This window comes from Amborella trichopoda, chromosome 9 (assembly GCF_054954075.1).
Source record: "Amborella trichopoda isolate Santa Cruz 75 chromosome 9, AtrichopodaSantaCruz75HAP2 v2.0, whole genome shotgun sequence".
NCBI classification, from domain to species: Eukaryota; Viridiplantae; Streptophyta; class Magnoliopsida; order Amborellales; family Amborellaceae; genus Amborella; species Amborella trichopoda.
Window position 1 is genome coordinate 11,168,862 of NC_142344.1, and position 72,089 is coordinate 11,240,950.

The 72,089-nt window shown below is 36.9% G+C and overlaps 2 protein-coding genes across 5 annotated transcripts; one reads left to right on the forward strand and one right to left on the reverse strand.

The window, feature by feature from the left end:
- The first annotated feature begins 620 nt into the window (after positions 1 to 620).
- LOC18424286 (Glutaredoxin family protein) lies at positions 621 to 8,891 on the forward strand. 3 transcript variants are annotated; one of them, XM_088845758.1, is made up of 5 exons: positions 621 to 805; positions 7,456 to 7,509; positions 7,942 to 8,015; positions 8,243 to 8,341; positions 8,454 to 8,891. In XM_088845758.1, the coding sequence occupies exons 1-5, from the start codon at positions 651 to 653 to the stop codon at positions 8,507 to 8,509; spliced, it is 438 nt and encodes a 145-aa protein (XP_088701884.1). In that variant the 5' UTR covers positions 621 to 650; the 3' UTR covers positions 8,510 to 8,891. The 3 variants fall into 3 exon arrangements, with proteins under 3 accessions (XP_088701884.1, XP_006828938.2, XP_088701885.1); XM_088845759.1 differs by lacking the exon at positions 621 to 805 and adding an exon at positions 7,233 to 7,258; XM_006828875.4 differs by lacking the exon at positions 7,456 to 7,509.
- Positions 8,892 to 12,636: 3,745 nt separating this feature from the next.
- LOC18424287 (FG-GAP repeat-containing protein) lies at positions 12,637 to 54,409 on the reverse strand. 2 transcript variants are annotated; one of them, XM_006828876.4, is made up of 13 exons: positions 54,330 to 54,409; positions 50,697 to 50,855; positions 46,498 to 46,749; positions 46,243 to 46,362; positions 43,554 to 43,634; positions 40,523 to 40,618; positions 38,012 to 38,107; positions 35,662 to 35,715; positions 35,358 to 35,561; positions 33,930 to 34,055; positions 31,931 to 31,996; positions 13,699 to 13,998; positions 12,637 to 13,440 (listed from the first exon to the last, which is right to left on the reverse strand). In XM_006828876.4, the coding sequence occupies exons 1-13, from the start codon at positions 54,390 to 54,392 to the stop codon at positions 12,964 to 12,966; spliced, it is 2,094 nt and encodes a 697-aa protein (XP_006828939.1). In that variant the 5' UTR covers positions 54,393 to 54,409; the 3' UTR covers positions 12,637 to 12,963. The 2 variants fall into 2 exon arrangements, with proteins under 2 accessions (XP_006828939.1, XP_088701886.1); XM_088845760.1 differs by lacking the exons at positions 40,523 to 40,618; positions 43,554 to 43,634; positions 46,243 to 46,362; ... (1 more) ...; positions 50,697 to 50,855; positions 54,330 to 54,409 and adding an exon at positions 38,632 to 38,704.
- Positions 54,410 to 72,089: the final 17,680 nt, after the last annotated feature.

Below are 72,089 nucleotides of genomic sequence, written 5' to 3' on the forward strand. Positions count from 1 at the left end.
TACCAAAATAGCATATACGGTAATCGCAGTATCTTACTAACTGCTGCATTACGCTACTTTAAGTACCATAATGACGATGCTAAGTATTAGGGTCCAGTGAACATTACTGTCGTTAAAGTACCAGAATGCTTAACCTGGTCATTACAGTCGGTAATACGATTACTATGAAGGCTATTTTGGTTAAAAAATATCAATTTTTTTTTAAAAAAATAAACAAAAAAAAAAGATGATGTCGATAAAATTTATAAAAGTTGAGAATAACTTTCTTCAACTTTTTCCCTTACAAATTTCAATTTCAATAAGAATGATGATCTTGTAAGACTCTCCTCCAACCATATTATATGTGTAGGATTTTAAAGGGCTACCATTAAAGTCCCCGCGGATCTCTAAAAATTTTATTTTATGGGTTTGGGATTTGATTTTTCTATGATTTTGTGTAAAATTTAATGGTCTTACCCATAAGTGGGAGACTCTGCAAAGACTCTCCAAACGCAAAGGGGCTTGCTTGAAGTTTACGTCAGGCACCAGGTATTTGCCGGAAACGGTTGTAACGCGGTCCAACTACCCTACAGCGCCCCTGAATAAGGTAATAAACACGCTTGGCCCGTTTCCTTTGCGTCGCCATCGGCCATTTGTTGATAGCAGTGACAATGGCGGAAAAGCTTCTTCTTGTTGTTGTTATGTTACTGCTGGTTTCTTGTCCTCCACCTCTTATCAAAGCCCAGGCCCTTAACTCTGCAACTGCCTTTGTGGAGAACGTCATATATGGAAACAAGATTGCCATCTTTTCCAAATCATACTGCCCGTACGCTCTCTCTTTCTTATTCTTCTTTTGCGTACCTCTGGTGTCTGTTTTGTGGATCAGATTCATTCTTGTTTATTTATGTTGAGCTGGGATTCCTCCCTCTGTGTGTGTTTGCAATTGCTGCATTTCTTTTGGAAAAGATATATGTAAGACTGAATTTCAAAAAAAAAAGAAAACATGTAGACTGGACACACAGCTGTGAAAGAGAACAAAGAAAAAAATTGAGAGAGGTTTATGCTTCACTTTACTCTATGCAAATTCTGTAGTGATCCAATATGGGGTTTCTTTGAATTGGTCTAATTTTGAATGTTTGATTATGTAAAGTGTCTTTGAATCTTTAGGATTCTTGAATTCGTAACTATCCTGTAAAATATCTAAAAAAATATCCTATAAAATATCTCTGAGTTGATTGCTGGTTGTCTTGATTGTGGTTCCCCTAATCAAGACATTGAACTTTTTTTGTAATCTGTTCTACATTTGAGTAACTGAATAGGGCCATTGATCTTGGCCATTGTTAAAATGACCTTTACAGTTTAAACATGGTGGACATGGTGTCACATAAGAGATTGTTACCATTGTGGGTCTATCCATTCATGATGCTCTTATTGGGGGGTTTCTAGCACTGAAGGTCGGGTTCCAAAATTGTATAGGTTTATAGCAATGTGGCTCAAACAATATGTGTTTCTTCAATATGGGTCAAGTAGGACACATTTCTATCAGCGCTATCAATATGGGTGGATCTTCCAAATGCATATGCTTTGTGGGAGCATTGAGGCATTAACATGCAAGAAGACTATTGTCTACTTGTAAGGAGGAATCTCCATTCAAAGTGGTCTACATGTGCTTTAAAATTGCTTAACATTCTAGGGCTATTATTTCTTTTCTCCATGAATCTTCTTATTAAGTTTTATTACTGTGTCTTCTCTTAGATTACCATGGCCATTTAAAGTAGAACTATGGGGTCAGGTTTTCAGAGCTTTTTCTTGAGAACTCTTTGGAAAGGTCGTAGCCGCTGGTACTTTTTGTCTGGACCTGATTCTGTTGCCATCTGTTTTCCTCTTTGCTCCCCTTGTTAAAAATTTGAAATGAAATAAAATAAAATCGACACCATGGTTGTCAAATCAACCAGTGAATCTGAAGTTTGGATAGGAGAGATCAAGAATGAACTGATCAGGAGAAACTTCTGTGAGCAATTATCTTGCAATCGTCTTATGATAATATCTTACAAATATTAATTGTAGCAATAGATAGGAGATATGACCTGCTTGGAGCCCATAGCATAGCACTGCTACACTTTCTAATTCTATATTTCATCAAGCTAGCTGTGTAGCTATAACCAACAACCAACTTAAGCTGGGATTGATTTCCCAAAATTTGATGGGGGAAGAATCTACTAATTGTATTTATTATTCATAGAGATTTTACCTTCAATCAGCTCAATGGAAAGGGTCTGTTTGCTTTCTGTGTAGAGCATGAGGTGGGATGGAACCATAAAAAGGAAAAAAATCAGTGCCCTAACACAGTCTGATTTAGGGTTTGGTGTCGAATGAATCTACTTCCAGTTGCTTATCAAATCTCTCTTGAGAAAGGGCATATTAAGTATTCTCGCTGATTGACTGTAGGTTCATATACAATTTGAAGATTTCACCGGGGCACTTATTATATTATGTCAAACTAGTTCATCACTCAACTATTGGACTCACTGCAAATACTTGGCTAACCAAACAAGTTGGCTAACTCATGCAATTCTACAAGTTGTTTTGTTAGTGGGCTTTAGGACAAGGATTGACATGATTAAAAAATATTCCAACTTAAAACAATGTCAGAAGCTAGGTCTTTCCCTGAGTATAGGATGACAAATAACTGGTTAGATTGATATGCCATCTCGTAGTAAAACTCCTGTACCATTAGTTAGTTCAACATTCATGCCAAGTGTTTAACACCTATCAATGAGAGAACAACGTGATAAAGGTTCATATCATAGTTGTGTTGAGAAGTATAAATTGACTTATCATGGTAAAGTTGAAAATTTTGGATACGCTAGATAGGTGTCTAAGTTTGTAAGATGATTCTGAGTTCATTCTCGTACTTGTTGAACTTAGTAACGGAGATTGCAGCGGAATTTCCTTTGGAAGGGGAGTGTTGTGGGGGTATAAGTTTCGACTTGTTCTTTGGAAGAGATATGTCGACCAATGTGATACAAGCGATGTTCAAAAAAGGGAGGCGGGCGCCACCTTTGTCCGGGTCTTTTTTTTTTCCATTGCTGGGCACCATAATTTTTTTTTTGTTGCCAAATTTCTTAATTTTCTTATAATTAATCTCCCATCCAACAAAAACATGCAACTAATCCTAATTTGTGAGGATCGCTTGCACATTTAGTACTACATATCATTGAGACTCCTTTTTATCATCAACGACCATTTCAAAATCATGTTTAAAGTATAAAAGAAGCCATGTTTATGAAATAATCAACGGAAATCACAACGCAGTTCCTCAAATTAACCAATAATTGTCCCCAATTAACCATCATTTTCCCTTAGAGCAACTAAAAATCAGTGATATAACTCGAAAACCCGTAGGCCCGCTTAAGTTTACTAAGGGGGCTTGCACTTTGTTTGGGGTTTGAGGGGCTCGATTGCAAACCCCCTCCCCCCCCCCCCAAAAAAAAAAACTTTTCCCCACTTTTTAAAAGAGGGGGGAGGTACTTTGCCTGTGGCTGTGGGCCTTTTTCAGCTCTTGGCCAAGTTGTTTCAAATCGCCGCCTAGGCGACCATCTTGAGGTGATTGCCTTGGCGGCGCTATGGCTGCATTGGTGGGTTCCTACGAGCAAGGACGTTCACCTAGGTGTTTTGGCCAATTTTCAAACATTGGATATGAGAAACTAGCATTCGAAAGATTCAAGTGGCAAATTCAGCCCTCTTTGCCAAGTAGCTTTGCGGTGTGGGAGAGGAGAGTGAAGTTTTCTGGAGGGAGATTATTTGACGGAAGTGTGGTTTCTCAGAGTTGTGCAATGATCTGAGGATTCCAAGGAGATGCGATAGAGCATGCAAACAGTTTTGACAGGATTTGATATGGGGACACCATGCTGAGGACTGGATATCCAGCATTATTAATGTTTGATACTAGCCTTGATGCTAGGGTAATTGGTTGCTTAGGTTGGGGGGACTAAGGTGACATGGTATTTGACTTTTCATGGGGATCTTCAAGATGGTTGTCTAGGAGAGTAAGCGAGAACCTTGTCCGAGTTGGAAGATGTCATGTGCTCATGTGAGGGGTGGATATTCAAGGATTCTTACTGCTAGATCTTTTTATAGGAATATATCAGGTGACTGTGGCCCCTGATCTTGTTGTAAGGATAGTTTGGAGGTCCAGGCTCCTCCCTGGGTTAGCTTTTGGATGGGTGGCGTGCCATTGGATTATATTGACTGTTGGCTGCCTCGGGCTTTGCAAATTCCTGATTTGTATTGAATGTTAAGCTGGATTCAAGTGGAAAGCAAGAGGAAGGCCCAAAAGGACATGGATAGTAGTAATAAAAAATATGATGACTTTTAGTCTTATTGAGGATATGACCCTTGATAAAAAAGATTGGAAGAACAAGATTCGTGTAGTTGAACCCAAATAATTGGGATAAGGCTTGGATGATGATGATGATGATTTAATGTTAAGGTGAGGAGAGAACTTCATGCCACCTTCTTATATCTACATATATGTTATGGCTATATGGGACTATGTTCTTAACCTCTTTGGCATATAATGGGTGACCTTAGCTTCTATGGAGGACCTGACGGTGAGGTGTGTCTCTAGAGTAATGTCACTTAGAAGTCAGGTGCTTCGTCAATTAAGTATTACAAGTAATATTTGGTGTATTTGGAAAGAGAGAAATGACCTTATTTTTAGAGATCAAAGGCACATGAGTTGGTCCTTTGGAAGAGGATTAGGAATATGGTGACCTAATGGATTTTGATTCATCCAGAATTTGAGGCTTTTGGGCCATTTACTTTGTTCATGATTGGAAGCTTGTGGCCTTATTAGGTCCATCTTTGTTTCAGCGCAGAACAGCTTGGGTTGCTCCAATTAAAAGAACTATTAAGCTAAATTTTGATGGATGTTCACCTCGTAGTTCTTTCCTGGCAGGTGTAGTTGTGATTTTTAGAGATGAAGAAGGTAAGAAGCTCAAAAGCTATACAGGCCTTTGTGTGTGTGTGATTCTACATTAGTGGAGACTCATGCATTTCCTATAGGTCTCCGGATCTGCCCCTTCCATCAAGGGTGTAGATTGATAGTAAAGGGGGATTGTTTGAATGCAGTGGCTTAAAAAACCGATCGGTGCACACCCAAAAACCTATCCGGATCGGTGAATCGGCGTTTCTGATCGGGAATCGGCCGAATCGGTCGGATTAGGCCTTAAAAAAATCCAAAAAAATTATGAAAAATTATTATAAATGTTGTTTTTTAGAAAATCCAATAAGAAATGAGGGTATTACATTAATAACTTTTAATTTTTTGCATAAATATGCGAATATTGAGATGTTCTTTCCCTGTATGAAGTTATTAAGGCCTAACTAAATACAATATTATACATTGAAATTAGAATTATTGGTTTGTATTTTATTATTTTATCATCATTTTACTATACAAATAAGAATAAATTTGAAATTTATCTTATAATATCATCTAATTTAAAAATCTAATTTACAACAATAACAAAAAATAATACATTGCATAATTTATAATGTAAATAAATTAATAAATAAAATATAATATTTGATAATCATTGTAATTAGTATAATTATTAACTACAATATTATAATAAACGTGATTCAAAAAACAAAGGTATGACTCTCACAAATAAATAAATCTAATGTATAATAATTACTGTTGATAGAAATATAGAATTTAGTAACATAAATTTGCAATCATATTTTAATAAAATTAGGAAAATAAATAAAAAAATTCATATTTGTAATGTGGGATAATTGATAATGCAACTTGAAATAAATTCTAAAGTGATATGAGCTAGTGCTATTTGTCTCTCTTAAAATATCCCATAAACTAGTATTTTTTTTAATGTTCAATAAACCAGTATTGGTATTATTTTTTGTTTTTTTTAATATCTTATGAGCTAGTACATCAATTTCATATAATTATGTTAATTTTTGTAATTATATGTAATTAAAGAGTAATTATATGTACTTTATGTTTGTATATTATAAAAATAAATAAATAAAATTAATCTTAAAAAGAATTATAGACCATTTCATTTTATAGATGTCCTTGTATATGAGAGGAAGATCTATTTATTGAGCATTTAATTTATAATGTACTGTTCACTGTAATAATTGTTGACTGTAGCAAATCGGTAGCTCTGGAATTTTTTTTCAAAATGTAGGCAACTAGTATTTTTTTTTACTGTTCAATAAACTAGTATTAGTAATATTTTTTGCTTTTTTAATATCCTATGAGCTAGTACTATTTTTTTTAATCCCTATTAACTAATATCTTAATATTAATCATATGATGAAATAATGCCTAATATCCTAATAATATTAGTCAATGCAACCATTGTATTACAAGTTGTAAATACCAATATTTACAGCCCATTTTCTTCCCACATTTCTAAAATCTCTATAATCTCGCATGTACAGCCCATTTATTAAAAGATTCTCATCAAACATTTTTTTTTAATCCGTGCTCTCTCTATAGTCTCATCAAACATTTACTAAACACCAATAGAAAATGGCGTCATAGATGTTATGACGGACCGTGGTATTTGTCCCACATCGAAGAGATGTGGGAAGAAAATAGGCTATAAAAGAAGTTGCCTCGGCGTCTACTCATGCTAATTAATGTGGTGCGGACCCACGTGCTTGCCTCATCTGTTACCTCACGACGCCATGTGCATGCCTCGTTTACCTCACGTGATTGTGTTACATGTGGATGACGTCAAGGTGCATGCCTCGTTTACCTCACGTGATTGTGTTGCATGTGGATCACGTCAAGGTTACCTCACGTGATTGTGTTGCATGTGGATGACATCAAGGTAAGTGTGCATGTGGATGACATCAAGGTAAGTGGGATTTTTTTAATAGAAAAATGACGGCAAAAATGGTAGGGACTAGTAGACCCGTTGATCCATGATGTCAGCAGTGACCAAGAATCGGTCGGATCCTGTTTTCTATACAGATCCGGAATGGTCTAGCTGATATCCGATCCGGATCACTGATTCCGGATTGGATTGACGATTTTTTAAACACTGTTTGAATGGCATTTTATGGACCTGTTAAGAGTCCTCTATTTTGTGAAGGGTGGCAATGATTTTTGGGGAGATGTTTAAAATTCATGACACCAAGGATGTGACCTTTGTACTAATTCGTAGGGGATTCAACCAAACGGCTCTTTGAATCACACTTTATTGTCGCAGTTTCAGTGTTGGAATCCTGAGATGTTGTCCTGGTATCTCTTAAACCTCTTTTTATGTTTTGTTTGATGATAAAAAAAAATTTAAAAAAATTATGTCGTATTTGATATTAGATATTTTGTGTTGACTTCTCTTAATCATGGAAGCAGGTTCATTTTTTATCTGAATAAAAGTTAAGGGGTAATACAAAATAGGATTTCAAAAACTCTATTAGAACATTATTGATACGTAGGAATTCTTCTCTTGGATACCTAAAGAAAGTACAAGACAACCATTCATGTCTTTGGTACGTTTGCACTATCAGTTGCACCCTGGTCCTTTTTTTCCTCAAGTATTTGCTAAAGATTTGAAATAGAATTGCAATTATGTTGTTTTATCTCATATTATTGTGATTCTCCTGATAACACGAGCATTGAGGTTGTTTTCTTAATCCTGGAATCCCATGAATTTGTTCAATTTGGAAACCATCGTTTAATCTACCGAATCAATTGGATCCTCATTGGCGTTATTTTAAACTCACAACAGTTGCTTTCTCTCCTGGGAATTGCACTCAACCCTTTTTCAAAATATTCCTTGTACCCCTATCTTTGTTGTGGAGCATTCTAGTCTGCTGCAACCATTTAATCTCGTTTCTCTTCTCTGTAATGTGGTGATCTCTTCTTTAAGTGCTGAGCATGTAGCATATGAGGCTGGTTTTGATTTCTTTGTATAATTTCAGTTATTGTGCACGTGCAAAGCGTGTATTCAGTGAGCTGAATGAGAAGCCTTTTGTTGTGGAGCTTGACCTTCGAGGTATTAACTTGGGGTTTATTTGTGTGTGTGTGTGAGAGAGAGAGAGAGAGGACTAATTTTCATTGTAGCTCGTGCAAATTAATGTAGTGTGAGTTTAATGTATGCCAGCATGCACTATAGAGCCACTTGTATGGAGTCTGATAAATTTTGTCATAAAATACAAAGTAAGATGCTACCATGCTAGTAATTCTGATGCTGTTGCAACTTCCTATGGATTTTGGGCTTAGATGATGGTCAACAGATTCAGAATGTTCTTCTTGAAATAGTGGGTCGACACACAGTTCCCCAAGTTTTCATCAATGGCAACCATATTGGAGGCTCTGATGGTAACCGCTCAATTTCTTTGGGACCTTTTGCATTTCTTCTTGAACATGAAATATGCTCGTCAAATAGGATTTCTCATTACTTTCTCTAATCCATGATATTTGAAATCTCCAGATACACTTAAGGCTGTTGCAAATGGGAAGCTGGAGAAGCTGCTTGGCAGAAGTTAATGCTAATCCGTGATGAGTACTGACGAGTCGGGGAGAAATACTTTGAATACTTGGTTTTATATAGGAATTATGTTAAAGTCCAGAGAAGCCGTAAGTTGGCTTGCAGTGACAATAAATTCTGTTTTTGGACGGGTTATTTGATTAAGTTAATTAGAGAGCTCCTTCAGTGATGTCGCTATCACTGGAGGCAAACAACCCATTTTGGCTTTTAAAGGCTGAATTGAGCCTGTGCAAAAATCCCTCAGGGAAAATCAGTCTCTCGACAATGACGAGAATGCTATGGTCAAATTCCCTAGGATCATGGCTTCCTGGAAACGGTTTGAGACAATTGTAATGACAACGTTAAGAAAGTGATGCTGATGGCCTAACAAGTTTACATGCATTTTATCCGGTCTGTGTATTATACAATTTGGTCCGAGTCCTGAGTGCTTTGGCTCAATTCTCCGAGTTGGGTGTCCCACTTGGGGATATTAAAAAAAATTAAAAATCTCAAAAAAATAATAAATTTATTTGTGATATGTTTTATTATATTTATATTTTCTATCATTTTGGCTAAGATGGTCAATTGTTTTGTCCATAAATAGTTATTTTTACATTTTTCCATTTTTTTTGAACTATTTCAAAATAATCCATCACAAGTTGATTTTTTAAAGTCTATTTTTTACTACTTTTTATTTATTTATCTCATTTTGATGTATTTTGCTTAATTTTACTGTAAACATATATTTCTTAATTTTTTTGGATTTTTTTTTAAATTTTTATAATTTGATTAACTTTTTTTTATTTTTTTATTTTTTTTATTTTTTTGAGCCATACCCACTTGGACTCGGGCTGAGTACTTGGCTCGGGCCTGGATTGAGTACTCGGCCCCAATTGACCTTTCCAACACTGATATTCCGTGAACATGTGTGCCTGCATATTTAAAAGTGACGAGTATGGCCAGGCGATAATGAACCGCAGTGTTGCCGAAATCTTGAACTTTGCTCCCAAGTTAATGCTTGGGAAAAGAGTTACAGAAACACAATACAATGCTTGGGCATCGCTTGGTTATGGTTTGAAAACTAAGTCATTTGGGATGAATTGGGTTCCCGTTTTAAACGAAAGCATTATCATAATCGGAGCCTTATCCCTAGTGTAAATGAAAGCATAACTTTTAGATTTCATGCTACATATCACTAAATAAGTTATCCTAGGGTGAACTATCCAAAACATAAAATGAAAGGTATACAAAATATAAAAAATGAGGTATACAATGAGACCATTTGTTTTTGACTATTAGATTTGAATTTGGGTGATTAAAGATGTCACTGTTTAAACACATGTTTTGAAACAAAATTTCTCCAATATTGTGATATATTTTTTTCTATTAGATTTTCACATTTAATAGTTAAAAGTGATTATGATTTTTTTGTACTAAAACTACATGTCTCATAGTATACAATCCCAAACTTAAAAAAAATGTCTTGATAAGTTAAATATTTGAGACCCCATTGGTATTTTCTCTTTGAAGTTATTGATGATAGAACCACGGATATTCTCAAAACGCAGCCCAAGTCCTGTAATGCTGCATTAGATGATGGGAGCTGCCGCAAATCATTACTATCTTTCTCTATTTGAAAAAGGGTGCGGTTAGCATAAATTCGAGGCTTTAAACAACAAAACTAAAGCTCACCTTCAAATAGTGTCGAGAAATATGGTTTCAATACTGAAAATCTTTGTGATAGCCTTAAAATATGTTTTGTCTTTAATTATTAAATTTAAAGCTTAAAAAATAGTGTATATTGAATATATATATGAAAACTTGAAAATTGATGGTCCGAAAATGCGTTACAAGATGCACTATTTCCAAAACTAGAAATCCATTTTTTTCTCATGTCCATGCATCTTGATGTCGAGATGATCAATTCGAGGATATTTGGCATCAAAATAACCTATTCTAGTAAAAAAAATTTACGTGGGCTCTAATTTGATTGTTTAAAGCTTTGGTTCTATATAAATTTTTTTCTTTGAAAAAAAATGATGCCAACCTCTTTTTCTTAATATTTTAGACTGCCTGCAAATCATTACGGTCAGAATAAAGCCTTTGTTAGGAAAACTTTTATATAAGGTGGCAACCTTGTACTATTGTAGTAGCATGCACCTGAAAATTCCTATATAAGAGTGTCTGATATTGAAGAACCTTCTAATTAATCATCTTGACCTCAAGAAATATGGACATAAAAAAAAAAAAAATCTAAGTCCAAATAATAATGCATATCGTAATAAGCTATCCAGATTGTCCATTTTCAAGATTTTCAAATGTTTATTAATATGCTCGATCTGTACTATTTTTTAAATTTTAAATTTTATAACTAGAGAGCCATCTGATGCCTCTACGAAAAATTTAAAGGTACACCTTCTATAGTAGGAGGCAACTTTATGCACCCTTAAATCTATTATAGGCTGAATAACCGTTACTGATCCCAAATAAAGCCTCTAGAGTCCAATGTTATTAGCGGATGGCTGGGGTGTGCTGTTTCGCTGTTCAAAGTAAACACATCCCACTCATCACTTTTTGAAATTCCAATGCAGGGTTGATGAGAAGGCACTGTCCGAAACTCCTATGCTCTTGTTGAATGTTTTCCTTCACCTTCAATTAGCCATCGATAAGACATCTCCAAGCCAACTTACCTAATATGTAAAACCATCAGGTGCGGTGTAAACAATCCCACCATGGAGCACCTTCAAAATTTATCATAATATATAATTTTAATGTAAAATGTTCTTGAGATTATCTCAAAATCTAATTTTATATCTAATTATAAAATTTTAAATTTCAAAAATAGTTAAAATCAAATCAATCTATAAACATATGAAAATCTTGAAAATGGACGGTATAGATAATATGTTGTAAGATGCACTATTTCTGAGACTCAAAATCTTTTTAATTTTCATAGTCATACATCTCGATGTTGAGATGATGAATCACAGGTCTATTTGGATGACAACTGATTTAATCTCGAGTATACCATGTTATTTGATATTAGTGTACTTTGCATAATATCCTTAAGTTAGTTGTTTAGTACATACCTTGCATTATGAACAATATTATTTAATTATTTGATTTGTCAGTGATTTCTAGCTAATTTTAGTTATTTCTGATTAAAACATGTGATTTTCAACAAATTACTTTGAATAAATAAAAACCACTTTTCAAAATGATGAACATATATAAAACAACCTATTAGTTCACATAGATAACTTTATGATGAACATTGCCAAAATAGGTAATTTATTATTAGTATTATTTTTGTTTTAAACAATGAATTATCAATAATAACAAGTACCTGCAAATGAACCCTAAAAGAATATACCTTTTAAGTACATAAAAAAACTAATCAAGTGAGCGCCCATTCAGAAAATTATTTGATTTGGCCAATATAAACTGAGCTTATCACTAGATCACATTTCAGACATTTGAAGCATGTTACCAACAGTACATTTGAGGAGTGTCGTAGCCTTCTTGTCTCTTTAAAACCTAGCCTTCAGATTTCAAATCAGGAAGCTAAGACTCGTATCAAAAAGTATTGTTAGTCTTTGGGCTTTATAGGAGCACATTGCCTATGCTTGATTCCACCTTTTACAACTAAGTGTGATTGTGACCTTCATTTTCCTCGTATTCTAATGCATAGAAGAGGGTAGAAGACAGTATATCAATTTAGTGAATTCATTGGTGCAGTTTGACAACTAAGACACTGATCACATCCAAGAACAAAACTAGGGGCACCGCCTAAGAAGTTCTTGTGATGGGTCCCGCATTACCAGGCCCGCATATAAAGTGAGTGGTAAGAAACTCAGTAATAAGTGTCCCTTATACCAAATTTGTTTAGATGTATGCTCTGTCAATGTTTCTGATCAGGAATAATGGAAAAAATCTGACTTAAGGGTGCAAAATCAAAAGTTGACTGCAATGACTATGGGGGACAACTGAGAGAACACTCCTAACATTCTAATGATACCATTTAACAATCGCATAAAATGAGAACCAAGCATGAGAGAATATGAAGAATGAGATCTTCGAACCATTGCACGCTTCTCGTTTAAAAAGTCCATGAAATAACAGGTAAAAAGGGCCACCCATGCTCACATTTGCTCTATAGCAACCTTAAATGGTTTATATAAAATTAGCAACACAGTTACAATTTGTATACGCTCAATCTTAATGCCATAGCCATGATGATACTACCTGATGTCATCTATGCAATGAAGGTCCCAAAACTGCTATGTCTCTCCAACTCCAAGCATTAACCTAGAGTTTACCATCATACTTTTCCTCAGCTATTCTTTACTTGACCATTCATCAACCTTTGGTCTAGTGCTAACTAGCATTTTGTTACTTTACCATTCATCAACCTTTGGTCCAGAGCCGACCAGACAAGATAAAACTTTACATCCCAAAAGAGGAATACTCACCTTCACCGGTAGTCAGAAGACACACGGGGCTTTGCCTTGGGAGAATTCAGGTGCTGAGTAACAAGGAAGACGCCTATCAACACTATTAAGCAACCCACCAATGTGCTAAAGAAGAGGGCCCCAGGTTGCCGGGTCTGAACAAACCCATACACTCCATTTGGGCTTACAAGGATGATATCAGTGAGGCCATCATTGGAGAAATCATAAAAAACTAGCGCATGAGAGGGTGGTGAAGGGAGATCGATTGATGCCCACTGGCTTCCACCAGGGGATATGACTACGGCTTCTTGTTCTCCAGCCACAAGGATTACTTCTTCGGTTCCATGGGTGCGGAGGGGAAAGGTCTTTAAAGTGGGCACCACCTTAGCCTCATCCATCATGCCAGATGGTGATGGGAGGTTGGACCACGAAGCACCAGTCAAGAGCTGCCATCTCCATGTGGCATCATGGCCATGCAAGCCAGGGGTGTAAGATGTCACCTGGTCATGCAATGAATATCATCACCATATCTCAATGGATTCGACACAAGAAAGTATATGGTTTTTTACCTACAAAAATTTGTCTGTGTGTAGGTAGAGAGAGAGAGAGAGAAGCGCTACAGATGCCTACAAATGAAGCAGATGTGCATAGAAGGCTGGTTGGAAATCCTATTAGCTAATTATTTACAAGTGATAGGGACAATTGACCATGTTTTCAAGTTAGGAGGTTGTTTGAATATCATATAATTCATTGCTTACCTCTCCTCGACTTGTTAGAAAGACAACATCACCATGACTTCCTTTACGGTGTCTATGGCCATCGTCCCTGCGAATAAGAATTGGTGCCGCAACCTCTAAGGGACCGGTGTCAGCAGATCGCCCAAAGCTTCGTGAGAACTCTCCATGGTGAAAGAAGTTGAATGGGCCCCTGTGACATATAGAAACATTGAAGAGTTGTTCTCGAACTGGGACACCAGAGGTTGCGACTGCCAAACAGGGTCTTAAGACTTCCATGGATCCACTTACAACATTCTGCTCAGCTCCATTTCCTCCAACAACCTGTACAAGAAGAGAAATCTTTTAAGAACAAAAAGATAAAAAAATTGGAAGCCTTTGTCCAAATCTGAAAAACTGAGAACTGAATCGATGCTCTTCAATTTCTGTAGGTACAAAGGTACTATCTAAAGTATAATGTAGCATAAGTCTATATGCACCATAGTCATCAGGTGGAAGAGAAAACACAACCTTTGTTACTAGTCATCTCTCCCACTATGTTCCAATACTCATAGAATCAGAAGTTTCTTAAGATTCTAGATGTTTCCCTAGCTAAGCATTCTAAAAGTATTTCATGGCTGCATTACCTTACCCATATGAACAGGCATGAATAGATTCAATAAGGAAAATAAGAATCAAAAAGGGGAAAATAAAGCAGGACAATACATGAATAGGTAAGCCAATGGTTCAAGCCATTACCATAATTTTGCAGTTCCTGTAACATGCAAGCTATGAGGCAAACCCACTCAAGCTCTAAGTCTTTGAAGTTATTTTCATCTTTAAAATCATTCCAATTGTATACGGGCTTATGGAACTTTAGTCCGAGAAATCATTGAGATTTTATCATTAGGACACTGATGCAATTAATATATCAAATCAAACTGACAACCAAATTCTTTACTAAAAATTAATTTCATAACCAGATAATTATTTGCTGGAAGATTGTATCTTCTTCTGTTCCCATGCCTATGGTTGGTAATCTTCCTTCATAAAAACCGATATCTATTTAGTAGATCAAGTCCACACTTTACTCTAGGTTCCCTCTTCTCACCTACGCAGACCAGTGAAAGGCATCGGCTAGTGTCCTTTCGGTTTGGCACCTAGGACATTTATGGAGGAATGTTTAGAGGACTGTGGAGTGTGGATCGTTCAGGTCTACATCCTCGGCAAGTCCCCAATGCATCACTATTTGCCAGTGTTTGAAAAGTCGCCGATCCGGATCGGAATCGCCCGATCTGGATCGGAAATCATCCAAAGCGATTTGGATCTCGAAACATATCAGGATCCATAAAAACCGGATTTTTCAGCATTAATTTATAATAAAAGCTGTAACTTCCCTATGCACAACGTCACACACCATTGGTACCTTCTTCCCCGAAATATATTGGGATCCATAAAAACCGAATTTTTCAGCATTAATTTATAATAAAAGCTGCAACTTCCCTGTGCACAACGTCATACACCATTGGTACCTTCTTCCCTGTATCCATCGCTGTGCAAACGTCACATCTCTGTGCACACGTCACACACCATTGGTACCCTCCTCTTCCATTTGCCCACGTCACACACCATGAGTCTCATAATCTAAAGTTCTTGGCTTTATATGGCCATTTTATCCTCTAATTGTTAGATGTGGGACAATTTCCACTTGAATGGCAGGGAGAATTATTGAGTCACGTTTCTTATTTAGAGCCCCAAAATATCAATTTTACCTCTTAATTTGAATTAAATTGGACGTTTGCCAATAACTACATAATATGCTACAAAATAGTTTTCTCTCTCTAGCTTGCTTTTCTACTATATGCCACTTTTTCAAATTTTTTTTATTTTTTTACAACAATAAATAGAGTGGGGCAACTTAGGGGAATGAACATGCTATTTTTTTATTTTTTGAATTTTAATATTTTTATTTTCCAATTTTCAGGGTAAATTTTTTTTAGGGTCATAATATTAAAATTCATAAGGGGATTTATTTTTCTAATCATATTATAAAAATGAATTAATAAGCATGTCAATTAATTTAATAATATTAAGGAGCGTGCCAATTAATTTCTAAATCTTAGCATATCATGTTTCCAAATTAGCGTGTCGTATTCAATGAGCCTCATCAGCATAATTTTTTTAATTAAATGAATTAATTAGAGTTCCAAATTAAAAAACTGCAATATAAAAGTTTTTACTATTTATATGTAAAATGGTTTTTTAGGTAGATTTTATTTCCATATGTATTTTTATTTTTATTTTTTTTGTAACTATTGCACATGTTGTTGATAGGATTTTTTTTTTTTGAATTTTTTAATATCATCACATTAGAATTTATTGGGGGTTTTATTTTTATTTTTAATCATGTGATATGGAAGCATTTTCTAATAATGTTTAATCATGTTTACTATAATAGTATAATTAATAATTATATATTAATAACCAAATCTTGTATTTTATTTATTACTTTATTTACATTATAAATTATATAATGTATTATTTTTCTTATAGTTGTAAATAAATTTTTAAAATTAGATGATATTATAAGACATTTTAAATTTATTCTTATTTGTATAGTAAAATAATTATAAAATATAAAGCAACAATTTCAATTTCATTGTATAATATTATAGTTAGTTGGGTTGTGATAATTTTGGATGAGTAAAGTGAATTAATAAATATTTAATACTTTGATATGATTCTAATTTCAGTTTATATGGGAAACTATTATTTTTTATAATATTAATACTATATTATAATTAATAATGTTACAGACATCCAGACAAAAAAATGTATCAGTATTCACCTATTTTTACAAAGTAATGAAAGTACATAATGCATCACTCCTAATTACGTTTAGAAACTAAAATAACATTAGTTTTAGAGATTTATACTTCATCCATGATAGTTCAATGCTTATCCTTTTATGTGATGTAAATTTAACGGTTAACAATAGTTAATGCAGGGAAAGAACATCTCAATATTCGTATATTGATGCAAAAAAAAGAAAGTTCTTAATGGAGTACCCCCATTTCTTATTGGATTCCTAAAAAACAACATTTATAATGGATTTTAATATTTTTTTTGGATTTTTTTTAAGGTTAAATCCGACCGATTCAGCCGATTCCCGATCCGGATCACCGATTCACCAATCCAGATGGGTTTTGGAGTGCACGATCCGGGGCACCGATCCGTTTTTTAAACCACTGGTATCTCCAATTCTGCACACACACTTATATGGGTTCTTGCCTTCCTTGGTCCAGATTTGGTTACTGATAACCTAAATTCGGATTCTCACTCATACCTAAGGGCTATTTGAGTATTTGTATGCACGTATCATGAGTTATCATGCACAGGGTATATTTGTCTTGATTGTAAACTGTTAAGTACTCTTTCTGTGCTTATTTATTGATTCCAAATGAATATCCATGGGCTAACGCATGTAGTTAAACATGTGGACTTTTGAGGGAGCAAGTGCATATTTAATGGGTTCTTAAGGTCAAAGAGAATTCACAGAGTGACCACAGTTCTTCATCCACGCTCACATGAATTTTTTCTTTCTAAGAAAATTCACTGTTGTATTAAGCTCAAAATTGTCGTAAGCAAAGGAGCCTGGCAGCCCACAAACTGGGTGCTCTTATAAAGCATGATAACGGTCTTTTTTTTCCCCAAAAATATTAACACATCCAAATAATATTATGCAACCTTCATAGAAAATGGAAAGGAAAAGAAACATCCAGGGGCCAAAGCTCAATAAGGTGCCCAAAAAAAGGTCCTGGATGTGGATCCCGCAAATGCTCCATCCTTAGTGAGGCTATCAGCTTCCAAATTTGCCTTGTGCCACATGTCGCCAAAAGATGTGCATAGGACTGCATAAATCAAAGATCTCTTAAAAAATGTGTTCATGCCTACACCGGGAAGGAGAGACTCCTGAAGGCGACAAAATGGTGTTCTTGGGATTCCCCTCAATAATCAAAAGAGGGCTCTAATCTAGGTTAAAACCTTTGAGGCTCTCAAGGAGGGTGGGAGCCTCCTCCCTCAAGGAATCTGCATGACCAATGGACCTTGAGAAAGACAGCAGGGTAGTATCACCTTTGTCTTTAAAATACTCCCAATGCTTGCCGTGCCCAGGTTGTCAAGGGAGCACCTTGTTCCAGTTGTCTCCAAAGTAATGAGCAAGGGATTTGCCAAGGCCTTAGATTTAGCAAAGCCTGCAAATCTTGGAAAAAAGCTGAGTTTGGGTGATCCCTGAACATATTATTGCTCTTTGCCCAAAAGATAACCAGTGTTTTACCCGGTCCTTAGAGCAAAAGTAGTAGACTTTTTTCCATTGAATATCATGTCGTTCCTCTCAGTCAAGATCACCCAAAGTTGTGTGACCACTTAGTTCTTCACACACCCAGTCCTAGAATTCATTAGGCCATTATGGCGAAGACAATTCAGATTAACAAGGTCCCAACCACAAAATCCTCTCAGTCAAGATCACCCAAAGTTGTGTGACCACTTAGTTCTTCACACACCCAGTCCTAGAATTCATCAGGCCATTATGGCGAAGACAATTCAGATTAACAAGGTCCCAACCACAAAAACCATGCATCTGGTCCTGCACTTTCCTTTCTTTTGTTGAGAAGAAAGACCCATAACATTCTATTGAGGAGTGCAAAAGTTAATAGTACCATGGAAGAGGGCTGTAATTGATTGGGTATGATAGCCTAACAAAGAACCCTTTTTTTTTCTTTTTTTTTTTTTTAGTGCTCGCATTTTAGGGGTAGGATTGTCAAAAGTTTAGTAGGGTTTAGAAGGGGTAGCTTAGTAAGAAAATATCAGCCTTATTGGGGGGGTACAGTTTGCATACGTCCTACGTAGTGCTTATTTTCACTAGATGCTTTGAGAGTTTTTGGTCGTTTTAGGTCTTCCAATGTATGGGAACTTGGTGATTCGAAGCATCTAGATTTAGTTTGGGAATATATCAGAAGCCTCTTATGTTACTTGAAAATACACGGATAAACTTTGAATCTAATTAACAAGATAGCCCATTGGGTTAACTCTTCTTGTGTGTTCAGTTTTGCATAATTCCTATGCAGTGTCTATTTTCACTAGAAGTTTTTAGGATTTTTTGAAGGTTTTTGTCTTCCAATGTATCAGCACTTCATGAAGAAAATAGCTCATTGGATAAACTTTGAATCTAATTAACAAGTTAGCTCAGTGGGCTAAACTCTTCTTAGGTTTCTTTCTTCTTTCTTCCTAGTTTGCATCATGTGGTATCAGAGAAGGCCCGGTCACCAAGAAATCACCAAGAAATCATGACTTTATGGAGAGGTCGTACTCAAGGAGCAAGTGGAGGAATCCCTGGATGGAAGCAGAAATTCAAGAAAGATTAGAGCAATGGATGCAGCAAGTGATGCACTAACTAGAATCTAATCGTGAATATGGATATGCTTTTGTGGATTCCCAGGGAACCATGTGAATCCCTTCAATCACCATCCACCACAAGCAGAGCCGGAAGAAGGGAGACTAAGGAATGGCATGGTTTAAGTCCTAGAACAGAGGACAAGGGTAGACACTCAGGACCATAGGATAATGGCAGATGTACTGAGTGTAGCATGGACTCCGACATCAGTGCCAGTATGTCTAGTGTGTCTAGTTCTTCATCCAACAAACAGATAAAGCAATCATAACGTACGAAAATAATTTAATATTAAATAGTATATAATTAAATTTAGAAAGTTATCACATGACCTAGCCAAATTCGTAGCGGTAGCATATTAATCACAACCAAGAAACCCCAATTTCAAACTCCGAGAATTAAGGTGTTACCTTACTTTATATTAACACTCTTTAGTATTTTATACCAAAAAATATGCATATGATCTACATATCCATGTGAGTTTTGTAGAGGTACCTCATTACATGTCCATAAGGGGTTTCGGGTGCAAATCTCGGGCTGTACATTACGTGCTTTTTATTTTCAACATATTTAGTAGTATATGGCCAATAATATGCATAATTGCATACGTCTTACATATTCGTGTGAGTTTTCTAGTGTAGACCTTACCACTTCTCAACAAGGTTTCAGTTTTAGAACTAGGGCTTTATTTTAGTTTTATTTTTGTTTTACCATGTACTTGGAAGTGTCAACATTTGTCGAAATATTTACATATGTCGACAAGTGACACAAGAAGAATAGGCACATGCAAGGGCAAGGTCAACATTGACTGGAGTTCCATTGTTACCTTGATCTGGAAGATTTATCTGATTGGATCAGCACCATAGATAACTTTTTCAAATAATAAGATCTCCAGAACATAAAAAAAGTGAAATTTGTGGCCTCATATCCCTGCAACCCAAGCTGAGCAGTATATTACCATAAACCTTCCCAGACACCTTTTCCCTCAATGGCTCAAAGAAGGATATACTCATATCCATTTTGGAGCTATTAAACTAGCCTTAACCTTTCATGGTAGGAAAGGAATGGAAGCTGTAACCAGAATTGCATTACTAGATACCAGGTTTCTAGAATACCAGCATGCATGCATCGGTACTGTCCAAACAACTCTTAATGCTGGCACCATCTTTGTTACCTTCTTTCGTAATTTCAACATTCCTATCAAAGACCCCCACCTAAGCTCTGCCTTCAAAGTACAAGTTCAAATTATTGGAACCAGACAGGTTGAAGCTGCAACTGTTGCCACTCTTCACTATCAGATGGTATACAGACTGCAGAACCATGCTTTTGATATTGTTACACCTTTACCCCCTGAATGTGAAAATACTGCCTTGTTCATCAAAGTTGATAACAATTCCCAACCTGTTTGCCATTACATCCCTAGACAAATTTCAAGGGCACGATTGCATGAATTGATTCCCTCCTCTTGGGTCACAAATTATGAAAATCTACAAACCCAGAGTCAGGCGGTGATACAATCAGAATCTAGGATGACTCGGATGCAAGATGGAACTGTTCAAATAGATTTTCAATCATCTAATGATAACCTCACCAGAGAGATTTTCCCTACTCAATTCCAAGGATTTCTTGAAAAAGTCCCAGTAATTGCTTTTGATAAAACGGGAAAACCTATCTATGAGCAAAAAACTGCGGATGGACATAATTGGTTTGACTGTTGTGATTGTCCTACTTGCATTCAAAATGATGATAACTTTGATGAGGAGAAAGACAAGAAATTGTCTCAAAAGAAAAAGAAACTTTCTTCCCAGCAAATACTCCATCAAAAATATATGAAAGGAGATCCAACAGTTGGATTACTTCGTGAACCTTCTGGGAAATGGGATTACTATGTCACCTATGGCAATCGCATTCCTTACCCTTCTAAACCTATTATTCCGACTGGATGGGATGATAAACCTGATGTTGCTGAATGCATGGCTTTTGACCCTCAGGGATCTAATTATGCTATTAATTTTCCTCCTTTGCATGACTATGAGAAAATCCAAGAACATTAAAAGCATGTGTGGAAAATAAAAAACCCTAGTACCGAAGATTCTTTAGGCACATTAAAGACTATTTCTCCAGCCGAAGCAAGCCTTAACTGGCAGGCCGAAAATGCAAAGTCTCAGAACTTAGCCTTGCTCCGACTTGAGGAAAAACAAAATCTGATGTCTTCTCAATTAAAAGGGTTAGTTAGCATAATTACTGATTTGAAAGAAAAGATATAATCTTTGCATGAGGCGCTAATGCAGATTCTCCATTTTGTTAAAGACACACATTTACAAGCATACTTGCTGGCACAAAAAGGAAGAGAAAAAGCATTTCTGGAAACATAGCTGCAAAGCTTGGAAAAAGATCTATGGATGAAATCTCAGTACCCTCAAACTTCATACCAGTCCTCTCCTAGCTTGCCTCAACTTCAACCCTTGTCAGGTACTCCTTATATCCCAAGTTACCCAACCTTGAGATATTCTGACCCTTTTCCTCCTACTAGAACAATTTACCCTCCTAATGGCTTAATACCTCCGAGACATTATGGCTTTCAATCTTTAAGCTCTTTAGATGATGAAAGGCGTGTCCCAGAGGAAATGTTTTTTCCTCATCTAAGAAAAAAGTCGAATGTTTCTATCCCAAGTACTTCTACGTCACCTGAACCTACACCTCCTGGTGTTACTCAACAGCAACCTCAACCTACTCTTGTGACAACCCCCAACTCTCCCTAAAAATGAAACTCAAATGCTTCAAGCATCAGATTCTGATTCTGATATTGTTGCATCTTCTGTGTTCACACAAAAACCTTACTCAGTCAGAACCTTTGCAAGATATGAGTCCATTTTTAAAAAACCTTACCAAACAACCTGAGTTAAACCTTCAAACAGAAACCCAATCCTCTGACTCTGTCTCAGAATCTTCTGATACAACGAGTTTTCTAGCCTCTTCTTCCTCTGTTTCTTCAGACCCTTTGTTCATGATGGATCCCCCTGAACAACCTCCTGACGCTGACCCAAACCCACTTATAGATGAAGAACCTGGACCTCATAACCCTACCTATGGAGATTCATCTAAAGGTTTTACAATTGATGACATCCCTCCTTCAAAATGGACTGAGAGCTTTCGAGAAATACAAGGATGGATGCATGCAGAAATGTTAAACCCTGCAAATACATTAGCAAGCACAATTTCCAAAGTTTTGGTACGACTTCGAGGACGATTGTTTGATTGGTATTTAAGTCTTGGAGAATACCGTCAAACACAATTGAGAAACAGTCAATCCATTGTTGAATTCTTGAATTATTTGGTAGCTGAATTTACTGGCCCTGTAAAGCATGAACAGATTACAGCCCGTAAAGAATTTTTTCAGCTTAAGTGTTGTTCTTTTAAATGACATGATTTAGAAAAACACGTTTCTGAAATGTATAAGCGTTACCACAAAATTGGTGGAATTGATGATGTGAATTTAAAGCAATTTTATCTTGAGTCTATTCCTCCTACTCTTGGAAAAGAAGCAACAAAAACTATGGAAAATCAAGGATTGACAGTTCAAAGTGTTTCTTTTGGGGAAATTTATCAGTTTGTCCTCCATGCTTTGGAAAGGTTATGTAAACAGGTAGAATTTGTCAAACAGATGGAGAAAAATAAGCACCTTCTTGGTAAATCTTGTGATAAACCCCATCTCAAGATTAAGTGTGATTCGAAAAAACTATGTGCTTGTCCCTCTTTTGGAAAAAAGAATAAGGTTGACCAAAAAAGGAAAAAGAAGAAATTCAAAAGGTTTAAATGCCTTCGTAGATCCAGATTTCGAAAAAATAGGATGAAAGGTGATCGTTGTTATGTATGTGGAAAGAAAGCACATTTTGCAAAAGATTGTCCTAACCAGAAAAAGAAACGAAAGATTATAAATCTTTTGTCCCAAGTTTTGGAAGAAAATGTTGATGATGATCTGGAATCTATATTCTCTCTGGATGATGAGCAGAATGAAGATACATTAATTTCCATTTCATATCCAAATGATTTTGAGCTGAATGAAATCAGCAATACTGTGGTTCCTGAAATTTTGTCTCCCCAAGATGAAACCCCAGAAATAATATCCTTCCAACACAACCTACCCCTTGCCTTTGTCCAACTCCTTTGTGAACATTATTCCAAACCCTTGATTGTCCCTGCCTTTTTTGACACTGGTGCATCTGCTAGCGTTCTGAAACCGGATTTATTGCCAAAACAATTTTGGGAAAACTGCAACCAAACCTTTAGAGCTGCTAACGGAGAAAAATTTTCTATCCATCAGATTAGCAAACCTGTTTTTATTAAACTTTTTCCTAAAGTTGTTATCCAACATAGGATCTTAGCTTCCTACCTCCCTAACAAAGACCTCTTATTAGGATTTGATGTTTTACACCAAGTAAAACTTCAATGGACAGCTAAAGGACTTCATTTTAGGAACTTAACTACCTTGGATTGCTAGTCTAGACCAACCCCAAACCTTGGAAACCATTAGAGAAAAAATCATTTCAGATTGTTGTGCAACTTCCCATTCGGAATTTTTGAAAAAATGTACAAACCCTCTTTGGAGAAACCAGAATTTCTTTGTCAAACTTCCCTTCAAAAGGAATGAGGACATTAACCCTACAAAAGCCTCCCACAGAGGATTAAATCCTGATTTGCTAGAACAGGCTAAGCAAGAAATTCATGAACTGCTAAAGGAAAAATTAATTGAACCAACTAGTTCTCCTTGGGCATGTGAAGCTTTTTATGTGAATAAAAGAGTTGAACAAGTTCGTGGTAAACTTAGATTGGTTATCAACTATCAGCCTTTAAACAATTTTCTTTCTGATGACAAATTTCCTTTACCAAACCAGACTGCCATGTTTTCTCAAATTTCTAATGCTCACATATTTTCCAAATTTGATTTAAAATCTGGATTTTGGCAAATAGGAATTGACCCAAATGAAAGACTAAAAACAGCTTTTTGCCTTCCCAATTACCATTTTCAATGGACTGTTATGCCTTTTGATTTAAAAAATGCTCCTACTTATTTTCAAAAGGTTTAAACCACTATTTTTGAACCCATTTCTTCTCAAGCTTTGATATACATAGATGACATCTTGCTCTCTTCTCCAGACTTGGAAAGTCATGTTTCTCTCTAAGAAAAATTTCACTCCCTTTGTTGTAAATATGGTATTATGTTATCAGAAAAGAAGTGTGTCTTTGCTACTTCTGAAGTAGATTTTCTTGGTATGCATTTCCTTGATGGTATGTACAGTTTACAACCCCATATAGCAAAACATTTGCTAGAATTTCCTGACACTCTGTCTTCTGTAAAGCAAATACAACAGTTCTTGGGTATTGTAAATTACATGTCACCTTTTATACCCAAACTTTCTTTGTTCACCAGTCCTCTTCATATGCTCTTGAAAAAGAAAGCACCACCATGGACTAAGGTACAAACTGAGTGTGTTCAGAAGCTCAAATCTTTATCTCAAAATTTGCCCTCTTTGAAAATTCCGTCTACTGGAAAAAGAAATTTGCAAACTGATGCCTCAGACGAATATTGGGCTTGTATTTTACTAGAAGAAATTGCAGGCAAAAGAATGATCTGTGGTTATAAAAGGACTCTGCACTCCATTACCATTCTACTTTCAAAGAAATCCTAGCAGTGAAAAGAGGAATTGAAAAATTCCAATTTCATCTAATAGGACATAAATTTTTAGTGGAAATGGATTTGTCAGCTTTTCCAAACATGCTGAGATTCAAGAACAAAATACTTCCAAACCCACAACTTCTCAGATGGTCAAATTGGTTTTCACAATGGAATTTTGAATATAAGCACATTTTAGGGAAAAATAATGTTTTGGCTAATATGTTCTCAAGAAAAAGGTTTTCAAAAGAGAATCTCTCCTCAATTATTCCTTTTTTGGGCGCAATTATCACCATTGATGATAATGAGCACGACCTGCCTGATGAACTTCATGAAGATATTCTCAGAAGAACCTTACTATCCAGGAATGATCTAATGCAACAAAAAATGCGTGAAATTGTAGTCAGAAATCACGGAGATTGCATACAAGGAATTCGATGCCATCCAAACTACCCTTTCCTGTCCCTTTTCCAAACCCGGCACGTTTATAATATACCAAAAGAAGTCATTTGCTTTCTTTGGTATCTCACCCAAAATTACCACATTTGCTTCAACTTTCATGCCAGAAAACTCATCTCTTACCTTAGACATTGTCATTTCCTTCAATGGAACAATTACCAACATCCTAATCCCATAACCCTGAACTTCTATAAATTCCTCATTAAGTACTTTCATTATACCCAATGGATTGAATCGTTTCAATATCCTCATAAACAATATGTAATTATAAGTTTCCATCAAGACCTTAACCCCCAAACCTATCCTAATGCTGTTTATCTTACCCAACACCCTGCTATTGAAACTGTTGGATGGTATGATTTCAATCTTCTGACTTTTTGGCCATTTCATACGCATTTATGGATGGAATTAAAATATATTATGTGTTGTATTAATCATATTCCACCAGTTGGGATTCCTGTTGATGTTTATACAGGGCATACGGTATGGAATGATGAGCAGCCCAGAGGAGCAGCCTTATTACACCAATTGTATCTCTGGTTGGCAGATCACCCTCCACCTGAAGAACCTCCTGAAAACAGCTTAAGTGATGAAACCTATATTGGACCATCCTGTAGTCCCTCTGTTCCTTCTTCCCCAAGCTACGACTCAAATGGATATCCTTACTATCTTTGGTTGTCACAAATGCAAACATCAAATGAATAAAATGTAAGAGCAAGTTTTTTTTTTTAAAATCTTGTAAGAGCAAGTTAGTTGACTAGGAGAAAATGAAGAAACATATGAGGAACAAGCTCCTACCATATGATTATGCCCAAGCTCCTTTCTGAACATTTCAGAACTTCCAAAAAGGAAATAGATGCGTACATAAATACACAGAGGAGTTTTACAAACTCTCGATGCAAAATGGGCTGAGAATAAGAAACAATTTGTACCTCGTTATGTCAAATGAACGACGATTTCATGTCTAAGATGAGGTTTCCCAATGGTACCTAAAACAAGTAGAACTATAAAAGAAGCACTAACCAGATTGCATTCTTCAGAAATTAATAACAATGCCTATCATATTGAGCTACGAAAGGAGGTTAATATATCTCCAATCTTACAACGTTTCTAGCTCGGGAAGAGCTACATGATGATCACTCACATAATGCACTCGAGCAATAGCCAAAGAAAACAAAACGGGAAGTAAACCAAATCTTTGATGTTCGGAGTATCTTGGCACGAAGTGGCTCCTATCAATAATATCTAGTTGAATGGGAAGGAAAAACTATGATTGAATGTTCATGCGTTTCTGAAGCTGAATTGAGAAAAGTGGATGAGGATTTCTTGTGCCACAATATTAAAGCAAACTTCTGGGATCAAGCTCATTTCGACCGGAAGAGAAAAATGTAGACTTAGGTTTGAAGTCTACAAGAAGATTTCTAGGTTCCCTGAAAATCAGCATTTGAAAATGACTGAATAGACTCAGACTCGGATGAACAGCTAGGCCTTGGCTGTCTGCAAAAACTGGAATAGCGTACATAAGTTTACCATGTACAATACTCAAGAGAATATCGTAGCAACTTGCGTATTGTGAAAATTAGGCTCAGGTGAGTCGCTACAGTACATATTTTTTCTTTGCTTTATTCGATTTGATCCCTAGGGTCAGCCAATTGAGCAGAAATTGAGTCCTTAGTATGATTTTAGCTTGATCTAGCTGCTAGATATTACAGTATTTAAGAAAAAACAAATTTAACATATTTTTAGATAGAAATTTTGGCCTAGTTTTTGCCAGATTTTGAGAATTTGCAATATCTTTGCTATTGATGATTGATCTTCAATGAAATTTGATTATTGAGCCTTTTTTTTATTGGGTTCTTGGGTCAACCATAGGCTTGATTTCAATAAAACAAAAACAAAAAACAAAAAAAGAATTTGAGAGATTTCAAAATCAGATTTGCAATTCATCTGAATTTTTCAAGAGCTTGGATCTCCTAGATCTGACTCGAAACCCAAAACAGATCCAGGGTTTTGTGTTGTGCAAGGCAGCTTTATGGAAAGGATTATCATTTTTTGAATTTAAATTTATAAAATTAGTTTATCTCTTGCTATATTAATTGTAAATGATTCAAAAATCATTTTGTATACACTTTTTCCATTTGTGATTTTTATAATTTAGCTATTTTTCTATTTTTTTCATTTTTTTTAAGCCTATAATATTAAACTTTGTCTTATTCCATGTTTTATATAAATTTCTGATTTAATTTTTTCATTTTATTATATTTTTCCAATTTTGGATTTTTCAGAAATGTTTTTGTATTTTTTCATTTTTTGGCCATTTTTCCAGCTTAGGCAAGACTTGGGCTATAGTCGATTTGGACTTGCTCAAGCCGTTCAGCTTGGCAAGTACTTGCCAAATCCTGAATTTGAACCAATCTATTTTCCATAGCTAAAAATTAATGTGAAAAAATGCAGAGGTTGGCCTAGGCGGCAGGGCAGCTGCCTAGGTGGGAGCCCATAAATACCTCTGTGGGGGCTCCTGGGGGTGGGGCAGGCATCTTTACACCTTGATGTTTATTGCAAGGTGCAGCAGTCTATTTATTTCAATACATAGAGTTTTTTATTACGCTATAATCTATTTATTTCAAACAATAATATCCTAATAATTTAAAGGAAAAATTATATAAATATCCCTTATATTTTATGATATTACAAAAATACCTAATATTTTCTGGTATTACACGTATATCCAATTTTTGAACTTCATAACAATTTTTTTTTTAAAAAAGACCAAACTACCTATTTTCGGTTTTTCAACAACTGAAATTTTTAAAATTTTTGGTTTTTTAAAAACTGAATTTTTATTTTTTTAACATTTGCTTCATTTCCATTTAGTTACAGCGAGGGATTTGGGGGTTTGTTTCCTCAAGCTTTCCTTCATTTCCATTGAAACCGATGAAAGAGAGAGGGATTTGGGTTTTTGTTTCCCTTGAGGGTTCCTTCTTTTCCATTGAAGTACAGGAACTAGAGAGGGATTTGGGCTTTCTTTGGCCTTACAACTTTCTTTTTTGTTTACATTGAAATACAGGACAGAGAAGAAGAGAGTTGGGTTGTTCCTGAGGTTTCCTTCGATTCAATTGATTAGAAAGCTTAGAGTGGAGACTCTATAATGGAGGAGAGGGTCTGTGTCATTTGTGATTCAGATTCACGTTCTTCTATTCATGGCCGAACCCTATTAAAAGCTCTAATTCGTCTTTTGAAAGTGAAGCAATCTCAACTCGAGTTCTTTGCAGATGAAATGAGGCTTTTAGAAGAGAGTATCAAGGTCCCGCACAGGTTCTCTAAGATCCACTAGTTCGAGCTCCAGAATTCTCGGGTTTTCCATTTGTTCTTTCTACTTAAATATTTCTCACCCTACCTATCGGCTCTTTTGAAGTTGTTGCAGAGACTATAGTGGGCTTCAACAGAAGCAGTAGAATTGTTGAGTGGTGGTGGTTTAGAGAGAGAAACACGCTTCTGATGTTTCTCCAAGCTACCAATTCAAAAAAAGTTTTGAACAAAAGGTTTGCTCACTGTGCAAGAGTTTGGAGACCCTATCTCGGTTTTTGAAAATCCAAAAATAGGTAGTTTCGTCTTTTTTAAAAAAAATGATTATGAAGTTCAAAAAACAGGCATGTGTAATAATGAAGAGTATTTTGTAAATACCTTTTTAGAGGTAATTTTCAAACAATGCTGAAAATACAATGACGAACTTTAAATTTAACTAACAATATAGCCCATTGGATTAACTCTCCTTGTGTTTTCTTTCTTCCATCTTCCTGATGCAATTAGGGTTTTTAGTTTTTGTTATTTTGTTAGGTTTTTAGTGTTTGTTATTTTTTTGAAAGACTGAAATTTAAGTTTGGAGTTATTTTGAGTTTCTAGTTTTTTTAGGGGTATTTGTGTTTAATTGTAAAGAATTGAAGGGTAAATTTCAAAACTTTTAATCTTTTATTTTTTTTGAAGATAAAGGCCATGATTTAATATTGATCAGGATTTCTTAGAGAGCATGTTTTCTACAAATTGTTAATGGACAAGAAAACGAAGAGAGAAGAAAATAAGAGTTGATTTTAGGTCTTCTGAAAGAGTCTTATGGACTGTACTCCATAGCAGAGCATGAAAGAAAATATAATCTCTCATCCTTTTAATTTTATTTTTAGTTTTCTGATTTATTTGCCCTCTTCTATGTATCAATTGGTATCAAGCTTCACGATGCCTCCAAAATCTGCTTTTATGATCGAGGATATATCGCCACAAGTCGCAATGGTTGTGAATCAATAAACAAAAGCGAGCATAAGTCAAATCATGGAAGGTATCCGAATCGAGATCCATGAATTCGATGAGAGATGGGTGAAATAAATAGACGATTAGAAAATTACCGTCAAGAAGAACTTACTCATAATCCACTAGATCTAGAACCAATTATTAACTTTAGAGATCAAGTAAAGGAGACTATATTAGATACTTAAAGAAGTTAACCTCAGTGCAGAAGATGTTGACAATACTCCAACAAAGTGCTACAAAATTTGATTATCAGTGTTTATCAAAAAAAAATTCGATTATCAGTTATGATTTATGAAAAAGAAGACACATTAGTTGCAGTATGTGAAGTACAACCATTTGAGCAAAAAAAAATCAAGATTTTGCTCGACATCCCAGAATTATTATAAGTTGCATTCTAAGCATTAGACTAGTTAGTTCATTGAAGAGGACAAAGTACCCAGGCGAATGGTGGTACTTCATCAACAAGTAATCAAGTGGCCTTTGAAGGATACAACAAATGGACTTCATCAACAAATATTCAAGTGGCCTTTGAAGGATATAACGAAAACAAGAAGCTCGAGATGGAGCGATTCCCAACCTCGAGAGAATGATGCAATTAGGGTTTTTATTTTATTTTATTTTTTTGTTATTTTTTTGGGGGATTGAATTTTAAGTTCAAAGTAAATTTTGGATTTCTAATTTTCTTTGGGGGGTATCATTTGAATGATTTTGTAAACTATTATTTCTTGTCAAGTTTTTAAATATTGTTTCACGGTTAAAATAGTGCTATTAACAACTGAATAGTCTAGGCAGCTGCCTAATATAGAAAGTTCATTTGGGAAAGGTCTGAATTTCAAAGCTTTGATATTTTCCTCATGCTTATCAATGTTATGCAAACCAGATTGAACTGGTCGGTTGGGACTGGAAACCAGCGAATTGGTGGCTTGTCCAATCCGGTCTATTGAACCAACCCTGAACCGATGGACTGGCCAATACACCAAAAGGTTTTTAAGAAGTTTTTTTTTGTTCTTTTGCAGTTTGTATATGGCAATTGATAAAATGAAAGGTCACGGTTTCTTTTTTAGGTTACAAAAATACTTTTTGAGAGAGAGAGAGGGAGGCTATGGTCTCTCTCTCAACCGGAAAACCGAGGCTCGGGGTGAAAATCCAGCCACTTTCTTGCACAAAATCCCATCAAACGGATGAAATATTCAACCCCCAAGTAAGTGCATGCGATTTATTTTAAGTTTTTTTCTTGTTTTGGATTTAATAAAAGCAAAAAAGTTCAAAAGATTTCAGGTTTTGGATTTAGGGTTTTACAAAAAAAAAATGTTTGTGTATTTTTTTATATATTTAGCTGTGATTCCCTTACAAAATAAAACCAAAATGTAAAGAAACACCAAAATTAAAGTTATTATTTGTGTATTTTAGGTTTTGACTTTTGAAGGGCTTTTACAAATTGTAAAAGTATGGGGGAGAAAAAGAAAATTAATTTTATTTGTACATTTGTTTTTCATATTCAACTTTAAGGGCTTTACAATTGGGTGCCATTTATATAAGCTGGCAACCTTAGTTGTAGAAGTAAAATAATGATATTCTACACCGTCCATTTTAGTCAAACAATGAAGATTTCTCACGTCTTTTAAAAAAGCATAAAAAGGTAGCACATCTTTTAAGATAAGTGTGATATCTTTCTGTCTAATAAAATAGACATTGTAGATTACTACAACCTTACTTATACAAGTAAGGTTGCAACCTTATATAAGCTTTGTCTTTACAATTTGTGCCAAAGTTTATTGTGGACTTATGTTTTATGCCTTATATATTTAGTTGAGTTATTTGTTACATAATTGATATCTTTCATTATTAAGGAGCAGAGTATCAAGTCTATTGACTTATTGCTTGATGTTGATGGGTTATTTTTGTTTTTGATAATCTTCATAATTTGCTTTTATTTTTTTTAGTTTTTATTCTCTATTTTTCTGAATTTTACTTGATTTTCCCCCTCTCCTTTTTTTTCTAATTTTTTTAATTTGACTAACCATCTGACCCCCATTAACCAGCCTGGACAGGCCATTCCGACTGGACTGGTGCCCTCACTAGTTTGTCACCGGTCAGGTCTAAACAACATTGGTACTTATGGCTCAAGGACCACTGGTCAATGTTGACCAAGACAATATGTACATGTTCATGCACAACTGCTTAAAGCCATAGCAATCCATTGATAGGTTTTGTAATTAGATGCCGATAACATCATCACCATATAGGATATTCAGAGTCTTTATTTTCTATTTTCTTATATGAAGTCTAAATCATCAACTGAGTTGAAATTGCACAGCTATAAGAGGAATCCATTAGTTGCATAACAAGGAAGTCCATAGCTGAAGAAACGAAGTAATGATAGAACAATGCACCTGAACATGATCTAGAACTCCATCACCATTGATATCAGCATGTAGACCTCCTTCATGTAGATGAAGCTGCCAACACATTGCAAATTACATATTGTTTTATCTATAGATATTATTAAAAAATGCAATGCCAAGCATATGAACATTCATGACCTAAGTGGTGCAAACACTTTGATAATTGCACAAGAGCGGTAATAAAGGAAGAGTAAATATGAACTTTTTCATCATATTAGTTACAGAGTTACTGCAGTAAGAAACCCAATGTGAAGCAACACTTGAGCAGTCAATGGCCATAAACTTAATATGGAAATACTCAACAAGACAAATTCTTAGCATTGGAAGAGCATATCAAGTTTTGTTGCAGTACCTTCTCCATGAAGATCCATATTTTTCTTTTTCGAATAATCAATAATTAAAAATCAGCTAGTTTCATTTCCATATGCTGAAAATTACATTCATGATGTAACTACACGAACATAGTTCCTCTTTCCAACTTGAAGAACTTCGCTTGAATTATAACAGCCTAGAAACATTAATAATTTACCAAAATCAACTCATCAAAATGTCAGAGAATTACTTGATTATTACTGAACTCATGTTGAAACAATCAATCTACTGTATAATGTTCCCTTAACTAGAAATCTTTACAAAGGATGCGAAATTGACAAATATCCTGCTCATGTAAACTGAAAATCCATCATATTTTGTGAATCCAATCATGCTGTAAGTATGATACAAAACTCAGTGAAAATACATAATATATCTGGTTGCATAGATACAACTCAACAAGAATGTAGTTTCATATAACATCAGCTGTAGAACGCTATGTAATGGCATGTTCTTCATTTTCTTGCTAATCATCAAATTCTGCTAGTCCCCAAATTTCCCATTGTAAAAGTCTAGGATTGACAATCAGATGCAGCAAGAATCTAGGCAGTGATAGTAAATTCATCAGCCATATTTTTCATCTCAAGAAACAAGAGAAAAAAGCAAAAAAGAACAATGTGCATAATGGGGAATTTTAAATTTGCAGAATACTAGTTCAATTATTCACATATTAAATAGAACTATTTCCATAGAAACTCTTAAAAATGTGTGCTACCATAGGTGAAACAAATTCAACTTCAACCATATATCGTTCTGAAATCAAAGTTCAATTTAATAGCTATTCCTATGCATGGAATTTCAAAACTTGAAAATATTGTTTCCCAATTGGGAAAAAAGTAATTCTCAAACAGACATCTTTAAATCCCGGCTACTATAAGTGTACGGATTATCAAAAATTTATAATAATGCAGCACCCACAAGAGCACAACTCACAAGATGTTGAAAACTTCCATGGGTGGTATGCTTGTGAACAACTTCGGACCCACACTTGAATTCCTTAAGAGGTTCAAACAAAAGCCTCGAGAGACAAAAGCCCAAAGAAATTTTAGAATTTTGGGAGACTCCATAAAAAAACATATATGACATGTCGACATAGGTGAACCCTGAGATGCCAACAAGTTACCTGTAAGACTGAGGGCTAGTGGGCCATGAATATGGGAAGAATATTGCTTCTAATCTAATGGAAACACTGTAAACAGTGTTTTGTTTTTCCCAAGGTGGCCATGATATACTGTAACTCACGAGAAGGTAAAATAATGAAGACCTCAGTGAAGGATCAAATATAAACCCAATCTTCACTAGAATACACATGACTTAAAAACAAATGTATCGTACATATTTCCCGAACACCCCACAAACAATATAAACAATAGGTGGACGCGAATTGACATCAGACTGCACAAAACAGAAGTGAATAAACTGTCTTCATTCAAAAGAAAAGTTTATCCATCAGTTCAGTATGGTTTATGACTGCATAGTTTAAATGCATTGATAAACAATGTAGGCAAAGCTCATAGATCATAAAAATGAACTCTTATAAGAACCCAAGAACAAACTGAGCTTATTATATATGAACAGAACAGAAGGAGAACCCATGTAATCATGATAATGGTACCTTACAAACAGTGCGCCCTGATGCAATATGAACAGCCTCAATCCCTTCCTTTTGATGGGCTACAATCACATTTGGGACCCACCAGAGCTGAGTATGGTTTGTTATTGTGGGCACATATGGCAAATTCTGCAGCCAAAAATTTAAACATATTACATTCTTCACATGAGATTGTGCACTGAACTGAAACTAACTAGCATATTTTGATAGCACTCCATTGCTTGAGGCAGAACAACATCCACATTTTGGAAATATAAGGAACTCAATACAGGTTGATCACCATATTAGCAACCAATGCATATTATGGAATCCTTTTGAGAAAACCACTCTTTCAAGCACAAATTTTATGCATGAAAACTAAAAGTTCTGTGGCACCTCATTAAACTCTAAGTGAAAATGCATATGATGTTAAAGTGACAGTTGTTTATTTGTGTTCTGGGCTAAGAAGTAAAGAATCACTTCAGATTCATAACTTCTGTCAGAGATGTGCATTTGTATATGTTGGATATGTAAATTGGGAGCTTACTGTACTTTGTACTGTTTTACGCTATTTTCTTATGAAGGATTTCCTGGGGCTCATTATGTACTTTGTATATAACCACAAAGAAAAATTGTCACATTGTGTACTGCAGACTATTATAATTTGAATGAAGATCAAGATTCTTTAAACACATAACCTTACTTCTGCCTTCTTTTCCTCTATTTTCTTCTTTCAATTGAGGGTTTAATGGTTTAAAATGGTACCAGAGTGGGCTACTCCATAAAGAATAAGAAGAAGAGATTTATAGGACTAGAGAAGAGGTTTGAAGGTGAGGGGAGTTCACTTTCCCCTGAATAATGGGTCATCAATCACAAATCCCGAGAAATTGCTAGTAATTGTCTAGGCATATACTTCCCTTTAGATGGTTGAATAATCATTAACAGTTTCTTTCTTCTTGAAAGAATTGGTCTCATCAACTGGCATGATGAGAGAACTTTAAAGTTCGAGTCCTTTGACTTTTGAAGTCCTCATGCAAACCAAATCTCGCAGCACTGGACTAAAACTCCATGGAAAATTTATGAGCGGTGATTATGGTAATTAATCTTTTTCTTTGTCCATATTGTCACTCCCCTCACACCTAAACAATGATAATATTACTAAAGCATCTTCAGTAGAGAAATATAGGAATAGAAAGGATTCATATAGCATCAAGTACAAATAGAACTAATTCTTTCTAATTTCATTCAATTGTTTCCTACTTTTACTAGAGATTCAGAATTTCTGGATACTCCACAGATCTCTTTACAAGGAAAGAAAATGTAGACCAGGCCGCTGGACAATGAGCTTGCACCCAGTCATGTTAACCCACACTAAGTAAGGATAAACGTATGAAAAAAAAAAATAAAGCAGAAAAATTCAATTTGTTTCAATGTTAGAAAATTGAATTCCACCTTCTTGCCTTTCTTTGAAGTAGCATAATCCGCAGCTTTCCCAATCGCTCGTGAAATCTTATTGCTTGAGTCCTTCCCTGGAGCATGGTTTTCCTCAGGCATTTGAAAAGGATTACTTGTACCTTTCCCCGGCATTTTTTTCACTAATTTTCTTTTGTGCTTTCTGAAGTGTGCCAACTTAAAAGAGGTATCCTCCCTCCTTTCCTAGAAGAAGTAATTATAGGATGATATGGTTAATTACAAAACAAATGATTAACACTGGAAACTATCAAGATGAGAAGAAAAGAGAAGAAGATATAATTACCCAGCGGTGAGGCATCACTCCAAGTATAGATTCTCTAAACTCCCTGCATTCCATCTGTAATAAATAAATCCTTAGCAGAAGGATATTATATCATAAATGAAATTTGGGATACATAATTAATAATCTTTCTAGTGAGAGAAGAGAAACAAAATAGAAGAAAACATAGCAGCGCAACTGAATGAATTAAATTATAAAACAGAAAATATTCACATAATAAAGAAAACATTAAACCAATTGATGAATGCAAAGATGGGTTTCTATATTCAAGTGATATCTGCTCCATTAAATTTAAATATTTCATGGTTTGAATGACACTGGAAAGATTTTCAACATGACTCTCGAACAAACACTTAGAAAAAGGATATATCGAAGTCTATGACTCAGTAAAACTACTTTGCCGAGTACCATACATTACAAAAAATTACAGAATAGTAATTGAGCTACCAACTATCAGCTATGCAATAAGTTACTAATGCAAACCATCCTTATAGAATGGTCAAAATTGCATAAAACAAGTAGAAAACGAAAACTTAATATTGCCAAGTTTCCACTGTAAACCTATGTCCACAATGCTTAAGTTTCGTATTCTCTTTATCAAATCATGTAAATCTAAAAATGAACAACCACTAAAATTTGCAATCCGATGCTTGGGTACTAGAAAATTTATGGGAATATACCAATGTTGTTAAGATTTGTCTGGTGGCCAAACCGGTGAGGGGACCAGTTCAGTTGGACAAAAACAATTCTTAAAAAAACCTTAAAAATCTGACTTTTCTCTATTTTTCAAAATATAAAACAAATAAAACAACAAATCAAGAAAATAGCACAATGAACTCTCTTGGACCTTGAAGTTTGGACGGATTGATGGCTGAAATCCTCCCTGGAAGTTGCCAAAATTTTGTGAAAGATATTGGGGTTTCAAGTAGAGAGAGAGAGAGAAAAAATCACTAAAGTGGCTCTCTCTTTCTAAAATTCACTTTAAGGCCCTAAAACCCTCCAATTTGGAAAAAGCACCAAAATGCCCCTGTTCTTTTTCAACAGGACCAAAAAAACCAACTAAATGACCCCAAAAAAAAAATGGAGGTCATTTTTGTCAGTTTTTACCCCCATTTAAACTGGCTAAATCAGCCTTGAACTGATGGACAGGAAAGTATGGAATTCTCTCCCAAACTCACTATATCAGAAAGAAGAATGAACTTGGTCTCAGTTGGAGATAGGATTGCATTTGTTTATTAGTTGAATGAGATTCAAGTTGGGGAAATGGTTCAATTTGCCAATAGTGTGAAAGGAATAGCAATGAATCTTGAGAATGAGAATGTAAGTATTGTTGTCTGTCGTAGCAGATCAGTCGTTCCACCTATTCGAGACCCGTCAATGGCCATTCTGGTCCAGGGTGTCAACCAGACCGGAATGGCCACTGGTAACCAGTTCTTGGTTTGGACTAGCTGGTCTGCTCCGCTTCAGACAACATAAGAATATAGACAAGACTCTTTTCGTTTAAAAAAAAATGATTTTAAACAAATTTCAAATCATAGCCCGGACAAAAAATATGTACACAAATTTCACCCTAAAAGACTTCATAGCCAAAGAGAAACATCGAAGTAGCTCTTGTCCACAAAGCTACATTAGCTTTGGAAAACTATCAGTTAACAGCAAATATGAGTCATGCTTCAACTCAACCGTTAAAACTTCCCTTGAGGAAAGAATCTGGAAAACTTCCGTCCTTGCAATAGATAAAGACGCATAATTACACCATGACATATGATTTAGGTGCCTCATACTACTAGACATAGCATATGATGACTACCAGAACTACGAAATCACATTGTCATGTTCTATCAATGCAGAATGATATCAGCTGAATAAACAGAGCTCATTTGAGGGTCAGAAATCTGGAGTTATCACAATTATCCACTTCCATCAAGAAAAAAGTAGTCACATAATCATTAGGAAATCTATCTTCAATCTAAAGAAAAGATCTACACAGACACACCGATCATTTATATCCATAGAGTGAGCAACAGAAGAATTCAGGGCCCAGTTTAAGGACGAAAGCATCAGAACTGATTAAGGCTCAAAAGATACCCAGTTGTTTGTATCATAAGAGTTCAATCTGGTATTGTGCAACAATTCTAAAAACAATATAGGAGATGCAATATAAGTCGAAATACAGCAATGACAAGAAAAAGAATTTGAGACATCCTTTATAGGAAATATTTTAACATCAAATTGGGAGAAGAAAATATCTACTGGAATTTGGGATTTTGCATATTTCTGCTTAATGACATGTGGCACTGTAAATAGATAAGGTAAATATGTACAGCTTTCCAAACAAATGTTGAATGCCTACCTCACCAGGACGACGGCTATTAAGAGAATGGGCATCGAGCTTGTAGTTGTGTTGTGGAATGAAATGGGTTGCATCTGTTGAATGAGGCTGCACATCCTACAATTGCACAAGACACTGCTTAATCACAGTAAGCATCTCAAAAACAGATTGCTTGCCTAATATGTGTGTGCACCACACACACACACACATAGGCAACCTTATGTAGCTTTTTTGTAATTTCATAATCATGCAAGGTTGATGTCAAAATTAATTAGCACCACCATTACATTTACTGCTGGAGTTCTAGACAAATAGACATCAAGGATCTAAGGCCCATCAGTCCAATCTGGTGCTCCATGAGGATATGGCTCTAGTAACAAGGATTAAGTAAATCATGCATTTAATTATTCTCCCCAGTTCAGGGGTTTTATCGACACTAGGCAGATCTTGAATAGCATCTTCACATCCTCCAACTTGTTGGATTCAAGATTCAAATCTCAGGAACCTGGAGTTATCTAACCGTGTCAAATGACATTTTTTTGGTTGGTTACATATTGCAGGAAATCAGATTCAGGATTAAATGAAACCTGTGATGTGAGCCTACTGGTTCAGAGCAGTTTATCAATTATGAGGAACACTACCCTGAGATTTTTTGAGTTGTTCTGAAAGTATTAGACAAAGTGTTGCAGTCTTGGTCAACCCTCCTACATTTGCTTTCATGACAAGAGCGCCTTTGGATGATCATCCTCAGAGGGCCCGAGTTCGGCTAGAGGGAGGTTTACATGCTAGGCATGCACGGGATTTGGCAACCTAGAAATACAAAAGATTATGATGTTATTGGGCAGTTAAATAATGGAATATGTGATTCTTACAATTCATCTTGAAATGTTTTATATAAATTCCTTGGCAAAAAGTAAGTTTATCCAAAAGAAAAGTAATGTAATTAGAATGGAAGTGTGTATTCTGGAGGCACCCCTAGAAATGGACTCACCAGCACAAATTTATTCTGAATCATATTGAACACACTTGTCAGAAGCTTTCATTTAGTCACTCTATTCTCTTGTACATACAAATAAAATAGATATAATCCTCATCAACATCATGGAACTCAGTTCCCTATCAATTTATATTAGAACGTTTTCAATGCCTTCCTCATGTTCAGAAAACCTAGACAGCCAATTCAGCTGGAATACAGTCTCTGTCGCTTCTGATGTTATCACAGATTCATGAAGGAGAAGAACTGAAATTCAACGCATTCAAGAAAGGAGAACAGAAACTCCTCCTTTTTAGCTGAACCCCTCTGTTTCTACCTCAGATCAGTTTGATTTTTGGTAGGTATTTGGCCCAAGATATTACACTTTTCCTGAACTTCATTCTGAAATTTTTAATCATTTGGACCCCATTGCAATGTCAACCTAGGTTTGGAACCAGAAGGCGAACCCCTTGAAGCCCTTGTTTGCCTATTTCTATAGCACCTGAAGATTGGAAAATGCACGCGGACCAATGCATATATTTATGTGACAGGCACACACCTTTTGGTGTATACAATTATACTCTGGATGTGCTATCTGATGGAATGTATATTCATTTGACATGCACACCCTTTATGGTGTATATAAAATTATGATACTTTGATGTGCCGATATATGGCAGATATGATTGCCAGTGTGCATTCTTTGATGAAGACTGCATTACTGCTGACTCTAGCATTGGCCCACAACCAAATACTCAATGAGCTACGGGTATGCCCCACTAAGCCTCATTACTAACATAGTTCAACAAACATGCAAACGTAAAAGATGTTTACAAGACAAGTAGGTTGCAAGTAAGACAAGAAAGTAGATTGATACAGTACTTCATAGACATTTAATATGACAATCCATGGTGAGGAGCCTAAGCAACAGAAATCCCTTTATATTGAGCACTCCCAAGCAGAATCTCAGCCAATTTATATTTCTAATTCTTTTTTACAGTAAAATCACGGAGAAGAAAGCAAGGAATTCATGAAAGTTTGCGAGGAAAGTCACATAAAGAAAGCTGCCTGTAGTGAGGAGAAGAAATCAAGGAGAAGCTAGCAGGTAATCAAGTAAAAATATAACACAAAACTTAGTAGAACAAGAAAACACAATTGGAAGAGAACCTCCAAACTTGAATAGCACCATTTGGAGGATGCCAATGGCACATATTTCTAGATAGCAGGGAAATTTAATTACATTTCCTTCACTAAAGATACAGAAACTGATGTTTAAATCTATTCAGTAATCAAATTTTCATCTATCTCTTTACAACAGTAACAATCAACATTCTCACAAAGTGGATAAATACCAGTTGGCAATGTCTCTTTGATAAGAACATCTGACAGTAAACAAATTTTCATGTATCCTTTACAACAGCAACAATCAACATTCTCACGAAGTCGATAAATACCAGTTGGCAATGCTTCTTTGATAAGAACATCTGAATGCATGGTCTCCATGTCTAGCTTATAGTATTTCTAGAGCAAATTAGCAAGTCAAATCATCAATCAAGTACCTCACTTTTTTTACTCCAATGTCGTTTCCCCGAACGACCCGCAAATGCATAAAATGAAAAATGACGTAAGTCCGCAGTCCCAGATTTCTCAGAGACCTGCAAAAATTTACAGTCACATGAGGCATAGCAATGAGAAATTATAACATAATTACATAAATGACCTTAGAACCTGAACCACAAGGACCTACAGGTTCGACCTTTGCATGCAAGCTCCTGACAAAATTTTTGAAGTAATTGACTAAGTATCACAAATACTATAGTAGAAGACTGATAGTGGTCTTCACAAGATCACCAACTGTTCAAGAAAGAAACAAAGACAAAACAATTTCAAGAAAGAATGAGACTACCAGACAAGGAACCTAAAATCATCTTGATCAAGGGAAGTCCTGAACGTGACCCAGTTGACTAGGGAACACTTGAGTCAACATTGCATGACAGATTTCCCAGTTGAGTCACTGTCTACATTGGCTAAACAGGGAAATCCCCTCAAACAATTAATTTGGTGGACACTATTCCTAGTAATAAAACAAATATACCAAATCCTCTTTTATTCATCTGAGGCCATTAAAAGAATTTAAGGGGACCAAATGAACCCTTTCTACCCCATTAAGCTCGTTCTACAACTCCACCTGTGCACTCAATAAAGGAGAAAGCAAGAATCAAACAAGTTCTAAACTTATTTGATTTGGCACAAAAATTACATTCATCAATTGGTTTCTCAAACACTGGTTTCTCAAACACTTCGGAGCAGACAAGCATATCAAAGATGCCGTTTGCATGGGATGATTCAACAAGGTAGGATGCATGTAGACCACTATTGGAAAAAGATTACATGCTCCAATGACAGTAAAGTGTAAGCATAAACCTACTTAGGATTGTTGGACCCTAAAATTTGCTGATCAGCTCTTCATCCCAGATCAAACCTTTTAACAAAAAAAAACAAAAAAAACAAAAGAAATTGCTCCCCAAAAATGGTCCAAATAAAATCTGCCTCCAAGAATGAACATGAAGTGCCCATTTGATGGATGACCAAATCTAGGTAATCCTAACTCAAAGTCTTTTTTATTTTAAATTTTTTGAATTGTTCATCAGGTGATTCAAAGTTGTTTTCAAAATTTTCAGATTAAAAAAATCCCCCTGCATAGTTCTTTTGCCCATGCGAGCAAGTGCACACTTTTACAAACCAATTTACATGTAAGAAAAGTTAACTTTTAACATGTAAATTACAATAACCCTTTCTCAAAAAAAAAGGTAAAATACAACAAATTATGAGTATAATGTGAAAAGCTAATCCATAAAACATTATTGAATGTGATATAACTTCTAAAATTATGCTATATAAGTGCAAACCTTGAAGTTTCATGCTTCTTTAGTTTGTGTGCACTAATGTTTAAATCATGGACCATTCTACACCCATAAAATCCACAACTAGTCTACATGAATATAAGAAAAATTATGCTGTACAATATATACATTTGCATGTCATGTGAGATCAATGGATGTAGATGTATACACTATAAATTTCAGATTGGTATACAGCATTTAATACATAAATGCTAGAAGCATTAAAAAATGTAAATCTCTCAATAAAATTGTTCATGTTCAGTTAAATTTGATGTATTTTGATATATGTGTGCATGTATTTTTACATGCATGGAAAGGGAACCACATCTATTAAGGACGGTACAGATGTCATAAGGGACTTCAGCCCAAGGTTGTATACTAAAATAAAGTTGATCCCTCACACTATGACCACATTCTTTATCTGCATCTAGAACAGCAAAGGTCACTACAGAAGAATTGTGCATGCATGCGCAAGCTGGCATATGCAGAGCATGCATGTCTTGTTTCATTTATGCAAATTTGATCTTTTGGTTTTCTGAGTGAATAAAGAGGTAACTATGATAAAAGCTTGCACCATTATGCAAATGAATAAATAAAAGGAAATTCATCAAAATCCACCCAAGATATGAGTTATATCTGTTTTACCCTTTTTCAAATTGAACTTCAATACGCCCCTATTTAATTTCAGGAATTATATCAAAGGACACTAGTCATGATTTGGAATTGCTAGGAGGCACACTTTCCAATTTTGCCCCTCTTTCAAGTTAATTCCAAAGCACGCACCTTTTAGCACAGATCCAATTGATTATGTTTTTATGCTATGAAAGAATTAATATGTGGGGCTTTATGTTTTTATAATCTGAAGAAAAAAAATTAATATAGCCCCGCAAGAGCAATGTATATTTCCTTGCAGCAATAGCTGGTTGTATTTGTAGGATTCCAAATTTTGGAGACATGACCTACTCAACCTATTGATCACCTAGAAAAGAAAAATCCTTTGGGGCACACTTTGTACCCCCATGAAAAAACAAATAATGCCCTAGGATGAGGGTGATTATGAGCAAGTTTCTCCCCAATTTCTCCCCATCTTTGGGGCTTTTTAAAAAAGTTTCCCTTAAGAACATATTTTTTTAATACCAAGACACCTAAATTTAGATAGTATGTAATCCTAGGGCATGATTTTTGTCATGATGTTCCAAAGTGCATGCTGAACTTTTTTTATTTTCTAGGTTGCTCGTTACACTGAGTTGGTCACATCACCCAAATTTGGGATACTAAAAATATTTTAGCTAGGGTTTTGCCGAAGGGAGGAAATGTACATTTTGCTCCCACTGGAGTACACTAATCTTAAACGCCACATGTCCATGCAACAAGTGGTTTTCTTTGGAAGTAACTTTGGAAGGAGGGGCAAAATTGGAAAGTGCCCCTCTTAACTCATGATTATGGTCACTCTAAAAAAAAAGAAAAAAAAATAATGATTATAGTCCTTTGATGGAAATTCTCAAATCAAATCTAGGCCGCTTGAAATTAAATTTAAATAATGGACAATGAGAAATAGTTCATATCTTCAGTGTATTCTGATCAATATCCCATAAATAAAAGACTTACAAGAGTATTCTGACAAGAAGAAACATTGGCAAGGAATCCACAGACAAATTTCAGTAATACAAATACTTAAAAATTTTACCTCTTTCTCCTCAGCACTTCTTCGATGTTGCTCAGAATTTTTTTCTGCCTCCATTACTTCTTCAAATGGATCCAAATAAAGCTGCACAAAAATCATGCATTACACCATACGTACTGCATGTCCAAAACTACACAATTTTCTCCAATATCATGACAAGAATGTCAGGACAAGCTTTGATGCATCATGCCACGAAATAGTAGTCGAAGAAAATTAGCATGCTATGACCGATATTACCTTCAGATCAAGATCATCATATAACAACTGAAATGTAAGAACGAAAAATAACCAGCAGAAAGATGCTGTTATCAATAAGTAATGAATAAAATTGACCGATACAGATTAGAACTTAAAGATTAACAACCTCTTCCAAATTTGGACTCGCAAAGTGCAAAACTTGGTTGCAGTATATAACGATGTGGTTCCATACTAAACCTCTCTGCTTGGGAAGAACATGTAGCATAAGCCTTAAAGAAACTATTGCAAAGTCCCGTACATAGAATAAAGGGAAAAATAGACATCCCCAGGGTCCATTTCCAGTGCAGAGGCTTTCCTCTATTGGTCACCCCAAGGAATCTAAAGACATTTTCAGCCTAATTTATTGTGTAGTATTTTATCACAAAGAGTCTGTATATTATTCATTTTTTATTAGTTACTTGAACATTAATGTCTTGCTGTCCCTTTTCATGGCAGGTCTCGTGCCTCAATTATTTACAGGAGAAGTTCCAAAACAAATCTAAACCAAGACCAGAATGCCCCCAGTACACCTCCAATGAACAAATCACCAACTAGGTCTGCTCTAAGGTAAAAAATTGGACCCACGATAGTCGATCCCATTATGGGATATTTTGATTATTTTACATGTAACTTCTGACATTCTAGAAGATATCTAGGAGTGTTCAAGATATAAATACCAGATATTTGGTCATTTTGAGGTAACTCATAATACTACATCAGATATAAAAGCTCTAGGAATGCTTCAAAATACTACATCAGATAATAAAGAATCTTCAGAATACCCAAAATATCATTGGAGAACATGGGAAAGGCAATAGATAGCCACTAATAAGTGCTTTATGCCAAAAACTATCCACATAAAAGATCTCCTGATAGAACCCTCTATGCGACTACTCACACACACATAAAGAACCATATTATACACAAGTAATGACCACAGAGAGCATTCTAAATAGAATAACTCCCACATGACTCATCTGAGGGGGTCAATGCACAAAATTGAGCCCAGATGCCTATCAGCCCGAAATGATGCCAGATGTGATGACCTAAGGCCACCAAAGATTTAGTTTGTACAGCCATGAAAAACATGAATATTTACAAATCCAAGCATGTGCAGTCAAATCGACATGCAACACAAAAGAGTTGCTTCTCTGAACTCATTAAACTTACCAACAAGTAGCTCCTTGGTGGCAGACATCTGCCCGGCAGGGTCACGAACCAAATCAACATCATTATTTCAGCATGAAGCACATCTTCTCTCACAAAATGGCACTGAACCTCGATGCAGGGTTTGAGGATAAACATACAATTTGTAGCTATCACATCTCAGAAAAAAAGTACAGCCCATAGCCTCAGATTTGCTAGGAGCATAAACTAATGCATACCCATGCCTAAAGATGGCTACCATGGGTTGCTTCTTTGTAGTCCATGAAATGAATATCCTAACCAATCTGTATCAATATATCGAGCCAATCTTAAGTCATTTACCTCTTATGAAATGGCAACAATCTTTTGGTCTCAATTCCTGGATTACCTGTATGAATCTAACTGCACACCAAAAAAAGGAATTCTACACTAATTTGAATCGACCAAATGCTCACTATTATGTAACTCTTCACTGTCAAAGAACTCAAAATGCTTATTTGATTCTTTTCACTACCAGCATAATCCTCCATAACCAAGATGAGGCAAATTAAAATCATACTGAACAAGGGTGTGAAAAATTCGGGAGTAATCCGCATCTTGTGACTTGACCAATCAATGAATTAACAGTCACATGAGCTTTGAATAATTTAATATGAGCACCCAAAAGAAATACATCCATAGATGTTAAGTCAATATGATCACGAAACTGGATTGATCGTGTAAAGGCTCGTGATTGATGAATGTCAGAAGTTTCCTTTTGTCATGTTTAACATCGAACCAAGTACAAATATCATGTCATTGCTCCTCCCTACTAGGACATGCCACAAGATTTATATAAATTTGCTTCTTGGACAAGTCAGGCACAGCATGTTGATATCAATATACGTCAAAACAAATAAGCAGGTCAACATATGTACTTTTTATGAAACCCAATCCAAAATTAAAAACAAAATGAAACATTAAGAAGCCTCTCCTTCCACCTTGACTTCAAAGATAACTTTGAGACTGATAAAAATGTCCAGTACTTATAACACTACATACTGGCTGCAGTGAATCATGCATTTCCAAATCAACAAAGTCACTTACAACCAACAGAATAAGAGTGCTACACAAGTCTAATCTCTGAGGCAAGTTTACAGTCAAAGCCCATTACTTGAATTGGATGTGGAACCAATGGGTGCACGTAAACGTTTAAATTATCAGAATATAAGCAACTCCTACATCAAGTATACATCACAAAAGTTGTTCAATTGCAGGATGTGATAGCAAAAGCAACATGTAAATAAATTTCAATGAATGTAAAACATACATGTGGTTGCATGTCCATCCTCCCCCCAACAATCACTAATCCAGCATCTCCATGCTTAAGTGTGTAGTTACTTATAGAAATAGCTATCTCCCTAATGTGAGCACCATGTGGAATGTCGTCCTGCCAACAGTTAGAAACCTTTAGCTGTGTGCAAAAGCAAAAACCCAAAATAGCTTATGATTTCTCTAGACAAAAGATTCATAATTTTGATGTAACAATACCACTCGTGCAATTGGAGATACATGAAATAGATACCTGCAGGTTAGCTTCCCAAAGCTTCTTTAGGTTGTGATCGAAACACATCACTGACCAACCAGATGTGACAACAACCAAAACCTGCTTCCTAATTTCTCCATGCTTATATGAACGATCAACAAAACCTGTAGCCATAGCGACAGGTCGTCTACCAGATGAAATGCGGACTTTATCAGGTAAAAGGGAGACCTCTGCCAGCAAACGAGCCTCACTAAATCCCTCATCTACTCGTCTGGCATGGGGCTCTAGAACCTAACAATGAACATAACAAATGTTACTCTCAAAAAGGACAAATCCCAAACATAGAAATTATCATAAAGAATATAAAAAAATAAAATATTCAGTTAAAGTATTCAAACACCATGGCCAACAACAACTACAGAATGCAGAGTTACCATATCTACAACATTTACTCATGCCTTGAATTTCAAATGCGTAAAATCAGAAGCCTTTCACTAATGAGCTTCACTACAAGTATATGCACAAGATCAAAACAACCAAAGTAACAAGTTAAAATGGCCAAACTACCCTTAAATATATACACTACTAATAATAAACACATCAAACAAATGGTATATATATCTTAACGATCTTTCAAGTTGAATTATCAGTCAAACTTTAAGGTATATTATATATTGTCTGGCATGGGGTCTTAGATCCTAGACATAACGAATGTTACTATCAAAAAGGGGTAATCCCAAAGATAGACATTATCAAAAGAATATAAAAGATAGAATGTTAGTTATAGAGTATTTAAATACAAAGGGCAATAACAACTATAGGATGCAGAGTTACCATAAGTACAACACTTACTGATGCCTTGGATTTCAAATGCGTAAAATCAGAAGCCTTTCATTTATCAGCTATACTACAAGTACATACACAAGGTCAAAACAACAAAAATATCCTTTTGAGTCAAAGCAACTGAAGTAGTAAATAAACACATCAAGAAATAAATATACAGATGATGTGTGAGTGTGTATATATAGAAAAAGCTACCAATAGCTTGCACCTGTAATGAATGGTAATATAGGTTCACTCCCAACCGTTAAATCTTGATAGATGGTTAAAAATGTATGTTGCCATTTAAATTTTAATTTGTTCTCTACAAATTTGATCGAGATGAAATTTTTGGGGTGTGTACTAAAACGTAAAGCGTAAAACGTAAAGCGCACAAGAATAAATATAAAAGAAATATTTTCTAAATTTTAAAATGAGCAAAATACCCCTGAGAACGGGTAATTTCATCATTTTAAATTTTTTAATACATTTTTTATGTTTTTATAAGGTGCGTGATGGTGTTAGGTATATATCTCCAAAATTTCATATTGACCCAATTTGTATAGAATACTAAAATTTATTTGTATTTTCAACGACCCGATCAAGATCTGACGGCTAGGAGTCAACATATTATTACCAACTTAGATGTATATTAATGATCAGTGAGTACACAAGGTTGGGTCCTACAGTAATCAAGAGTAGGGTGTGTTTTTGGAGCCATAATCCAAGGGAAAACACACTTGGAAGATCCACAAGCAAGACAAAGGATAATTTTTGAAAATAAGAGCCAAGCGGCTATCAAGTCTATACACGCTTGACAGACGGTAGGTCATGATACGAGGCCAATCAACATGAGTTCAGGGCATATTTGCAAGATATACTCCAGATGTGACAACAAGACTTGCCATACAAGGCCCTGATAAGCCTTGACAGCCCTAATCACCATATACATCTTGACAACCGACTGATCATAAAGACTATCAAACCATCTCAATAGTCTGGCGGAGCTGCTCACTGGCTTGACAAACGACAGAGTCCTGACAACTGATTTCACATTGTCTTCATATTTTTTTCCCTAAAGATTTACATATGCTTCAAGACCCAAATCAAGGGTGTTCAGATCCATATAGAGGTTTGATGTAAAATGTAACAGGAATTGAGGTTTCCTAAAACTCTTCACGAAACCCAATTTATATTAAAAAAATCTTTATTTCCACTATATGAAATTTTAAGGTCAAATCTGACCCCTACGTATGTTAGTTCTCTGGTTCCTTAGACATATTTCGGAGTCATGATGACATATCTTTACTTACCACACTTTTGGGCAATTACCAAGTTATGTAAGGATACTAATAAATAAATAAAAAGAAAAAAAAAAAGAGGGAAATTTATCAAAATAACTATAAGAGATGAACTATTCAACATTTCACCCATTTACAATTATTTCAACTCAAGACCATTTGTGTTTTTATGGGTATTTTGAAATTAAATCAAATAATATGGCTAAAATGTTAAATTGTTCATCTCTTGTGGGCATTTTGATAAATTTCCCAAAAAAGAAAAACACAAAAGTAGTGGAAAGGAGACTTCTAATGTTGTCAAGTCACCCATCTCAAATAGGATGAAAGTTAACTTCAGTGGACTTCATCTGTCTTTTCCGTCTGTTCACGGACACAAGATTAGGAGGAATAAAGACAACATTAATATTACATCTATACACAATAAGAAAGGCAGGTAACGAGAATTGTATCCCGAAAGCAAACAATAATGCTCATAACCACAGTATCTAACAACTAATATTGGAAAAGCCCCAGAATCTGTGTTCAACTTGGACATAATATCTTGGTACTAACTAAACCAAGAAATAAGTGCGCCCCAAGAAGTATTTAGAAGTAACAATTACAAGGAAGATGAACTAGGAAGCGAGTATGATCCCATGCTAAAGCAACCTGCCAAGGGAAAATTTAAACAATTTGACGACTATAAATCTAATACAAGGCAGAATGACCTTCCGGTGCGTATGAGTTTCCAATAATAAAATCGAAAATAGTTGAGTAATGTGGAATAAGTCACCACATGCCAGGTTAAGTGATGGACAAATACAAATTGATGTAACCTACGATCAGCCACTCGCTAATCCCATAGAAGGCCATGATGCCCTCATCACAAATCCACGAGCCAAGCTCCCAAGGGCAAACATACTTTCAAAGACCTCACCATAATAAGATGACAGTAAAATATTAAAGCCCAGAGGAGGAGAAGACATGGTGATGTTTCACTTTGATTCTTAAAATGGCTCAAGCCAAACATGGGTGCACCAAGGAGGAGAAGACATGGTGGAACAGAACAGCATAGAAACTACATAAACCCAGACCCAAGGGGCTTTTCTGTGAGACAGATAAGCATGAAATTAAATGACTTCAATTCGAACATGAAGCAGATAATCAGTAGGAGGCAATAAAAAAGCACCACCATCCCATACATGGTACTTTGGCAGGCTTTGATTAGACTGAAACATCACTTTTCCCTAGCTGCCAGTTTGGTGCATCAATATAGAGGGCACCGTGTACATCAATTTGAAAGAATATAGGCAGCCCAGTGTTTATGAGTTCAGGAGAAAAATGGAAAAGAAAGAAAAGCATTACAATTTACGATGGATATTATTTAGACTAAATTTCAGCATTTGTTGGTATAATGCTTCATAGCAAATAATACTTCTCTTGATCAAGATTGTGGATGTGGAAATCAACCTAATAATGACAAGGGAACTAATGGAAATCCACAGGCCAGTTAATCTTAAGCCATTAACCAAGTAAATGCCACCAATAACTAACCACTATAATATAAACAGACCAAGTTTGGATAAACCTTGCATGTTGAACAAAAGAATAGATTGTGGTCAGTCACTTGTCATCAGTTATTGTTAGGATTAAGTCAAATGCCTAAGTGCCTCAGATAGTTTAAATGCATGTAACTCTATGAAACTAATGTTTGCACTTTGAGATGCTTTGATCTCCCTCAAAAAGGAGAAGAACATAAAAAGAATGATACATCCGGAATTAGGACTGACTAGATAATACTACTCACAACTTCTGCTTTTTGACTGAATATTTTAAATTAAACCTACAAACATATGAGTGCACAGTGCTTATCTGACAATGTTTCTGATTCATTGAGGATGCAACTTCACATTTTTCCAAGTCTCTAACACTTTCAGCAATAAGTACTAAAACTTATTGGTTTATTTCTTTCATAAAGTAATATAGTTAATCTACAAGATTATGTCACTATTTTTGGCGAACTTTGCCATGTAACTCTTCTCCAGACTAAAACATTCAAGAAAAAAGCATAGGATGAAGGATAAATGAAACCATAGACCTCCCCAAATAAGATAAGCCACATGCATAATCTTCAATTACCTGAATTTTAGCATCATGGGTTGCAACAAGAACTTCAGCTCTTCCATCACCATTAAGGTCAGCCACAATGGGTGGTGGCAGGCGCTCAGCTTCATATTTAATAGGATAATCATCGGATAAATGGTACCATGCTTCTCTAAATGAAAAATCACCCTCATGCTGGAAACATAAGAAAGGTATCACTACTAAAGGATGAACAAAAACATTCCACATAATATACTTTTCTCTAGCTGAAGCAGAGCTCCTTTATTATGCAATAAAGAAAATCATCACTAGCTTATATAAGAGAAATTCTATACAAAACCAACAAGGCGGAAAAAGAAATTCAACATTTAAGAAGATTACAAAATGTACTTCATGGTCCTCCCTCCTTTCCATTGTGTAAATCAATGTTCAAACTGGTTGGATCAGCCCGTTCACCGGTCAGACCAGCCCATTCACCGGTCAGACCGATCTAGAAAATGTAAATAACACACCATAAACATTAAACAAACTAGTCAAAACCAATTTGAACCGGTCAAAGTAAGATTGAATCAGCCGGTTCAACTAGTCCAACAAGTTGAAGTAGCAGTTTGGACTGGTTTGACCAATTGCCTATCCCAGTCCAACCAACTAGATCGACCAGTCCAATCCATTTGTAATATTGGTGTAAACACATGCATACATGGTAGTATGTGTGTATGCATGTACATTATGTAAACATAAACAAACGACACATTATAAATAAAAAAAATTAAAAATGCATGACATTTGTAAAATAAAACTATGGCTAAGTATAAATGCATGCAAACATTATTGCTGAAATCAAGCTGGGACAAATGCAAATTAGGTGATGTAGGCAAGGGAAATGTAAGCCAATGTGGTGGGGTACGAGAAGGTCACTTGAATCAATAAGAGTCAATAAGAATCGCAAAGAAAGGCAAAGACATATACAGAAAACCTCTTATATTTGAAATGGCAGTTGAGGGTGTAGCTCTACAGGTGTCTCCAATACCTTTTTCTAGAATAGGGATCCTCCAAAGCAATGCAAGGGGACTAGCTTGGTCAGGAAGAAGATGGGGATGTTAATGTCTTACTTTTTCTTCACTCTTCCTTTTATTTTATTTCAGGTTCTTGGGGCAGGAGCATGGGGTTGAGACAGCAACACTCCTAGGAAAATGGGGGCACGGAAGCCCATATAGGTTCCTATACAGAGTGGCAGTGAGCGATGCTTTTGGCAGATATATGGAGGAATATGAGGGAAAATAAAGGCGGGGGGTGGGGGGACAAGAGAACACTCAAGATCCAAGGAGAAGTAAATTCCTTTAATATTTATAAGGTCGCTGCGAAATGACTGGGTCCGTTTTATTGGAAGCAGTGCTCGATATTTTTTGCTTTGTCATTTGCGCAACATGTTGAAATGTATGAATACCACAATAATGATCACAATTTACATTGTTCACTGTTGACACTCCAACATGTTGCCTTACTAACCTGACTTAAAATGGATAGTCACATCTTACACTAAGGGCATGTTTGATTTTTGGAAGGTGCAGTTTTAGAAATCTTGTCTTCCAGGGAAGTGGATACCCTAAGTTCCATGGTCCCCCATGGAACTAGCGGTATCCACTTTTTATCTTTAAATATAAGGCAATTGGATATGGTGATATCCACTTTACTGTAAAACTTCCCCGTTATAAAACACAGAAGTGCTATAGTACTGGAAGATGCAATTTCCAAAACCAAGTCTTCTAGAAATCAAACATGCTCTCTAAGTGTTTGCCCCACAATACCCCATTTTAAAGTTAGTGACACTTCCTTAATTGGACTCTTCAAATACTTTGTAAAAGGGAACATTTAAATATCACTGGACGAAGAAGCAAAAGCAAAGACAAGAACAAAAAATATCAAGGCCATTATTCAAGATTTGTTGTCCTCTTTAGCCAGAGTAAGCCTATCTGGACTAAAGAGGCAGAAGAGCCCCATTTAGTCAAATTTGATTTTATTTCCCAGCCAGTAATGTCCGTCCATCCTTTTAACTGGCTTTAAGTTCTTATCCAATCACAACAAAACCACCAAGGGCTAAAGAAAGCTCCTAAGGTCCCCCCCTCCCCCCCCCCCCAAACCTTCAAACCCCACCCACAAAACAATGAATAGATAAATAAATAAGAAAACCATATCCTAGAAGCTGAAGACCCTTAGGGACAACAAAATACTAAAGGATTCTCTTTTCCGGCCAAACCGAAGAAGGCTCCAAAATGAAAGAATGCTAAGCAAAGTACTAATATTTTTGAAGACTTCCCATGAAAATCTCCAAATGGCCATGTAACCAGCCCGTCCCTAAAAGTTCAGATACTTCAAGAGAAGTACTGATGCAAGTAAATTGACACTTACGTAGAAGTATTAAGCACAGCATTAGAAGTATCATGAAATATCATATTCCACAAACTAATAGACAACAAACACCAATAAGCTTATCGGAGCCCATACAACACTGGTTGGAATTTGGATTAACACCAACATAAGGCGGTCATGCTGACCCCATTAGAGAATTGCAGACCTTTAGAAATAGTCCTAATCCAATGCCACTTCACTTTTAAGGGAAAGTTGAAATGTGGGAAGAAATAATCTTTTGCCATAAGGATTGTATCTTTTGTTATAGATATCACAAACTCTGCAATCATCATCATCATCCAAGTCTTATCCCAACTAGTTGGGGTCAGCATCATCGTGAACCATGCAATGAAATAGCTAAAAAAAAGTTCACAAACAACAATTATGAACAGAAAAATCAGGATGCAATGATCTTTTGTCATCGACAATGCCCATAACATATGAACGATGAAGCAACTAAGTTCATGTCCAGCGATTCAATGCATAGAGCAAAACAGTAATCCTTCATCATAAATATCACCAGAACTTCACTATGAAGCAGCTAACAGAGTTCACGTTCACAATTAATTGAATAGAGTAAGTGCTGCCACGAATTGTATGCCATATTGCTTACTCAAAATGCCCCCCCTTCATGGCTTAAGTGGTTCACCTGATACACAACTCCATTAAAATGCATAATTTTTCATTGGATCTGAAGTAAAAATGCACATTAAAAAGAAGCGTGTTTGCTAAATATGGCTAGAAATCATTATTTCATGGAAAATCACAGAACAGTTCATCGACTTTAAATTCCACACTGGTGTATAGAACCAGCAGGCCACAAAGTTAATAACCGGAACCAATTCAATCAAACAAATTATAGTATGTAAATAATCAGAAGGCAAGACAGAAGTTCTTCCTTTCAGGTAGGTTGCCAAAGAAAAGTAACAGAGATTGCAGAGTTCATTTGCTATTCGCAATACATTCTCCAAACACAAAGTAAAAATACTTCAAAAACTGATTTAACCTGCAAATTCTACAATCTAAACTTGGAATCCTAGAGAATAAGGCTGATATCACGATTCCTCAATCCTAGCTCACTCGATAACCGACTGAATAAAAAATTCCATAGACACAATCACAAATCAGTCCTGATAAATCAGAGACCATAAAATGGAGCAGATCAAGAGCCATCCCAGAAAAATTCATAGAGAATTTCCATGGATAAAAAAAAAAGAAAAAAGAAGAAAAAACTCAATAAGAAGAGAGAAGGAGGCGAACCTGAAGAGAGAAGAATATGGCGAAGGCGGCCAATAACAAAATTCCCAGGTCTCTCTTCCTCATCCCTCTCCTCTAATTTGATCACCACAAAACAAAACAGAGGACGAAGTAACAGAAGGAAAAGTAAGAAGGCGATCAAAACGCCATGTTAATGAGGAGGGAGAATATCAAAATGATCGTCTGGAACTCCACTCAGTCTCGAGTCAGGGTCGGTTCGGACTTCGGACCTAGTGAAATAATGTATTTTCTTCTCTAAATATTAAAAAAACTAAAACAAGGGGCGGGCCCCCAGGATCAAACTGTATATTTGATCCTTAAATGCTTGCACTCGATTTAAGGGGGATTCGTAACCTTAAAAATTGATTTTGATTTCTTAAAGTTCTAAATGCAGCTTCCATCAATAAATAGACGGTCAAGGATTCGGTTTCAAATTGGGAACAAATTTGCAGCACTTTTTGAGCTCTATCGTAATTCTTACTAAATGAAACCATTCCAACCAATGTTGTTTGAAAACCTGGATGGCGACCCCGATCAGCCATTCAGAAAACCAATCTGGATTGGTGAATCTGCAATCCAGGGTGAATTGGCCGAATTTGTCTTAAAAAAATTCAAAAAATCACTAAAATTTCTTTAAAGTCTAGTTTTTCATTTTTTCAAAAAAATATTGATATTGTATTATGAATTTCCATTATTTCTTTTAAATACATAAACACTTATAACATGTATGTATTTGTTGTCCATTACATTCATTTTATAAATGAAGATTAAAAGCAACTCATTGTAATAAAGTGGATCTATTTAACTTAAACTTTTATATTTTTATAATCTCCATTGCCACTTGCTATTGTAGCTTCAGATCTTCCTTATGTAGCATCAAATCTTGCACTTTCTTCCTAATCTATCACCCCTCCTTGATGCTTTGGCCTTGGAGACTTAGGATTTGTTTCATTCAGGTTCCAATTTTGGATTTGCAGTCACATACTAAGGGTTACTTCCTCTAAAGTAGCCAGGTTTTTTACAATCTTTATTTGTTGTAATAAGGAGTTGTTTCAAACAGCCAGATTAGTGGAACATTGCTTCAAATATTGAGTTCAGGGATTGGCATACTACTTGAGAGAATTTCAATCTGGTTTTTGGTGACTTTGATTGAGATGATGAGATAATTTAGGATAAGTTTGTGCGGCTCCAAGTAATTCATTTGCAAGTTTTTTTTTCTTGTGTACCATGACGATTGAAAGAGAGAGAAGTAAAGGAAAATTGTTTCACACGGGCTGGAATGCGTTCTACATTATGCGGTCCCAAAGTATAAAGCATCTATCATAAAGATAGATTAAAATAGGCGGTCCATCTAAAAACAATTGAAACTAATTATCCAAATGTTTTCTTAATAAAATGATTATTTTTAATTTTCAAAATTTATTTATTTATTCATATTCATGATCTCCATGTTAGAGATTACATGTCTTTAAAAATTATGTCCAAAAAATCCATCTCAAAAATAGAATTTTACGAGGCAATTCATTTCTACATGGGCTCATAGAAACCGTATCCATAAGTAAATGGATGCATGATGTGAGCCAAACAATCTAGGAGTGAGGAGTGATAGAAAATAAGTTGACAAGATTTCTCGACTTTATGTTAAAAAACTTGAAAGATTCTATTATGAGAAGTTTTATGAATATTACATCCAAATCCATCGTGAAATTTTTTAAAAAAGTTTGAGAAAACCTCTCAAACCTTTCATTTATTTATTTATATTGGATTAATGGTGAATTGTAGAGATAATGTCTAAGAAACCTTTGCGGATGATTTAGAGTGGGACATCACATCAAGTATCAAATATATATACATTGCTGAGTAAATATTGATTTATCACAATCGTGAAATGTTAAATGTGGTGTACCTTATTCAATAATTTCAATGTGTTTCAATATTTGGACTGAAAGAAAGATCTATGTGATCTTTTTTAGGGGGAATACAATTTTTTTTTTTAATGATAATAATTATCCCTTTTTTATTTTAGGAAAAAGATCACTTACAGATGGTATTTTTACAATAAATAAATATTTCACAATAAAACAAGACAATAATAAAATAAAACTCAACCACTTGATGTCATTTTTATAACTTAATACTATGTTTGAGAATATAAAATAAAAGAGCAAGAAAGTAAAAGAGAAGATGCCAGATATTACCTCAACCGGGCTTATTACACCCTACACCGAGTCACCACATCCAATGGTACGGGATTAGTGATCTAACTTCAATCTCGAATTGGAAAAGCTAATTTCGACCAAACTAGGTAACCACCCTTAGATCTCTACAAAACCCTAACTAAAAAATAATTAGGCTCAAACCCTAACTTTTCCACCCCTTAGATTATATTAGGTCATGAGAGAGAGAGGGAGAGTCTCTAGGGTTGGGGCATGCCCCCAAGGGTAGAGAGAGAGTTAGAGAGAGAAAGTCAGAGAGGAGAGAGAGGGGTATGACCCCTAGGGAGAAGAGAGAGAGAGAGTTTATGGGAAAAAGATGTCTAGATGTGGGGAGAGCTCCTCTATTTATAGGGAAATTTAGGTCTAGGGTTTCTTTAGGGTTTCCCATAGTTTGCTTCTTTCTTGAGATTGAATATATACCGTTGATCAAGGTGACTTATGGGATGAGAGATCTGAGCCATTCATTTTATAGATGGGCTATCAACATTATGGAAGGTGCATGAACTATTATCCCCCTTTTCTTAAACCATTTTCCCATCAATATTTTATAAATAAATTAAATCTAATAAAATATTGCTCATTTCATAAAGTAGCATGTTCCAACTCTTGCATTCCATAAAAATATGACAAGTCAAGATATAGTTTCAATAAAAAAAATAAGATATGGTCAATATTTCCCTTCCGAGATTTGACCACATGCTACAAAACAAAGTTACCAAAATCAATTAACTTGTACACAAAGCAATCAAGAAGAGGCATCCAAGGGTGGGCTGTGCCACCCATATGAGGCACGTGGGGCCCCACCCAATACCCACATGGTGGGCCCATGTGCACTATGGGCCCCCATGTATTTTTTATAAATATTTTAAAATTGAACAAAACAAATTTTAATACATTATAACTTTGTAAATTAATAACTTCATTTTTATAAGTCCAAAAATAATAAATAAAATATCAAATGACTTATAAAAATTCAAATAATAAATCTAAAATAATTTAATAATAAAATGAACGCAATTAAATTAATATGATGGGAAGTGGATCCATATGGTTCAGGAATTCTATCAACAATTACGGGGTACTCCACCTTCAACTGTGAACTTCAAACCACATTTGATTTATCAAACCGACCCAGTGTTTCCTATGACCCACAGTCCAACTAAGAACTCATTAGCGGGTCACCAAAGTCTGGCCGATTAGCCAAGGGATCACAATCTTAACCTATGGATTACAATCCTCCCCTAGAGACAAGTCAAGATCACTACGAGCTAATGCGACCGCAGCTCTATGGTACATAAGGGTATATCTCTCGCACATGCATAGGCTTCACCCAAAGGTGGATAACTGGCTTTCCCAAACGATCTATCGATATGCATGCCGTGTGATGGAACATGGATAAGGATTTGGCCCCCATCTCTATATGCCTACCATCACACACAAGGGTCATACAGTTTCTTGACTCACTCATCCAGGCATAAGCTTCGACCTTATCAAGGGCTAACCCAAAGCCCTTCTCGGTTTATTCTTTATGCCCAAGTACCTTGGGTTTTCCAACCAACTGGCCTAGATCATCAAGTACAGTCCGGTATTAGCAAACATCATTTGCTTAGTACGGTCGACGAGGGAACACACTCCCATTGAGTTTATGTTCTACTATAATAAATTTTTTTCATTACATACTCATAAGGCCTTTAAAAGCCATATAAAACCAACATAAACACTTATATATATATATATATATATGAAAATGTTGACATTAGCCCACTAGTTCATATGAACATATGAGCTCAATGATCCATATTGAATATGGGCCGATCTGACGGTCACGACCTCATTTCGTATTTTAATTTATTTATTTTTATGAATCTAAATAATTTAAAAGTTTAGGCGTGTGTTCTTAAAAAATAGGAGAATATAATAAAAATATAAAAAAAATGATTTGTAAGAAATAAATTGACCAAAATTCCCTTGAAAAGTTTTAGGGGTATTTGGTCAATTTATTTTTTGAAAATTATTTTTTAAATATTTTTATTAGGTGCGCCTTGATGAGAAAAGTTACATCTAAAATTTCAAGTTATTTGGATTCGTTAAAAAAAAAAAAAAAAAATCATATTCAAATACAAAATGAGGTCTTGACCGTCAGATCGACCCAAATTCAATTTGGGCTGTTGGGTCCATATGTTTATATGAGCTAGTACTCAGCATTTTCATATATATATATGTGTGTGTGTGTGTGTGTGTGTGTGTGTGTGTGTGTGTGTGTGTGTGTGTGTGTGTGTATGTGTGTGTGTGTGTGTGTGTTAGGGCACTCATACATATGAATATTTACTTAAGGACACGATTAGCATGCGACCAGCCCACATATTTAGGGGTGGCAATGAAGCTGGACCCGACCCATACCTGCTAGGTATACCCGACACGTGTGTGTTTGTGTGTATGTGTGTGTGTATTAGGGAATTCATACATATGAGTATTTACTTAAGGACATGGTTAGCATGTGACCAACCCGCATATTTAGGTGTGGCAAAGGACCCGGACTCGACCCAAACTTGCCTGGTATAGCCGACATGGGTCCGGGTATGGGTTCAAGTTTTGAACACGCAAGTAGGGTCTGGGTCCAATAAAGGATACTCGGATAGTCTCGGGTTCGGGTACGGGTCCTGCTATACTTGACCTGGTGGGTATCCGGACCCAAATTTTCAGCTTACCCAAAGGACAAAGCCCCAACCCTAAAATCATTTCAATACTTTTGGTCTTCCCCTGATTCTCCAAATGGCCAAACCCCATTGCTATCCTCCCTCTCTGCAATTCTCTCTCTCTCAATTTCTTGGAGACATACCTCTCTCTGGATCTCGAATGTCTCTCTCTCTCTCTAATCACCCACCCCTAAAAAATCTGTTCTCTGTTTTTTACCATTGTAAGCGACAAAAAGGAATCTCATAGTGGGGGTGGTAATGGACCCAACCAGGCCTGATACGTCACGACCCAAATTTCTTGAGCATGGTGAGCACGTGCGGCGACGTGAAGAGAGAGGAGTAACGTCGTGCATGAAACAAGTCATTGCCGCGCGTGAAGAGAGAGGAGTAACGCCGTGCATGAAATAAGTTACTGCCGCATGTGAAGAGAGAGGAGTAATGTCGTGCATGAAATGAGTCATGTCGCTCGTGAAGAGAAAGGAGTAACGCCGTGCATAAAATGAGTCATTGCCGACGTGAAGAATACGCCATGCATGAAACAAGTCACTACCACTCGTGAAGAGAGAGGAGTAACGATGTACATGAAATAAGTCACTGCCACGGGTGAAGAGAGAGGAGTAACGCCATGCATGAAATGAGTCAATGCTGCACGTGAAGAGAAAGGAGTAACTCCGTGCATGAAACGAGTCACTGCCACGCGTGAAGAGTGAGGAGTAACACCGTGCATGAAACAAGCCACTGTCGTGCATGAAGCAAGACTGCCACTATTAACTGCATGTTGCCATGTGCGCCAATTGTCAACTTGCATGCCAATAAAAGGCCACTTGGCAAGCCCAGAGTGCCACCTCCCCACTTTTGAAATATAAAGTCTCTCTTTCTCTCTCTACACCTCACGTTTTGGAGCCCAAGTTCAGCCCTTTTGTGCCATTATTGGAGGGCTTGAGAAGCTTGGTGAAGTAGACTGTGGAAGGAGATTGGGATCACCATTGGGACACAAAGGTAAGTAGATCACTACCTTGCAGACCTATGAGCATGAAAACATGAATGAAGCATGGTTTGAACATAACTTGAACTTAAGCATGTGCAAAAATGATGATTGCATTCTCCAGAAAAGTTTATCTTCTTTTGCATGGTGAAAATGAGCACTGAAATCCTTTTGATGGCTCTGAAATTCTGTGGGGTGATACTCTTGTGAGTCTAGTTTAAGCTAGAATTGGCTTCATGTTGTTACCTTGCATAGATTAAGAGTTAGGAGATGATTTTGGGAGAGTGTCATGGCTGGACTTTGAAATTCTAGGGAGAATTAAGATTCTTGTGACTCTCTGTTGACATACTAAATGAACTCATAATTGCCTCAAATTACCACTATTGGAAAGATCTCTGAGTCTATTTTGAGTTTGGTATGAGATTCTTGATAGTTTGGAAGATGTGTTTCATTTTATGCTCATATGCCACTGTTAGCAGACTGTGATAATTTTCAGAAATATTGCTTCTACTCTATTAAAATTTTGTCTAAGTTATTGAAGTCCAAATGACACAAGAACACATCCATTTGGTAGATGCATGAGTCTTCTATGATTTTCATGTTTTAACCTTACCCAAATTCTGTGTAAATGAGGAGCTATGCTAAAACATGTTACAATATGTCACTGTTGGCAGATCTCACAGAAACTCAGAATTTTTGTCTCTATTGCCATGAATTTTGGTTGACCAAATGGAGTCCAATTACTCCGAAGCCATAGCCATTTGAAAGCTCTGAATGTCTACTAAAATTTGCACGTTAGAATTGTTTCGAAATTCTAGTTAGGTTGAAAGCTATGATTTGAATTGTGAACATATGCCACTATTGGCAGAATTCAGCAAGATTCAAAACAATATACTGAATCCTTAATTGATTAAGTAATGCCCAGTTAGCGAATTGGAATCGGAATTTAGTTAAATTCCCCTCATAAATTGGGTGACTCATTCTGTATACGCCCATGATTGATAAGAACAACAATGAATTTCAAGTTGTATATGAATTATGCACATGTCATGCATCGATGTTTTTCTTTAAAATAGCTTAATCCTTTTGCATGGTGATTGAAATTTTCTGTCATAAGACACCGAAATGGTATGCTTGTGATCCTATGAATGTTGAATGTTCTTGACCTCTTGAAAAGAGTAAAGTATGAATGAATGAATGTTATGCATGCTTATACACGGTGCAACTGATATATGTGATTTCTAACCACTACGCAATGGGTCCTCCATTGGTAGTGGATATTGTGATTATGTTCTATGAAACTGACAAATGTGATTTCTGACCACTATGTAATGGGTCATCCATTGGTAGTGGATATTATGATTCTATTATATGAAACTGATATATGGAATTTCTAGCTACTATGCAATGGGCCCTCCATTGGTAGTGGATACTGTGCTTCTGTTATATGGAACTGATACATGTGAATTCTGACCACTACGCAATGGATCCTCCATTGGTAGTGGATACTGTACTGCCGGCAATTTCTAACTTTGCCACGATTCCAATGATAGGAGTGGAGTCGGGAGGTAACTATAAATAATAGAGTGGGTCGCACCCCCCAATTTGTTATAGGCACTACGCATTAGGTCCTCTAGTGGTGGTGTAACGCCCTCTTGCCTGAAGGCACAAGGAGAAGGTCGTGTCTTGCAAGGCCTCAGCTTATCAAAACCCTCAAGGCGCACTAGGGATTGTGTGTGAGTAAGAACATTACAAAATAGGACCTCCATTTGTCATTGTCCTCCCTCCTGAATAAGAGTAGAAGTCCTAAGTTACAGGACTGGCTTATAACCTGATTGACGGGGCTTCTACTTCAAGAGTAAGCACTGTTAGCTTCTATCCATGAGAACTATATGCTTTAGCTGAGTTTACTATGTTTATTCCGTCATTATACTCTGATGCATGACCTTGTTCTATGACACAATGTGAACTGTAACAATAGGTGGGCCTATTATCCCTAATGTGTGCATTTAGGAAGGAATGCAAGGGTACTGATTTACTTACTAGGCTTTTAGCTCATACCTCTCTTTTTCCCTTCTATGTAGAGTGAGAACCGACAGATTTTAAGCTCGAGTTTGGTTAGGTACCTCGATCTCGCCCTCCAGATCTAGGTAATCAGGCGGCACATATCTTAGGTTTCCTATGAACTCAGGATTTGAGATCGCTCTCTCGGAACCTTGCTTAGGAGCAAGGGTAGGTATACCAACCGATGAGAGAGGAATTTAAGGTGGGTTCGAGACTTACTCGGGCTGGCTCGCATAGGCGCCCTCTTAGATCACGAAGGAAAGCCCCCCCAGCTGCTTTAGCTGGTTCGCAATCGCCTCCCTTGACCTATAATCTCCTTATTTTTATGCACAATAATATTATGGTTAATTTGCAAGACAAGGGGGTCGAAGAGACCCACCCTTGTCTTAGAGCATTGCACATCCGCATGGCTAAGAATGTGCGAGGTTAGAGTGATGAAGTGGAAGTTTCGAGCAAAGGTCTAAAAAAGAAGAAAACTTGATGAAGGGATGTGACTAGCTTGATAGTCGGACAATGACCAACTCGGAGTGGTAGCACGATGGCCATGGTACTCAGTACCAACACGGCGGTAATACTACTCGAAACCGAGACCGATGTAGCGATGCTAGGTTAAGTCCGCCTCAATCAAGTGAGGAGAGAAAAGAGTGAAGAGAAGGAAAGAGAGCGAGACGGTGGAGGGGATAGGGTCCCAACGGTGCTAGTCGTTGCCACCCATGACCATGGAGTAGTAGTGTCACGGCCCTAGAACGACGCTAGACACTATTGCTCACGGCTAGAGGGTGAGTAGAGGACTACAGACGATGCTAGACATCGCCATTGGCAAGATAAGAAGGTAACACACGCCTACGCAAGCGACGATAGCCATTTGCGAAGCGCGTGGCGATAGTTCTCATGAGGGGCATGGCGACATGCGTGGGACGCAAGGGGGACGGCGATGAGCACCGAACGCGTGGAGGAAACTCGCACACGGCAATGGGCACCGAGTCCACGAAGGAACCTCACAGACGGTGATAGGTGTTGCTGAGGCCTCCAGCAAGCAGCGATAGGTATCGTCGTCTGCAATAGGCGTGCACCAGGGGAAGACCCCTGCGGGAGGCAACGAGTTTTGTCATCTGGGCTCTTCACAGAGACGTCCAAGCTACGTCTGCGGACGACGATGAGTAACGCCATCCGCAGGCCTTACTAGGAGAAAGAGACAGACAAACATAAGGGGAAGAAGACTCGCGCATGGCGCTGCCTTCACCATGCTCGACCTGTGAGACCATGGAAGAGGCATGAACGACACTGCTACTACTGCACATGGCCTCCGAGAGGAACTCAGACAGAGAAGAGGAAGAAGAAAGAGAGGAAGAGAAAGAAGAAGAAAGAGAAAAATACAAGATAGAGAAGATCTACCTCAAGCCTAGGGGTACCAATCAAAAGTTTCTCTCACCTTGCTCTCTCTCTCCAAACGTGACCCAACAATGGTAAGAAAGAGCAACTGTATTAAGTAAAAACTGTCTCTTTTGTGAGGGATTGAGTCCTTTGGTGCGGACAATGATGGTACGTATATATAGAATTTGCCTCAAACATGAGTGGAAGATCAAAAGTAACCCTAATTTCTGAAAATTAAGATTAAAATGAATTAAAAAAAATAGAAAATAGGGTACAAAATGACAAATTTACCCCTTCCTAACAATTCGTAAAATTTCAGAACAGTCTCTATGTTGCCCTAGAACGTGCATGATTTTTCATGGATGATCCGGGTTCATTCCAATGCCCAATTGATCGAAAGATGATTGTTTTCTTGTAGGGCTCGACATGACGATTGATTTAATACCAACTTCGAGCCAAGGATCATGTGACTTGAGATTTGAATGGATCATGAAACTTCAGATCGATAGTGTGCTTGTTCCTCGATGTTTTTCGATGATTTCTTTGCTAGATCACACTGAACATGCCGTTACGATCGCGGGGCAACAAACGTAGCTCGATTCTGTGCTCGAAACGAAGATTTTGCAACCTTGGAATTGTGGCCGAAATCTGGAATTCCTACAACGGAATTTGCAGTGGCTTCGTCGGCTTTGTGTGCGAAATCCGATAGTTCATCATATACGGGGTTCAGGTCAGAGATGGCCCGAGACCTTACGCACGTGATGGAATTAGGCTCTCGTCGATATGGATCGCGAGCGAAGTGATTCGGCCGCTCAAGCGAGGCACGATGCTCCTGAATTTTCTGCACTTTCTTCACAGATTAGCAACTTCTCTCTAGCTTTTCTTCATGCTCGGGTATCGTCATGGGGCGTGCCACATATCGAATCGCTCATCTTGATGCGACGAACATGCTCACCAAATTTGAGCACGATCTGACTTGGGACGGGTGAGATATGAGCGTCGAAATTCACTACTCGTGACTGTCCCTTCAATGGTATAGAGTTGCAAGGTGGCTGCACGGGAATAGCGTGCGGCTTCTTCTGTTTCACTCTTTGCCTATAACATTTTCTTAAAGTGTCCGTTCGAGCTAAAATTTGACTTTTGGGGGTTTTCAACCGTGTCGGATCTAATGGCGGTGGTCCCACGTCAAATTGAGACACCAAGAATGTAGCTCTAGTTATAGGGTCTGTTTCAGGGTGCTAGAGGCCGATTCTGCTGAAACTGTTTCTCAGTCTACACTACCTTAGATGTGTTGAAATGTGACGAAACTTATCATGAGACTTTTGAGAGTCCTCATGAATATCTTAACTTGTTCTGGGGATATTCTGAGACTGTCAGGATTTTCATTGTTTGCTAGGCTCACTAAATCTGTATCATGTGTCGTAGTTTAAGATGGCATGTGTATCTATCTGTCTTTCTTCCTATACACCGGATATAGTACGTGACGTGATAGAGGATAAATAAGGGAATTTAATATCAACTAATTTTGAATCGTGGATACAGACGTATCCTTGACATACTGAAACGAGTACCATTATTGGTATCAAACCAATAGCGATTCATGCAAGCTAAATCTTCTAATTGATGGTTGGGCCAAAGAAACAATTTAAATTTAATGGCTTTATTTGTATCTGTCTCAAGATGCTTGCCCCTATCCAAAAATTGCTTACAGTTTTGTATCTTCTTCCTATTGGAAAATATTATAGTTATGTTTCCTTTTCCGAGATTGAGACGACTTAGAATTCTCTATTCTCTACACCATCTCAGAGCTAAAATATTTTGTGGTCATAAATTCCTGATTGAAAAGTCATATATCCATCCATCTCTGTGGAAAAGTAAGAAGGAAAAAAAGAAGGAAGAATTTTATGGTCATAAATTCATTTATATCATCTGTTTCGAAAGAAGAAAAAAAGGGGTCTATTGAATTTCAAGTATTCTGTTTCACCGATAAGATACGGAAACTTAATTCACATTTGGAACTGCACAAAAAGAGGTAGGCGTAAAATTTTGGGGAAACGTCAGCGGATGTTGGCTTATTTGTCAAAGAATAATAAAGTACGTTATAAGAAATTAATCGGTCAGTTGAATATTTGAGAGCCAAAGACTCGTTAATTTGAAAATTTGTATTTAAGATGAATTATTCGGTTCATTAGATCTTGGATTTTGATGAACTTTGTTTCATTTTCAGCAATTAATGAATATTAATTCCGGGAAAGAAAATATATGATTGTACCAGCTACAAGAAACGACCTCATGATAGTCAATATGGGTCCTCACCATCCATCAATGCATGGTGTTCTTCGACTCATAGTTACTCTAGATGGTGAAGACGTTATTGACTGTGAACCCATATTAGGTTATTTACACAGAGGGATGGAAAAAATTGCAGAAAATTGAACAATCATACAATACCTTCCTTATGTAACACGTTGGGATTATTTAGCTACTATGTTCACAGAGGCAATGACAGTGAATCCAGCGGAAGAGTTGGGAAATATTCAAGTACCTAGAAGAGCCAGCTATATTAGAGTAATTATGTTGGAGCTCAGTCGTATAGCGTCTCATTTGTTATGGCTGATATCGGTGCACATACTCCTTTCTTCTATATTTTCAGTGAGAGAGAGAATTGTTATATGATCTATTTGAAACTGCCACAGGAATGCGAATGATGCATAATTTTTTCCATATTGGAGGAGTAGCTGCTGATTTACCTCATGGCTGCATAGATAACTGTTTGGATTTCTGTGATTATTTCTTACTAGAAGTTGCTGAATATCAAAAACCTATTACACATAATCCCATCTTTTTGGAACGAGTTGAAGGAGTGGGCATTATTGCTGAAGAGGAAGCAATAAATTGGGGTTTATCAAGACCAATGTTACGAGCTTCTGGAATCCCAGGAATCTTCGTAAAGTCGATCATTATGAGTGTTACGATGAATTTGATTGGGAAGTCCAATGGCAAAAAGAAGGAGACTCATTAGCTCGTTATTTAGTACGAATCAGTGAAATGATAGAATCCGTCAAAATTATTCAACAGGCTCTAGAAGGAATTCTAAGGGGGGCCTATGAAAATTTAGAAGCTCAACGCTTTGATAGAGTAAGAAATATAGAATGGAATGATTTTGAATATCGATTTATTAGTAAAAAACCTTCTCCCACTTTTGAATTGTCGAAACAAGAACTCTATGTGAGAGTAGAAGCTCCAAAAGGGGAATTAGGGATTTTTCTAATAAAAGATAATAGTGTTTTTCCCTAAAAATGGAAAATTCGTCCACCTGGTCTTATCAATTTGCAAATTCTTCCTTAGCTAGTTAAAATAATGAAATTGGCTGATATCATGACGATACTAGGTAGTATGGATATCATTATGGGAGAAGTTAATCGTTGAAATGATAATTGATAAGACAGAAGTACAAGCTATCAATTCTTTTTCCAGATTGGAATTGTCAAAAGAGCTATTTTGTTTGATATGGCTATTTATCCCTATTTTTACTCCTGTATCAAGGATTACAATAGGGGTATAGGTTATTGTGTGGCTAGAAAGAGAAATATCTGCAGGGATACAACAATGTATTGGACCTGAATACGCTGGTCCTTTGGGGATTCTTCAAGCTATAGCAGATGTGACCAAATTGTTTTTCAAAGAGGATCTTCTCCCATCTAGAGGAGATATTCGTTATTCAGTATCGGGCCTTCTGTAGTGGTCATATCAATTTTACTAAGTCATTTGGTAATTCCTTGTGGTTATTGCCTTGTTCTCGCCGATCTAAGTATAGGTGTTTCTCCACAGATCGCAATTTCCAGTATTGCTTCTATTGGACTTCTTATGTCAGGATATGCATCAAATAATAAATATTATTTTTCAAGTGGTCTACGAGCTGCTGCTCAATCTATTAGTTATGAAATAAATTGAGCGGGGGCCCCATGATGATGAAAAATATCTTCCAACAGCATGCCCCGCCAAAAGTTGTGCTTTGAGAGAATCGAGAAGTGCAATCATTCAGGAAGTTTGAGGGATATTGTCGAAGTCCTTACCCTCAAGGGACTATTTGTGATTATGAAGCGTGAGGCCTTTGTAGGGACCTCCTCGGACAGACTCAGGCATGAGGGATTGTGTCGAAGTCCATCCTCAAGGGACTATTTGCGATTATGAAGCACGAGGCCTTTGTAGGGACCTCCTCAGACATAATCAGGCCTGATGGATCTTGTCGAAGTCCTCACCCTCAAGGGACTATTTACGATTTTGAAGTGTATGGCCTTTGTAGTGACCTCCTCGGATAGAATCAGGCCTGCGCAGAGGCCAAGTGCTAAGAACCTTTTGGTAAGCATTGTTCGCTGCTACACCAGGTTTGCTTTTGATGCTCAGGGTATCTTTGTAGGTCCCGTCTAGCGGGGTCCAGTTGGAGGCTTCTGACCTATCCCAAAAGTCTGGTCCCATGTAGGCTAGGGGATTTGGTGAGGAATACCCTGAAGCTTGTGGCAGGTTAGATCTTGGCTTCGTCAATTTCTTGCCTTTGTGATGGTCCTTAGCATTTCGGAGGGATCTTTTGGTCATCGACCTCACCCTCGTGGACTCTTGTTGTTGTTGGGAGATCTTATGCGGCTCTCACTCCCTGGCGAGCCATGTTGTTGATGTTGAAAGTGCGAGAGTTCTTATGCGGATCTCACTCCCTGGCAAGCCATTTTGTATTGGTTGATACATGAGGATTTTAGGAAAACCTCATTAGGATTGTGATTGTTTAGAAATTGAGTGTCGGCTGAGGCGTCGGTCTTGCGTCAACCTGTGTTGTCGGTCCAAGTGCCCTTTTGCGGGTTTTCACTTGGACAAGCAAAGTGGCACCGCAGTTTTCACCAACTTCTGTTATTTTTGGGCTCTTTTACCCATGACCTTGCAGCCATGTCCACCATTTTCATCTGTTTTTGTTCACGATGGCCTTTGGGGGTTTTCACCACGCCTGGATTTTGTTTTCCACAGAACTCTCTTACTCATGGTTTCGTGACCACGCCCGTCTGCCATTTTTACTCATGGCATTCCCTTGTCCAGGTGTACACCATGCCCGTTTTTTTGGGAAGGCATGTTTTTAGGGTCGTGCCTTCGAGTCCTATGCGAAGCCTTTTAACGTCATGCAGCCAGAATGTGTATTATAGTTTAGGGTCCTACAGCTGGACCGTAGTGATGATGAGTGAGTAGGGTCATGGCTTTGACTCACTCTGAGGAGATGGCAAGAGATTGCTTGTGAAGAGTTGATGACGAATGAATGGTGGGTGAATAATGGTGACCCACTAGCTGACTGCGAGTATGGGTGGCGAAATGGCTTGCCTTTTTGTGGGCATATGTAAGACTCACTGGAGAACGGTGAAAGATGGTAATGATGAATGGACTCACTGGAAAGGTAACGAAGGCGGTGCGCGCACACGAACGGGTCAGTTAGGGAAGACGTGCATGAAGATTCATGTAAAAGGCATGTGCGCGTGTGTGGTCTCACTAGAGAGGTATGGAGGTGGTGTGCGCACACGAACGAGTCGGTTAAGGAGGATGTGTGTGAAGATGCACGTAAAAGGTGTGTACGCGTATCTGGGTGCATTTTTAAGGTCATGCCTCCTGGACCAGGGCAAGCAGTTTAACGTCATGCGGTCAGGACGTACACTATGGTTGAAGGTCATATAGCTTGGATCGCGGTTATGCAGTTTAAAGCCATAAGGTCATGCAACAGACTTCCGCTACAATTTAAGGTCATATAGTTTGGACCATGGCTGCGCAGTTTAAGGTCATGCAGCATGGATCATGGTTATGCAGTTTTAAAGTCATGCAACTAGGACCATGCAGTTTAAGGTCATGCAACTAGACCTCCACTACAGTTTAAGGTCATATAGTTTGGCGCACTGCAGTTTAAGGTCATGCAACATGGACTTTGGCTGTGCAGTTTAAGGTCATGTAGTCATGGACCATGCAGTTTAAGGTCGTGCAACTAGACCTCCGCTACAGTTTAAGGTCATATAGTTTGGACCATGGCTATGCAATTTAAGGTCATGCAGCATGGACCATGGCTGTGTAGTTTAAGGTCATGCAGCATGGACCATGCAGTTTAAGTTCATGCAACTAGATCTTCGCTGCAGTTTAAGGTCATATAGTTTGGACCATGGCTATGCAGTTTAAGGTTATGCAACATGGACCACGACTGTGCAATTTAAGGTCATGTAGCATGGACCATGGCTGTGCAGTTAAGTCATGCAAAGCGGACCATGGTTGTGCAGTTTAAGGTTATGCAACACGGACCATGGCTGTGCAGTTTAAAGTCATGCAATGCGGACCATGACTGTGCAGTTTAAAGTCATGCAATGCAGACCATGGCTGTGCAGTTTAAGGTCATGCAATGCAGACCATGGCTATGCAGTTTAAGGTCATGCAATGCAGACCATGGCTGTGCAGTTTAAAGTCATGCAATGCGGACCATGGCTGTGCAATTTAAGGTCATAAAATGAGGACCATGGTTGTGCAGTTTAAGGTCATGTAATGCAGACCATTATGTGGATTGCCATGTGAATGAAGCTCCCTGGGTGATAGGTCTGTGAATAGCAATCTGATTCCCTGGGGATAAAATAGCTAAGGCTATTCACAAGCAGAGAGCTTTAGATGAAGATGGTGGCCTTACAAAGAGTGGCAAGTGGAAGCGAATCTTCATTGGGGATTAGGAGGGCCAGTGTGACTCCACAGGGGTAATGATGAGGCCTCATATAACTCCACTGGGGATGACAGGTGGGGTCATAGGTGTAACCCCACTAGAGATAGTGGTAGAACACACCCGACGGTAACGGGGGTCTAGCATAAGGGCACTCATGACAAGAAGTGGGGTCATGGGCAGTTAAAGGTGCATGATGGAGGCTTAAGGGGACTATAAGTGATGTAACTCAATTGGACAAATAGATGCCAGGAGAGTCTTGAGGTAATGGCGATGCGTGGAATGGGTACAATGAGTAGTGAAAGTGCCCTATGAGGTGTAGGGGTATACAGTTGAGCCTGCGGTAGGCCCCATTGAGATATTGCTTTGTAGAGGCAGGCGCATGCCTTGCATGCTTTGCTTTGAAGCCTCATAGTCGAAACTATGGTACACCTCTTTAATATATTGCCTGGTAGAGGCAGACGCATGCTTTGAAGTGCACGTTCTGCTTCGAAGCCTTACAGCTGTAACTGTGGTACACTTCTTTAATAAATAGCTTTGTAGAGGCGGACGCATGCCTTGACGATTGCATGCTATGCTTCGAAGCCTTACAGTCACGACCGAGGTACACCTTGATTTGGGAGGACACGTCAGAGGGGTGGTGTCCTTTCACCGGGGGCTTGTGAAGAAGGATGTAATAGGGGATGTACAGGAGGGTGTCATGTTGTAACCCCATGGAGACATGTGGGAACATGAAACAGTTTATAGTCATGCGAATGGACTATATATCATGCAGTTTAACGTCTTGCTATAGGGACGTTTTGACATTTTTACTTGTGATGACCCGTAGGGAAGGATCAACACGCCCGTCATTTGAGAGTGAGTGCTCCAAAGGGTTTTCACCACACCCCTTTTTATTTTGACAATCTTGCCCATAGTACCCTTGCGGGTTTTCACGATGCCAGTCTTTTTCCTTTTTGACATATTTTGCCCATGGTGGTCATTGGGGGTGCACGCCATGTCCTTCATTCATTTTTTTTTTTAGAAGCATTTCTAAGGTCATGCGACCGTAACCATCAATTTGGTGTGTTTTAAGGTCATCCGCCGAGACTAGAGGGCATGTTTAAGGTCTTGCCTCTAAGACTGTCTGTTGTGCAGTTTAACGTCATGCCACTAGGACGTGTGCTATTGTTTAGGGTCATATAACTTGGACCATGTAGTTTAAGGTCGCATAGTTTGGACCATGCAGTTTAGGGTCGTGCATCTAGACCATGGTGTTTGAGCAAACCTTCAATTTGAATTGCCTTGTCGACCATCTTGGCGAATGTATTGGGCCATGATGAAGTGACATAACGAGCCAATTCTAGGTGCATCATGTCGATGCAATACTCTATCTCTTGCGGCTCACCTATCGATGTGGCCAGATTGCGCCACCTTTCGATGTACTCGATCACTGGCTCGTGTGGCTTTTGTTTCACCTCAAAGAGTTCAAAGAGTTGCACTATCCTTTCTATGTCCCAAAAGTGTTTAAGGAACTCTTCCTCTATTTGTGCTCATGATGAGATTGACCTTGGTAGTAACCGAGAGTATCATTTGAATGCTGCTCCTGTAAGGGTTGGTTAGGTGCATCGATCTCGTCCTTTGGATCTACGTGATCTGGTAGCACGTGTCTCGGGTTTCTAGTGAACCTGGGATTTGATATCGCTCTCTCGGAACCTTGCTCGAGGG

Excerpts from the sequence above, each read along its gene's own strand:
- LOC18424286 (XM_088845758.1), top strand. The coding sequence starts at position 651 with ATGGCGGAAAAGCTTCTTCTTGTTGTTGTTATGTTACTGCTGGTTTCT. Across the intron at positions 806-7,455 it reads TTTTCCAAATCATACTGCCC|GAATTCTTCTCTTGGATACC; the intron begins GTACGCTCTCTC and ends ATTGATACGTAG. Across the intron at positions 7,510-7,941 it reads GACAACCATTCATGTCTTTG|TTATTGTGCACGTGCAAAGC; the intron begins GTACGTTTGCAC and ends GTATAATTTCAG.
- LOC18424287 (XM_006828876.4), bottom strand. The coding sequence starts at position 54,392 with ATGAGGAAGAGAGACCTGGGAATTTTGTTATTGGCCGCCTTCGCCATA. Across the intron at positions 38,108-40,522 it reads ATTGGAGTAAAAAAAGTGAG|GATGTGCAGCCTCATTCAAC; the intron begins GTACTTGATTGA and ends GTGCAATTGTAG. Across the intron at positions 34,056-35,357 it reads CTTCAAAGAAAGGCAAGAAG|AATTTGCCATATGTGCCCAC; the intron begins GTGGAATTCAAT and ends TTTTGGCTGCAG.